Source organism: Schistocerca serialis, chromosome 7 (genome assembly GCF_023864345.2).
Source record: "Schistocerca serialis cubense isolate TAMUIC-IGC-003099 chromosome 7, iqSchSeri2.2, whole genome shotgun sequence".
Lineage (NCBI taxonomy): Eukaryota > Metazoa > Arthropoda > Insecta > Orthoptera > Acrididae > Schistocerca > Schistocerca serialis.
The window spans coordinates 82,352,516-82,424,604 of record NC_064644.1 but is presented as its reverse complement, the minus strand read 5'-3'; the positions used below and the strand labels follow the sequence as shown (position 1 = coordinate 82,424,604).

The following is a 72,089-nucleotide window of genomic DNA, read 5'->3' as shown; positions in this document are numbered from 1 at the left end:
TAAGCAACATCACTTATTAGTCTTACAGTTTTCTTTTGGGGCTTAAAAGACTACTTTGTAGAAGAGGTATTTCCCCAGAACACTGTACCATACTTCAGTAGACTATGCATGTATGCGTAATAAGCACATAACACTGTTTCAGTATTGCAGCAATCTTTAAGCAGTCTTAATATATAATAGTACAGATTAGATGGGTAGATGACAGGACTAATGAGGATGTACTGAATAGAATTGGGGAGAAGAGAAATTTGTGGCACAACTTGACTAAAAGAAGGGATCAATTGGTAGGACATGTTCTGAGGCATCAAGGGATCACCAATTTAGTACTTAGAGGGAAGTGTGGAGATTAAAAATCCTAGAGGAAGACCAAGAGATGAATACACTACACAGATTCAGAAAGATGTAGGTTGCAGTAGTTACTAAGAGATGAAGAAGCTTACTCAGGGTAGAGTAGCATGGAGAGCTGCATCCAACCTATCTCTGGACTGAAGATCAGAACAACATGATACAAGAAGTAAGCATTATCTCCACAAAGATATAAAAAATCTCAGTGTGGAACAGAAAATTGTACATTATTCAAGCATAAAATTATACAATAAACTTTCATTTCATGTTAAATCAGTCACCAGGGATTTGGCTAAATTAAAAAAAAACAGCTGACACTTTATCTTTTGAGTAGTTCTTTATATTCTTTACAGGAATTTTTTGACACTGTGTAACAATTAGTACAATGTGTTTAATTTTAAGCTTCCTATAAGAACTGACTATGTAACACTGGCATATCAACTGATGACAGAACGCTTTTTATATGTATTAAGGCCCGTCCACACTTTACGATCTGTCTGCGCAAATGTCTGCGCACATCACATCTGCGCAGACAGATCGTTGCGTGTGGACAGAAGATTTGCACCAACCTGAGGTGTGTGCAAACCTGGAAGTTAGAGTTGGAGGTTTGAGCGAAACCTCTCAAATCTGTGGGTTCAAACCACATCTGCGCAGACAAGTTGGAGCGTGTGGACAGGAGATCGCCGCAAATCTGGCGTGAAACAGCTGTTTGCTCAGTCTAGTGTTTGCGTGCACAGGGCATTAAATTGGCTGATACTCGTCAGTGTTCTCGAGAGTTTGTAAGTGAATTCATTGAAATATGTAGAAACCACCCATGTTTGTGGAAGATTAAAAGTAAAGAATATAGTGACTGAGACAAAAAGACTGCAGCATACAATGCTCTAATTGAGTTATCCAAAGTTCAGAAATCTAGATCTGGTGTAGGAGTAGATCAAGTATACCAGCCAACGTTATGGTATTTTGATCTGCTTGGCTTTCTTAGTGATCAAGAAACGCCAAGACCAAGCAGGAGTACAATTGAAGATGAAATTGGAGTGTCAATGTTACCGCCAGCCGTTCATGAGAAGGAATTGCCCTTCTTATACAAGTATTTTTTCTTATAATATGAAGGGTTACAAGCAAATAATTTCGCCAGTCGTTAGGTTCGTCCTGCAACTCTCTCAGCAAATTTACGTGAGAAAACTGCCTGCGCTTTAGCAGCCACTGTCTACACCATTTTGCCCGCTTTCTCTGTTTCCTGCGGTTGGTCTGAATGTTTTTTGGAACACAAGTTGCGAACACAGACCACAACAGAACTTCCTCCATTTCTATATTCAAAATAACTGAATTAAATGTTTGACGTTTACGGGGAGCGTAGTCGCTTGGCACTGATATTTCTTTTCTACACCGACAGATGGCGGGCGAGCAGTAGATTGGTGTTTGTGTCGTGTGAACACACCACATTTGCAGCGATCTTTTGCATGTACAGACATCTGCACCGATGTCTGCGCAGACAGATCGTTGCGTGTGGACCGGGCTTTAGAATGTAAGACTTATAATTTGTTTGTGTAATCATTATTACTACTGCAGTATGTGCTGTTGTTTAAACACTTTAACCTCATATATATGTTTATATATGATTCAGTTTGTAAGCCTCATGATCATTTAGATACAGTTATTACATTAATAATCTGACATGTTCTACATCCTAGCGATACACTCGCACTAAGGATCTATGGAACCCGAAATAAATAAAACATATCTCTCAACTAGCACACATTGGGGGAGCTTCTAAAGTACTGTTTGTACTGCATGCTGTGTCCTCCCCCAGAAGCTGAGTGGTCAGTGCAACAGAATGCCAATCCTAAGGGTCCGGATCCGATTCCTGGCTGGGTCGGAGATTTTCTCTGCTCAGGGGCTGGGTGTTGTCCTAATCATCATCATTACATCCCCATCGACGCGCAAGTCGCCGTAGTGGCACAAAATCGAAAGACTTGCACCCGGCCAACGGCCTACCCGACGGGAGGCCGTAGTAAAAAAGAAAAAAAATGTTTAAATGTGTGTGAAATCTTATGGGACTTAACTGCTAATGTCATCAGTCCCTGAGATTACACACTACTTAAGTTAAATTATCCTAAGGACAAACACACACACCCATGCTCGAGAGAGGACTCGAACCTCCGCCGGGACCAGCCACACAGCCCATGACTGCAGCGCCCTCGACTGCTCGGCTAATCCCGGCGCGGCAGGCCCTAGTCACTACATGCTGTGATATAAAGTAGTATGAAGTGCGAAGATTGTCAAATTGAAAGAAGAAATGACAGCAATAGTTCCCAAATTTGCAGTTCGTGGACCAGCTGAGAATTTAAAAAAGGTTCTCCCATAAAGACGCATTCACACTGGTCGTCCCGTCACATCACGTCATGGCACCATCAAGGTTTCTCTGGAGGAAAGTTTGGATGGCTGACGTCATCCATCCATTGCTGATAACGTGACCTACAAGCTCATTTCCTCACAATAGACGGCTACAGGCAGATCTCCATATTTCGTTCCAGTTTTTATGGTCGACGTCAGTTGTTTGTTATTTGCTATAAATTGTTTCGTTTCGTTATTTCTTTTGTTAAAATTTATAATAAATCACGACAGATTAATTGAAGCAGTGGGACAGCAGTGTGGATAGTACGACATGATCGTACTAAATTACTTGCCCTCTACTACATTTATAAAGTGGATTTTTATAAATACCGGTATAGTATTTACTATTTTACAATGAAATGGATTGCAACATAGCTACAAGTTGAAGTGAAAAGAAAGTACAAAGGGCGTTCAAAAAGTTTTACACAGTCGTCTCTAATTTCTTTATTTTTTGCAGGAGGAGAATCAAATTTTTTGTGAACATACCTCGAACATTTGGCTATACATTGAGCATACTCAATGTAGCCTCCATCAGCTGTGGCGCTTCTGGCCCAACGTTCTTTCCATGTAAATGCACTTTGGTAAAATTCTGGGGATTGACTTTTACACCATCGCTTGACACAGGAAATAAGGTCTTTCTCACTATCAAATGTTTTACCGCGCAGGTGGGCCTTCAGACGACCAAAGAGGTAAAAATCCGGCGGAGCCAAGTCCAGTCTGTAGGGAGGATGAGGAACAATTTTTCAACCCATTTTCCTAATTTTTTTTCCTGTGTCATAAGGGCACCAACGTGCACAGATTTTTCTGTGCCCTAATGACTGAACCAGTGATACCACACTACCCAATGACGAACGAGTCATTTCAGCAAGCTGTCGTGTCGTCACACATCTGTCATTTTGGATGATTTGACCAATGGTCTCCTTATTCGCATCACTCATTGCTGTCGAGGGTCTACAGCATTGTGGACTGTCCAGGAGAGAGAAACCACCTTCTTTAAACCTCTGCAACGACCGCTGGATACTGCTGCGATCCATTTGCGTCCTTACCATAAACAGGGAGCAACTTCCTGTGAATCGATGTCATCGCTGCTCTTGAAGAAGAAGTCCATCATCGACGGATGTCGCAACCTGACATCTACTACAGGGTCCATTATAGCTCACCTGCAAATAAAAGAAAATACTTTCACATTCTAACTTTTAGCTACATGTTCCAAATATGTTCACAAAAAATTTCATTCTCCTCCTGCAAAAAATAAAAAAATTAGAGACGACTGTAGAAAACTTTTTGAACGCCCTTTGTACTATAGGCAGAATCGGATTAATCAGTAGTTGGAACTTATTTGTATGTTGTCAGTCATTTTTAGTGTTACATAAAGAAATACACTGAAAACCTTCAGGTACTGCAAATTGTTTCTTTAAATATTTATTTGTGACAGGCTTATTTATTGTTAAGCAGCTCTCAGAATTGTATGTGAAACAGTTCTGCAAGCATCATTGGCCATTATTTATGTGGTTTCGCGGGCTAACCTCAGTACAAGTAAGGCACTTGAACTACTGAAAGCCAAATACAACATGTAAAGAAAACCCTACGTATTTCGACAGGAAAGGGATTGAAGGAGATAGGACTGATGCACAAAAATTTCCACTTGACCAGCAACTAAAGCTGACCTTAAATCAAATTCTCACGGAGTGTGATGGCAGCTCAGAAGGCTGTGTTACTTTTAGTAAGTCTGGGTGCAAATGAAAAAAAACTGATGCCTGCACTTTTCGAAATATGAAACACAGATTGCTCTTCCTCATGCTCCTTGTATAACGTGTGAAATTCCTCTTCTCTACCACGCAATGACATTTTTTTCGGACCCACGCACTTCCCTTATGTTGTTTCGCATTTCTGTCTCCCTTCTCCAATATACAAGCTATACCTGCAAGCTGCAAACCATTTGAGTAAAACACAGGTCAGCTGGCTGGAGTGGCTGACCTGTTCTAGGTGCTTCAGTCTGGAACCGCGCGACCGCTACGGTTGCAGGTTCGAATCCTGCCTCGGGCATGGATATGTGTGATGTCCTTAGGTTAGTTAGGTTTAAGTAGTTCTAAGTTCTAGGGGACTGATGAGCTCAGCTGTTAAGTCCCATAGTGCTCAGAGCCATTTGAAGCCAACACAGGTCGTTTTCGTATAAATGCAGACTCCAGCATCCCATGTATATAAGTTACCACGTTGTGTATGTGCACTTTGCACATAAAAACAGTTGAAAATCATGGTGCGAAGATCGTAATTCCTGCGAAAAGAACAGTCGAGGACAGCAAAGCCTGTTGATATCAAGTGACTTGAATTGACTTATGACATGACTGACAGTGTGACTACACCTTGACGTGGCGAGACGATGCCGTGACGTGACAGTGCCGTGACAGGTAGTGTGATTTGGCCTTGTAGCGACGTCGGGCGTCTGCCGAAACAGATGTCAGTTAATTTGCTGATTGGCCAGCGCATGTCAACAGGGTTCGAGCACTGACAGCCAGGAGCGCTGTGAGACGCTTTCTCCTTGCTGCAGCTCACGCTCCATGAACCTAGTAATTTGCTTTGAAATTCGGGCTCCATGAATTTAATTATTTGCTTTGACTTTTGGGTATTCTTGTTACTGTTACTGTTTACTGACTTAGTTACCAAAAACTGGTAATATTCGTGGCGCCAGAAATGTTTCGTAATGCTTTTCCTGTTGTTATATGAGCTAAAAATAACTTCTTGCCTAAATAAAGTGTTTGACAGAATTATACGTCGGGCATATCTTATTCTCGCTGCGAACAAGGACACGATAACGAGATCGCAAGTACAACACACCCAGCTTGCGACAGTGGTGACCCCGACGTGATCGCAGCTAGAGAGAGAGTAAATCAGCAGCACAAATGGCTAGTAGCGAACTTCAAGAATCGGAAATTGGTGCGGAGACGGACCCACCAACCATATCAAGACTGGTGGCGCGGCTACCGCCGTTTTGGCCCCACAACTCAGCGTCATGGTTTGCACAGGTGGAAGCGAGTTTCCTCTGCGCTGGAGTGACCGCCGACTCCACTAATTTTGCACTGGTTGTCAGTTAGCTCCACCACCGCTACGCAGTTGAGGTTCAAGATACTGTAGCATCACCTCCGAATACAGAAGCATACGCGAAATTAAAGACTGAATTAATTCGAAGAGTGTCCACTTTGCAGGAAGAATGAGAGCGGCAGGTTTTCACACAAGATGATGTCAGTGACAGAAAACCATCGCAGTACCTGTGTCATTTAAGAAGGAAGGTTAATATAGTCTGTCGGTAAACTGAAGAGCGAGCGCGCGAGTCCCCACTCTGCCTACCCCGCTACGTCACAGGCCGCTTCTACAGGCTGTTTCACAACGTAGTACAGTCCCTGCCGCGGCGCGCGCTTTAAATCTGTGGCGACGTCGTCTACAGATACGTCCCGGCTGCGTTTATTTTTAGACAAATGCGTTAAAAGTATAAGGAAAACAAAAGACGATAGCTTCTTCGAAACAAAACTTTTAAGGAGTAAATAATATTAACATAAGAACGGAAGTCAAGATTCCACTACAAACATAGAACCAAATGCCTATTCATATGAATGTATGTTCCTCTATTCGTAAGACGAACCGGATATAGTGCAATCAGTCTGTAGAATTTAAGGCTTTTTCTTACTTTGTGTTTCTACTAAAAGATAGAAGTTTTCTTTGAAGGGCTGCATTTAAACTTAACAATTCTTGCAACACGAAGAATGTTTAAAAAGTAACCAGAAATGTATAATTTCGTGTGTTGTATTAGCTCGATTTGCACTGCTTTTTTTGTCGCTGTTTTCGTAAACATGTCTGAAAAGTGTTTTCAGGTAAATCCCATTTCACGCAATGTCTTGTGTAAAACATCTTTCTGCAAGGAAACTGTATTTTTTGTTTCACGCCAGTAAGTAATTTCCGCAATGTGGGCACTATTTTTTGGTTTATGTAAAAGTCCTCCATCGTTTGTCAAATGACCAATTTTGTGCAACTGTCTATAACGATGGGTTTCCTCCCTAAATTATTAGTTTTCCTTTGCGACTATTCCAGTAAAGCATGAGACTTGTTTTCGCGTTCCTTCCTTATGCGTCCTACTGTGGCGAGGCTGACGTTTGCATAAACGATTGGAGACTGATAATATTAGCCAACAGTTTCTTTTGTGTAGCCTCCTTAACACACGCTGTAATAACGTTAGAGACGATTGAACGCTCGTTCTCTGCAAATATCTCCTCTTGTTCGTATTCTGCACATTTTCTTGTAATTCAGAGCGATTATACATCACTTCCGGATACTGAAGTATATCAGTGAGTACACAAAGTTAACTGACTGAGATTGGCAACTAAGATCCCACGAACAGAAACGACGTATATCACTGCACGCCGAACTACACCGCTGGACAGGTAATGGGCAACTGATTTTGGGTTGCCCTGTAGGCCAGTGGCAGGGTTCTTCCGGGAAAGGCCACTTCCCCCACCAAAAGCGCTGCTCGCTCTTGAGTTTACAGACAGACTATACGCGCATGGTACCTAATACATTACTACCCATGTTGTGGAGCAGCCGTCTGCCGGCACAGGTGAAGGCCGTTATAGCATCACAAACGGACATGTCGTTAGATGCCGTTGCTGACCTGGCGGATCGAATTCAACGACACCATTGTACCGACCTCCTGCCCTGAAATTACGACGGCGTGTAATAGCACCCCGGTGGTAACGCGGGCTGATTACGACAGTCTCGTAAGCAAGGTCGACACGCCGGGTAAGCAGATGGGCGATCTACTGTCCGACAGGTACACTAGAGGACGATTCCACAGAACATCTAGAAGTCGTTCCTCGGCGATCTCCGCCGCGGCCGAAGGTTTAACCCGGGCAGACATGTGTCGGTACCACAGGAAATTCGGAAATCAGGCGCACAAGTGTGCTTCAATGTGTACCTTTCTCAGTTATAAGCGACAGGCAGAAGTAATCGCTCTGAACAGTCGGCCGCCGTCCATGCGTCGCTTTATGACAGATCGCAAGACAGGGCGCAAGTTTTTGGTGGACACGGATTCCGACATATGTATTTTGCCACGGACCCAGTTACACAAGTATCAGCCAGCCACCTCGTTTTGCCCTTCCGCAGCTAATAATTCAACCATTGCAACGTATGGAATGCAGCACATCGAGTTGGACCTGGGACTACGTCGCGTCTCGAAGTGGAATTTCACCGTGGCGGACGTAACCGAGCCTATAATCGGAGCCGATTTCTTAGTACATTATCGACTGCTGCCGGACGTCGCCAGCGCCCGCCTAACAGACAACGTCACGGGACTATCTGCCGATGGATTCCGTCCGACCTAGCGCGGCGTATACGATGCCAAACTGATCCAGTCGAAGCGTGATGAGTATACCGCACTTCTAGAACAATTCCTGGCTATCACAAGGCCTCCTGGGGCTCCACAAAAGGTATGTCACAATACTGTACATTATACTAACACTACTGCAGGCCCTCCACTTTCGTGTAGACACAGGCGTCTTGCTCCTGGCCGATATGCGGTTGCCAATGTCGAATTTAATACAATGTTGAAGGAAGGCCTCATTCGCCTGTCTAGTGGTCCTCGGTCGTCATCCCTCCATTTAATGCCAAAGAAGAACGGTGCACGGCGTCCTTGTGGTGGTTACCAAGCCTCGAATGCTAGGACAATACCGCATCGGTACCCTGTTCCTGTCTTGAAAGATTATAATTGCGCACTATGTGGAGAAACGGTGTTTAGCATATTAGATTGCGTAAAGGCATATACACAGATTCCTGTTGCCGTAAGACACATTCCGGAAACGGCCATTGTAACGCCGTTTGGTCTGTTCGAAAGCCTGTTTATGACATTCGGATTGAAAAATTCTGCTCGGATATGGCAAAGATTTATAGTTTCCGTTTTGCAAGGCTTGCAGTGTTGTTTTGCATATCTTGATGATATACTCGTCTTTTCAGCGACCCCAGAAGAACACAAACAGGACCTGCTTGAGGTGTTTAAACGCCTTGACGAATATGGAGTAGTGTTGAACACCTCAAAGTGTGTTTCTGGCCAGACAGAGAGTATCTTTCTAGGCCACCAGATTTCATCAGAGGGGTCACTGCCATTACTAGAGAAAGTAGAGGCTGTATTGAATATTCCACTGCCAGAAACTGCTGAAGAACTGCGACGATTCTTGGGAGTCCTTAATTTCTACCGTCGTCACCTACCTTATGCAGCAGAACTCCAAGAGCCTCTTACTGCAGCTTTAGCTGGTCCTACGTTAAAGGCCAAACGCTGGTATTGTGGACAGAGTCGATGAAAAAAGTATAGCAGACCAGCCCTTCTTGGACATTTGGCTTTGGAAGCACCTCTCGCACAGGTGGCCAGGTGACAATCAGTGCTGCATTGCAATAACATATAGGTGAAGCCTGGCAACCTTTCGCATTCTTTTCACGAAAGTTATCTCTTGCGCAGCAACAATGGAGGGCATACGAGCGCAAATTGTTGGCGGTTTATGAGTCCATTAAATATTTCCTTACACAGGTGGAAGCTAGAGTTTTTGTCATTTTTACAGACCATAAACCCCTCACCTATGCCTTTCAACAAAATAATGACAAGTGTTCTCCGAAACAATGCGATGGACTGAAGTTCATCGCACAATTCACTACCGATGTACGGCATGTATCGTAAATCGACAATGTCGTTGCAGAATGTCTATCCCAAGTGAGCAGTATCACAAAGACTGTAGATTTCACACGCCTAGCCCAAGCATAGGAGTCTGACCTGGAACTTCGAGATTGTTGACAAGATGCAACGTCTGGCCTTGAACTTCAGCCAATCGACATTCCAGCTACAAACGCAAGGCTATATTATGACATTTCAACTGGGAAAACTCGTCCGTTCGTTCTTACGGCGTTACGCAAGCAAGCCTTCGAAAGTCTACATAATTTATGTCACCCCGGCGTGAAGGCAACAGTCAGACTAATAGCCAACCGTTTCCTGTTGCCAGGAATAAAAAAATACTGTCGCACACGGGCTCGCGCATGCGTACAGTGCCAGCACATAAGGGTTTCTCACCATGTCTCTGCGCTGGTGCGCAAATTTCCAGACACAATGGCACGTTTTGCCCGTATTCATATTGATGCAGTAGGTCCGCCGCCCCTTCAGAAGGAGAATTTTATCTACTGACAGTGAAATTGCTACGGCAAATAGACTTCAAAAAAATATGTAAAGCATTCCTCACCGCACATTTCTTATCTGTTGATTTCTTGCAGCGAGAAGACTTTACTAAACATGGTTTGCATTTGCATGCAAGTGGTAAGTCACTGCTTGGACATAAAATTGTACAATTTCTAGACAAAAAAAAAAAAAGAATGAAGAGACCATTGCTATAGTGGGCAATCCAACATCAGCAGCAGTACCTAGTCCAGTAACAGCACAAACAGCAGAAGCTCAACCAGCTTCATCTACAGCACCACCAACTGTGTCAGCAATGAGTAATCCATGAACCACAACGACAGTCTTAACATCAACAGCAGAATCAGTAACCACTTCATCAGAAACAACAATAGCAGCAGCAATACTTTCTGGGCTACCAGTTAGTCCAGTAACAGCAGATGCCCAACAAACAACACTATCAGCTTCATCTGTAGCATCAGGAATGAGTATTCCAGGAACTACTACAACAGTCTTAGCAACAACACCAGTAGCCTAACCAACACCACAACCAGCTTCGGTAACCACTTCATCAGAACCAACAGCAGCAATAATTTCTGGGCTACCAATTAGAAGAAGTGTGAGGCAGCCAAATCACCTCAAGGATTTTTTAGTGTCAAAGAGCCACAAGAAAGCAGTGTTAAGATAAGTAATAATTTATTTAACTATGTGTCTAATAATCAGTTTTCAGTCCTATATCAGAATGTACACGGTTTAAGTAATACGTTGGGTGAACTTGAAGTTTTGTTAAGTGACAGTTTTAGCCAAGTATCTGTTGTATGTGTCAGTGAACACTGGTTACAAAACTCTCAAATATGTGCAGCAGCCCTTCCCAAATCTAAAATTATAAGCAGTTTTTGCAGAAAAAATTACAGATGTGGAGGTGTTTGTATTTATGTTAGAGACAATCTTAATTCTAAAGAACTAAAGTTAAACAAAGTAAAGTGTATAGAAAAAGAATTTGAATACTGGGTCTGTGAACTGACTGACTGTGGTTTGGTAATTGTCTGTATATATATATAGGTCACCTTCTGGAAATATTCCTTTATTTTTTTAAAAAAAATTGAGGATCTAATGAATGAATTGAGAGTTAGGTCAAAATCAACAATTGTACTGGGTGATTTCAACGTCAATTTTAGAAGTAATAGTAATGCACACAAGGATCAATTGCTAAATCTCCTCATCTCATATAATTTAGAAGCTACAGTAACTGATATCACCATGTATGGAGATGGGTGTGAGACAACAATTGATCAGGTGTTTATTAACAAAGAGACCTGTAGTTATGAGGTTGAAGTAACAGATACTGGTTTCTCTGACCACATGGCAATCAAGCTCTTATTAAAAAAATATGGTTAGGAAAAAACATGGCAGTGAAAACTATATAGAAACCAGATATATTAATGAAAGTAGCCTTTGGAATTTCCATAGTATGTTGCATAGTGTTGAATGGGACAGAGACCCAAACAAAACTGTAGACTCTAAATATGAATCATTTTTCTCTGAATGTTATTACTGTCTTGATGTCGCTTTCCCCCTCAAAAAAGTAAAAATCTCTTTCATATCTAATTCATGGTTAACTGCAGGAATTATGAAATCTGCAGGTACTCTTAGAGATCTGGGTTGGCATTCAAAGCGTGATACAGCTTTAAAACTATATCTTAGATGCTACAGAAAAGTCTACAGAAAACATATTCATGCAGCAAAAAAAAAAAAAAAAAAAAAACTGAACAGTGATTTAATTATCAGAAAAGTCAGCAATAAAACCAAATCAGTTTAGAAGGTCATACACCATAACATTGGTAAATCCAAAGTGACAAACTATAATCTTGTTATAAAAAAGGGAGGAAAGGTTGTTGAAGACTCTCAATGTGCAGCCAATATGTTCAATGACTACTACATTAACAGTGCTCAAAATCCTATCAAGACCCTGGAGAACTCAAAAGGTAGTAAGTCAAAAGTTCCAGCAAATGTGAAGACAATGTTTTTGTGCCCAGTTACGCATTCAGAAGTAAGAAATGCAATTAATTAACTGAAAAATAAAATGTCCTGTGGATGTGATGGTATTCCTGATATGGTCATAAAATATAATGCAAACAAAATAATAATGTAACTAGTTGGTATTATTAATACATCATTAATACAAATTTATAGACCATTGTCACAACTTTTAGGTTTTGCTAAAGTAATTGAGAGGATTATGTATGAGAGACTGTTGAGTTTCCTAAACAAATGAAAAATTCTAACCAACACACAGAATGGATTCAGGAAAAGCAGGTCCACAGAAACAGCTGTATATTACTGCTTGGAACAGGCTTTAACTGCAATGGATAATGAGGACTTAAACTGTGGAATATTTTTAGATCTATCCAAGGCATTTGACCTCATCAACCATGATATTTTGCTATAGAAACTGTATTGCTATGGAGTATGTGGAAAATCATACAGCTGGTTTCAATCGTATCTGTGCAACAGATATCAAAGTGTTGACGTAATACATAATGGCAGAAAATATTACTCAACATATCTAAAAGTCAACAGTGGTGTACTCGAGGGTTCTGTTCTAGGCCCTTTGCTCTTCTTAGTTTTTATTTATCATTTTCCTAACCATCTAACAAGAACAGAATCAGTACTTTTTGCAGATGATATGAGCCTTTTTATTAGGGGAGTTAGTGAAACTGACCTACAGTAAAAAATAGCTTCAACAATGAATGAGGCAGCTGAATGGTTCAAGGACAATTACTTAATTATAAATGACAAAAAAACCACTTGAATGAACTTTAGGCACATAAGGAACAAAGTAAAAAATAACATAAGAGTAGAGATTGGGAAATGTCTGATAGAACAACCTTCTTTTACAAAATTTTTAGGTGTATGGCTGGACAATAACTTGAGATGGGAAAAACATGTTGAACTATTGAATGAAAAACTTAGTAAATACTGTTATATATTGAGAAAACTTAAAGAAAACTGCAATTTTGAAACAGTTCTATGTGCCTATTACTCTTACATTTGTAGTACTCTAAGATATGGTATTGTATTTTGGGGAATACAGGTTTTGCAAAAAGTTGCTTTAAGCTTCAAAAGAGAGCTATTCGTATTCTGAAGGGTGTTGCCTACAGAGATCCATGTAGAGGACTCTTTAAGGAGTTGAAAATTTTGACCCTCCCTAGCTTATTCATCTATGAATCAGTATGTTTCCTAAAGTCAAATCAAGAATTCTCTTCTCTAAACAGTGAAGTACACAACTATCAGACCAGAAACAGGCACGATTTTCATAGAAACATACATTCAAAATCCCTCTACCAAAATAGTGTGATATATCTACCCAAAATAATGTTCAATGCCTTACCAAAAGAAATAAAAAGCATACAAAACTTTCATATATTTAAAAAAGAACTAAAGAAGCTACTATTAGGTCAGAGTTTCTATAATGTTGATGAATTTCTTTGCTATCTAAACAGACAGTGCTTATCTTTTGATTTTTCTGCATAATCCTTCTTTTTTTTCAACTTGCATGTAAGTAAATAGAAGACAAAATATGTGAAGGTGAATTAAGAAAAATATTAAAGTGTAGTTAAGAAAATGTTATTCCCTTTAATGGATTTTTCTTTGTATAAACCTTGTAATTTTTTTCTCATATTTCATGTAAAAAGAAGACAAAATACCTGGAAATGGAAAAAAGAACACATTGACACTGGTGTGTCAGACCCACCATACTTGCTCCGGACACTGCGAGAGGGCTGTACAAGCAATGATCACACGCACGACACAGCGGACACACCAGGAACCACGGTGTTGGCCGTCGAATGGCGCTAGCTGTGCAGCATTTGTGCACCGCCGCCGTCAGTGTCAGCCAGTTTGCCGTGGCATACGGAGCTCCATCGCAGTCTTTAACACTGGTAGCATGCTGCGACAGCGTGGACGTGAACCGTATATGCGGTTGACGGAGTTTGAGCGAGAGCGTATAGTGGGCATGCGGGAGGCCGGGTGGACGTACCGCCGAATTGCTCAACACGTGGGGCGTGAGGTCTCCACAGTACATCGATGTTGTCGCCAGTGGTCGGCGGAAGGTGCACGTGCCCGTCGACCTGGGACCGGACCGCAGCGACGCACAGATGCACGCCAAGACCGTAGGATCCTACGCAGTGCTGTAGGGGACCGCACCGCCACTTCCCAGCAAATTAGGGACACTGTTGCTCCTGGGGTATCGGCGAGGACCATTCACAACCGTCTCCATGAAGCTGGGCTACAGTCCCGCACACCGTTAGGCCGTCTTCCGCTCACGCCCCAACATCGTGCAACCCGCCTCCAGTGGTGTCGCGACAGGCGTGAATGGAGGGACGAATGGAGACGTGTCGTCTTCAGCGATGAGAGTCGCTTCTGCCTTGGTGCCAATGATGGTCGTATGCGTGTTTGGCGCCGTGCAGGTGAGCGCCACAATCAGGACTGCATACGACCGAGGCACACAGGGCCAACACCCGGCATCATGGTGTGGGGAGCGATCTCCTACACTGGCCGTACACCACTGGTGATCGTCGAGGGGACACTGAATAGTGCACGGTACATCCAAACCGTCATCGAACCCATCGTTCTACCATTCCTAGACCGGCAAGGGAACTTGCTGTTCCAACAGGACAATGCACGTCCGCATGGATCCCGTGCCACCCAACGTGCTCTAGAAGGTGTAAGTCAACTACCCTGGCCAGCAAGATCTCCAGATCTGTCCCCCATTGAGCATGTTTGGGACTGGATGAAGCGTCGTCTCACGCGGTCTGCACGTCCAGCACGAACGCTGGTCCAACTGAGGCGCCAGGTGGAAATGGCATGGCAAACCGTTCCACAGGACTACATCCAGCATCTCTACAATCGTCTCCATGGGAGAATAGCAGCCTGCATTGCTGCGAAAGGTGGATATACACTGTACTAGTGCCGACATTGTGCATGCTCTGTTGCCTGTGTCTATGTGCCTGTGGTTCTGTCAGTGTGATCATGTGATGTATCTGACCCCAGGAATGTGTCAGTAAAGTTTCCCCTTCCTGGGACAATGAATTCACGGTGTTCTTATTTCAATTTCCAGGAGTGTATGTAAAGTGTAACTAACAAAATGTTATTTCCCTTAATTGTTAAAAATATAAATCATGCTCTCTCTCTCTCTCTCTGTCTCTCTCTCTCTCTCTCTCTTGCTTTCTATATGACAATTCCTATATCATGTATATTATAAAATGGATGATAATAAATTGAATTGAATTGAATTGACAGTAATAGACTGATTCACGCGCTAGCCAGAAGCCATTCTGGTGGATAACATTCCTACTGAGACGCTATCCAATGCATTTGTGTCACACTGGATCGCCCATTTTGGTTGTCCACTTCATATAACCACGGACAGAGGACGGCAATTCGAATCAGACCTATTTGCCCAACTAAGTAAATTTTGCGGCACATTGCATCACACGACGACAAGTTACCATCCTGTCGGTAGTGGCATGATTGAATGCTGGTACCGATCGCTTAAAGCAGCCTTAATGCACCATGGATCACAATGGACCTCTGTCTTACCATTGCTTTTGCTTGGCCTATGTAACATGTATAAATCGGATCTAGAAGCCTCACCAGCAGAACTGGTGTATGGAGAAGTCCTACGGCTTCCCGATGAGTTCATGGACCCGCTCCAGCGACGCCACTTCTGGCATCATCCAACGAGGGCACTCCTCTTTCCCAAAGAGGGCTGGTGTAGCGACGTAGGGCTTCTTCCGAGATGGCCGCTGAGTGAGATCACCAGTATTTTCTTCATCCGCTAAAACAACTTATTTAAGAGGAAATAGTGTTAAATTTCAATTTTCTTTGTTTCATATACTTGCTGTAGTGTTCGTACTTGTCACACAACTGCATATTAGCAAGAACGAGCTTGTTCTTGAAAAAACGTCGAGTTATCTGAAGTGTCGACAATCGAGACATAACCCGAAATTCTGCGTGACATAAGCACAAAAAAATATATTCAGGTTTTCTTGATAGAGAAAAATACATTTAAAAAAGACAGCTTCTAGTTTCATCAGTGACTAATCTCGCAATAAAAGTGTAATTATACGTTTGTAAATCGTATTAACTAACACATTTCGTATTGTTTACTAGTTAGATAGACACAATCTAGGCCTAAATTTTCCGAGTTATAGACGTTTAAAAACCTGACTAAACACGCTTGATAACGTAAATTCTCTAAAAACAAAGTGAGTGCTAATTCATTCTTCTGTCATTGTATATCTAAATCAGTACAAGAACAACAACAACCACACACAAGACTTTAGTGTCGTTTTTTGTTTACACACAGGCAGTCTCGGGTCCTCGACAAATTTAAAACGTTCTCTAAACTTAATTATTCTTTCGAAAATGACCGCGACTGAGAAATGTGGGAGCTGTTATAGGGTAGTGAGTAGAGGGATTTGTTGCCAATCTCTTAGGAAATATTTTCAGTGGGGGTGGGGGGGATGTAATGGTGTTTGGAGAACAGAAGAGGCTCTCTCCTGGAACTGCAGAGTATGCGACAGGAACATTTTGATTGGGAAACAGGAAAGGAAAATCTGTGCTCTTCAGACACAGTTGGAGGAAGCAAAGAAGGAACTCATAAGGATCAAGGGAGATAGGGAGGAGGAGGGTGGTTGGGTAGGAGAATGTTACTGAAAAGATGGGGTTGTCAGGTTCTGTAGATGCTGCTATGGAATATCTCAGACCAGACATTTCAAGTAACTTCCATAATATGAATTTGACCTTCACTACCCCAGCAGAAATAATGTCCATCATAAAATCTTTAAAATCAAAAACATGTAGTGGGTTGTTGTTGTTGTGGTCTTCAGTCCTGAGACGAAATATCAACAAAGTTAATTAAGAATGTGATTTTGAGCTAAGTAACACATTACGCTATCTTTGTAACCAGTCGTTTATCAGTGGAATATTTCCTGAATGGTTGAAATATGCTGAATATAAGCCACTGTTTAAGAAAGGAGATAAAGAAATAGCATTAAATTTCCGCCAATTTCAATGATGCCAGCATTCTCAAAAATTTTAGAAAAAGTAATGTACAATCGGCTTTATAACCATCTTATCTCAAATAACATACTGTCAAAGTCGCAGTTCGGATTTCTAAAGGGTTCTGATATTGAGAAGGCTACCTACACTTACAGTTAAAATGTGCTTAATTCATTAAACAAAAAATTACAGGCAAATGATATATTTTGTGATCTGTCAAAGGCATTTGACTGTGTAAATCAAAATATCCTTTTACCTAAATTAGAATATTATAGTGTAACAGGAAATGCTGCAAAATGGTTCAAATCTTGTATCTCTGACAGGGAACAAAGAGTATTATTAGGAAACAGACATGCATTAAGCTATCAGGCATCATCCAACTGGGAACTAATTACATGTGGGGTCTCACAAGGATCCATTTTAGGGCCCTTACTTTTTCTAGTGTATATCAATGACCTTTCATCAGTAACATTACCAGATGCCAAGTGCATTTTGTTTGCCGATGATACAAACATTGCAATAAAAATCCAATCAAGTGTAATCTTAGAAAGATCGACTAATAAAATATTTGAGGACAGTAATCACTGGTTCCTAGCCAATTCTTTGTCACTAAACTTTGAAAAAACACACTACATGCAGTTCAGAACTTGTAAGGGATATCCCATGAGTATATGCCTAACATATGATGACAAGCAGATAGAAGAAGAGGACAATGTTAAATTCTTGGGATTACAGCTTGATAATTAATTCAACTGGGAGGAGCACACCACAGAACTGCTGAAGCATCTTAACAAATCTCTATTTGCAATGCGAATTGTGTCAGACATAGGGCATATAAAAATGAAAAAGCTGGCATACTATGCTTACTTTCATTCCATAATGTAATATGGGATTATTTTTTGGAATAATTCATCAAGCCAAGGTAAAGTTTTCTGGTCACAAAAACGTGCAGTAAGAGTTATATATGGTGTGAACTCAAGAACATCCTGCAGATGCCTGTTTATGGAGCTAGGGATACTAACTGCTTCTTCCCAATATGTTTATTCCTTAACGAAATTTGTCATTAAAAATAGATCACTTTTTGAAACCAACTGTTCAATTCATGGAATCAATACTAGAAATAAGAACAATCTTCACAAGGATTTAAAGTCACTTACTCTTGTACAAAAAGGTGTTTATTATTCAGGAACACACATTTTCAATAACTTGCCAGCAGCCATAAAAAGCTTAACAACCAATGACATTCAGTTAAAGAGAAGCTTAAAGGATTTATTGGTGGCCAACTCCTACTCCACTGATGAGTTTCTCAGTACAGCCAACTGATTTGTGTATAAGTACGATATAACTTCTGCATAATTTCAGTGCAGTAATGTGTTCATTGTAAATAAGTGTGTGTGTGTGTAAGTACAATCTAACTTCTGCACTGTTTGAGTGCAGTAATGTGTTCATTGTAAATAAGTATTATGGTAGTTCTATTACATGTTTATTACCTTTTAAATAAAAAAAACTTTTTTTTATTTTAAATCCAGTGCATTAATGTTTGTAAAATGATTCTTTCATATAGTGCTCATTTCAAAAAATGGCGATCATTCCACTTGGGACCTGTGGAAGGTACATTAGCCTAATATAAGCTAATCTAGGAAGAAAGAGAACGCGATCTGACAGTTTTATCATCAACACCAAAAGCAGGTATCTACCATTGCCAGAGTTAAGTGGAGAAATCCTCACGTAGAATGAGGGGCAGGAAATGTGCAGCACACTTCAACCAAGGCCAAGAAGCCTAGGAATGTACAAAGAGTTAGGAAGAACAAAGTGCTGCTTCTAGGTAGTAACCATAGGCGAGGTGTAGGCCCTCAGTTACAGGAAAGTTTAAGGACAGCATAGCAGAACACCAGTATCTTCCAGTCAAATGCAGGACTAAGTCATGTGATACAGGACTTAGGGTCTTTATTTAAGGAATTTACAAAAGAGGACCATGTAGTGATAGTGGGTGGGGTGGGAAACAGTTTGGACAGGGATGGGGCATATGTCATAGGTGGTGTCCTGGACAAGATAGCTTCCTGACTCATGGCACCAATGTACACTTTGTTGAGCTGTTTCGGCGTCATCATCGACCACACCTTGATGGAGCTGTGAGGCGAATCAATATGGGTCTAGGAATGGCTCTGAGGACAGCCAACTTTGCTCGTGTTTCTCTGTTGGCTGTCAGGACTATCAACAGATGGGGTTTCACTAGGCGTGGCCTACACTTAAACAGGACTGGGAAGGGAAGATTGGTACAGCTGATTCATGAAAGTATAGGGGGTGGATCTCAGGCCACGCATGTTCTAATACATCTTATCATAGGTAGAAAAAGTAGGTATTTTTAGGATAAATCCAGACATCAGGTATTCCTGCCTAAAGAGTATCTCCAGCAGTTTAAAAAATACTGAAACAATCACTCACAAGACAGATTTTAACACTTCTGATATCACATATACCAGGTGTCACAAAGACAAACCTTTGGAAAGAGTAACATGGGGTATTTCACAGACTTAACAGTCCTCCATCAAAACATGCAATCAATAAAAAATAAAATGCAACTATTAGAGGGTGGGCTCCAGTCTTTAAACTGCACGGTAGTCTGTGTGACTGAGCGCTTGTGTGGAGACGCAGAAACCCAGCATGTAGTATTGTCACTGTATGAAAGGGCAAACTCTTACTGCATGGGAGGAGGATCACGCATTTATATCAGAAAAGGAACTCAGGTGAAATCAAGACATGACCTCACTTTGAAATATCAGCTATTGAATTAACAGGGCTTGATATCAGCAAGAAATTAAACATTTTGTGTGTGTATAGATCTCCCAATGGTGGTGTGGCCACTTTTTTCAGAAATTTACAGAAGTTCTAGATAAAGTCTCAAGTAAAAAGGTCAACATAATTCTGTGTGTGGACATTAACATCAACATTAATATCATAAACGAATCTTGCAGCACCCTCATAAATATCCATCAGAGTTTTGGCATATCCCTATTGGTCAATAGGGCAAAAATGGTTACTACAATGACTGCATCAGTAATTGTACATGTGGGCACAAATATGGACAGGGAAAAATGTGATGGTGCTATAAAAGATCTTGGACTATCAGACCATCTCTGTCAAATAACAATGGTAAAATCAGGCATTGAATCATTCCCTAAATTACAAGCCTACAAACGAAATCTATCAGAAATCAAAATAAAAGTTTTTTCAAAAGAACTAGCAAAACAAAGCTGGGATGAAGTGTGTAAGAAAATTAATGTGATTACAGTATTCTCCACATTATTTAATTTGAAAAGGCATTTCCAAAAGTATGCATGTCTGTATAAACATCTCACAAAAACATTTGGATAACAGCAAGTATTAAGAAGTCCTTCCAAACACTTAAATAGCTCAGTTCGATGAAAAAGAGTTGCAATGATCCAGAATTCTTAAATTTCTATCATAGAAACAAAAAGATCCACAAGAAGATGCTGATTGCTGCAAAAAAGTCATTTAATGACAAAATAATATATAATGCAGAGAATAAAACCAAAGCAGTCTGGGATGTTATAAAAAGGAAACAGGGAGAGGCAAACAAATGCAGAATAACCTGCTAAGGGAGTGGGATAAGGTAATAAATGATCCATAACACGTAGCAAACTATGAAAACGAGCATATGTCAAGTATTGCAGAGAAGTTAAAGTGAAAATTCTCAAAAACAAGTATAACACCTGCAAATAATGAAGTCAACAAAATTGTTCAAAAACTAAAAAATAAAAAGTCAGTAGGCTTACATGAAGCACCAATGTGTGTACTGAAACAATGCATAGAGATATACAAGGCCCCTAACAAATATAGTAAATCAGTCCTTCACATCAGGGACATTTCCAGAGCAGTTAAAACCAGCTATAGTTGTACCTTTGCTTTAAAACCAGCTAGAGTTACACCTTTGCTTAAGAAAGGTAATGCAGAAGACATAGAAAATTATTGGCCCATTTCCGTGCTGTCACCATTCTCAAAAACAATAGAAGCAATTATGAAAGGCAGATTAATGAATTACATGAATAAATACAATCTATTAAGTGAATCACAGTTTGGTTTCTAAAGTGGTAAAAATACGGAATCAGCCGTAATAGAATTCACAAACGTTGTACTTGATGCTCTTGATAACGATGAGTGTGTCACAGGCATATTTTTGGATCTTTCTAATGCCTTTGAAACAGTCGACCACAAGATTCTATTAAATAAATTAAAAGCTTTAGGAATTAGAGGGTTACCTAATGATTAGTTTCGATCATACCTAGCAGATAGGGTACAAAGAGTAGGGAACACAGACTTCAAGTAGATCATTTAGTAAAACACTTATCAGAAACAAAATACATTAATGTAGGGGTTCCACAACGTAGCGAATTAGGACCAATACTATTCCCAATATGCATCAATGACTTTTCCAGTAGTGTTACTCATGGTGAAAAGATTCTCTTTGCTGATGACAGCAATATCATAGTCACTGAGAAAACAAGAGAACTCCTTGCAGAGAAAGCAAACGAAGCTCTCAAGGAACTTTACAACTGGCCAGTAAGCAATAAAGTGACACTGAACATAAAGAAAACTAATACCATGAATTTCAGTTCAAAGAGGAAAAATGACAATGTTAACTCAAATGTAGATGGCACCTCTATAGGCTGTGTAACAAATGCAAAATTTCTCGGAATGAATACTAATTCTCAGTTGAAGTGGTGTGAACACACAAATGTACTGGCAAACAGAATGTCATCAGCTTGTTATGCCTTAGAATCCTATCATCAGCATGTAACATGCAGTGTCTTTTAGTTACATACTGTTCATATGTACACTCAGTTCTTAGCTATTGCATTCTTTTCTGGGGAACAAATGCACAAAATATGAACACAATTTTCAAACTCCAGAAAAGAGCCATAAAAATAATAACCAAAAATTTTAGTTGAGGATATTGTAAAAATCTGTTCAGAACAATTGGGATTTTAACTGCTCCATCTGAATAACTTTATCAGTCAGCTATACGCATCAAAAATAACATTGGTAGTTGCTGCACAAACAGCTCTGTCCCTGACCATGGAACAGGTGCTAAACTCAACTTACATTTACCAAGAAAAAATAAACATGAAACTCCAAACAGCATTTTCTACCAAGGAATAAATCTGTACAATAAATTACCAAAAGTAATTAAAGAAATAGCAAAAATACACTTATTTAATAAGGCAGCTAAAAAGTACCTGTTAGGCAATACATTTTATACATTGAAGGATTACTTAGATAAAACAGAGTAGTGGTTTGCTAAACAAAAATGTTATACAAATAAATAATAATAATGATGATTACAAAACAGCCAACATTCCACATAACACCTCCACACTATGCTTTTTCCTTTTCTATAAATACTTAGTCCCAAGCTATGCATGGCACGATATTAACACCTCTTCCTCTTTCTGAGCTCAACATCTCAGTCATTATAGAAGAATGCTGAGTCAGTTGTTCAGGATAGCAAGTGGGATGTTGCAGCACAGAAAATGGGCTAGAGATCACCAGTGCGTTGTTTGTGTCTGCAGTATTATGAAACAATGTGTGTTAGGGTGGACTGATAGTGAGATATGAGTAAACAGTGTGGCATTACATTATTTAATAAGGTATTGGTAAAAGAAGTATTATATATATCTGGAGTAAATCTATTAAATGTCCCTAACTATAAGTCTGTAACTGTGTGTGTATACGAATTAACTTATTTTAAATTGATCTCAACTTGTAAATATTTTGACATGTCCGATATCTGTGTAAAAAAAGATCTATGGATGCATAAAGCTGCTACTGTTGCTACTACCACCACTACTAGATGTCAGTTAATCAACTGCTCGGCCAGCGCATCTCAACAGGGTTCGAGCACTGACCACTAGGAGTGCTGAGAGACGCTTTCTCCTTGCTGCAGCGCGCTCCATGAACTTAACACCCATGTAATTTGCTTTGATAACAGAGACTTGGACGCCTTCGAGAAAGCCAAAGCATATCTTCGAAAGGTGTGTGGCACTGATCTCTATACCACAGTCCTACATAACAGTCGCGACACTCACTGTAGTAAAAGTTATTACCGTTTGACATATGTAGCGACACTAGCGCTCCAAGCGGCGAGTAAGGTGAACGTCAGACGCGTCGTAATAATTACGTTTGTTTTGCATCCATATCCTACGTAATTTACTAAATATTTGACTTATTTTCTTGCCTCTGGGGGTTTGTGTAGTATCAGAAGGCATATATGTTTCAAAAAAATGATTCTAAAATAAACGCAAGTATGGACAAAAACCGTGAATCGAGTGGCAAGTAACACTTGTGACGTTGGATAATACTGCAGCTAACCACGTTGATGTCAAAAGTATATAAACACACAGATTCACACGTAATGAACACAGATATGTATCTCTACATGCAAAAGCGATCGACAGCTCATTTATCGTTCTGTAGGCCTACTGTGTTTTTCATTGTCGTCGCCACAAGTACGATCTTCATGTTTATATTATTCTAAGCGGGACAAGTAACTGCCAAATAGTGGGAGAAATATGTTGTAAACATTATAATGAGCTGATTACATTACATTTCACGCAGAACCAACTATTTGAATAATTTTCAAACAATCTGTCAGGAAACAAAGTGGTAACAAAGTAATTGTCATCACACGAAAGAAACAAGGAAAATTAAGTGACTAACAACAGAAGTGAATGAAATACATACCAAACATTACGCTTTTGTAAGATACGAATAACTGCATTTAACCTAACCTCTTCATCGTCAAAGCAGGTGTGTTGACGATTCACATGAATCTGGCACTGATACATGGAGAGTTGAACTGGCTGCTTCTGTCATAGGACTGTTTTACAGCTTTAGAAAGATTGTCGAATATTTGTGGCAGTTTCCTCTTCATCGTCAGATGAGGTGGCTTATTTGCGATGTCAAACAGTGTGGGTACGGGTCTAGTGCAGCAGGGGATACAACCCGTCGGCTTTGGACAATGACGTCACAAGTCGCCAGATAGCAGTTTACCATTTTCACTTTTGCTGTTATGGTTCAGTTTCGTTTTTTTACTGATTGCTTAATAAAGTGGATCTGTTTATTCTATCTCGTGAGATTTTTTAAAAAAAGCCAAAAAACACTTATCAGCCACTGAAGGGAGCTACAACACTAAGAAGAATCGCTTCTCGATTGGCCTCTTGCGACGTCAATCTCCAAAGCCGACGGGTTGTATCCCCTGCTACACTAGTCCCGTGGGTACTGCATTCCACACGAGTTTATTGTTGTCTGCGTTCATGACCTTTTTTTGTACGAAATGTAGGGAACAGAATCTAGTATTATTATACAGGTAAACTGGAGCTTTTTTCATAAGGTGTTCCAGTCTGCTATTAACTAGCTATTTTCCGCTCCTAGAACGAAACATTAATACACAAGTGGTTTGCAAGTGAATCCTGACGATACAGTTTAGTAACATGATGGTATATATCTCTCATGATCCATAGAAAACCTAAAAAAGACAGCTGTAGTGTATTCTTCCTTTTGTTGCTGCAATTTATTGCACTACAATCGCTACCACTTGTAAAAACCTTTGTAGAAATAAAAATAAACAACCACTATTCGCTTTTTTACGATCGCGCCGAACTCACAGTTTAAGTTACTGGCCGCTTGGGGCGCTGCTGGCGCAGTAGGCAACAAAAAAAATCGAGGCTAAGTGTCGCGACTGTTACGTTAAGCCCGGTCCACACGCAACGATCTGTCTGCGCAGACATCGGCGCAGATGTCTGTACATGCAAAAGATCGCTGCAAATGTGGTGTGTTCACACGACACAAACCCCAATCTACTATTCGCCCGCCATCTGTCGGTGTAGAAAAGAAATATCAGTGGCAAGCGACTACGCTCCCCGAAAACGTCAAAATTTAATTCAGTTATTTTGAAAAATAGAAATGGAGGAAGTTCTGTTGTGGTCTGTGTTCACAACTTGTGTTGCAAAAAACATTTAGACCAACCGCAGGAAACAGAGAAAGCGGTCAAAATCGTGCAGACAGTGGCTGCTAAAGCGAAAGCAGTTTAGTCACGTAAATTTACTGCGAGAGTTGCAGGGCGAACTTGTTTTGTTTTACATAACCTCGTGTCCCATTTCCTCGCACATTGGCACTCCAATTTCATCTTCAATTGTACTCCTGCTTGGTCTTGGCGTTTCTTGATCACTAAGAAAGCCAAGTAGATCAAAATACCGTAACGTTGGCTGGTATACTTGATCTACTCCTACACCAGATCTTCTAGATTTCTGAACTTTGGATAACTCTTTTCGGTAAACAGTTCGCTGACAGACTAATTTACTTGACTTGCCTTCATGAACTCATCTTTCAGGAAAGCGTAAATAGCTTCACATGTGTTGGGTATTATTTCACTCAATGCTTGTTTCGATATTGCAGATGAAAATTCCAAATCATTGTAGCTCCTTCCTGTTGCTAGGAATCTTAATGTTACTGCCAGGCGTTCATGAGTAGAAATTTCCCTTCTCATACAAGTATTTTTCTCATAATATGAGGGGTTACATGCTTTAAGAGATAATTATAAGTTTCGACATCCATCCGCAAATAATTTCGCCAGTTCGCAACGAAATTATTTTTTTATTACCGTTTCTCTGTTTGCCGAGGCACCAACTGCCCGCAATTTTTCAATTAGAGCATTGTATACTGCTGTCTTTTTGTCTCGGTCACTATATTCTTTACTTTTAATCTTCCACAAACATGGGTGGTTTCTGTATATTTCAATGAATTCACTTACAAACTCTCGAGAACACTGACGAGTATCAGCCATTTTAATGCCCTGTGCACACAAATACAAACACTAGACTGAGCAAACAGCTGTTTCGCGCCAGATTTGCGACGATCTCCTGTCCACACGCCCCAACTTGTCTGCGCAGATGTGGTTTGAACCGACAGATTTGAGAGGTTTCGCTCAAACCTCCAACTCCAACTTCCAGGTTTGCACACACCTCAGGTTGGTGCAAATCTTCTGTTCACACGCAACGATCTGTCTGCGCAGATGTGATGTGCGCAGACATTTGCGCAGACAGATCGTTGCGTGTGGACGGGCCTTTAGACTTACTTACTGGACGTACATCTTCTGTCTTTGACCATAGCGTTTATCCGTGTCGTCTCAGGACTGTTTACGTTGTCCGCCATCTTTTAGTTAGGTAGAAAGTTTCTCTTGCTGTTAACGAAGTGTGTGTTGTGAGTGTAAAATTGTTATTTTTTGTTCCACATATAACTGTACGAACTTGTGGAGCAAAGAAAGTGATTTAACTTTCCACAGGTAATAATTTAATGTCAATAAATGACAACAATCTCGTAAATATCTTGGTCGTTGCCTTGCATGTGTCTTCTGTTTTGGACAGGTTTCCTCTACAAAAAGGCGATTTGCTGAAACAGTAGGTAATTGCCACTAAACGCAAAGGTTTCACTCCTACAAGGGCTAGTTTCTTGTGTGGAGATAACTTTTTGGAAGAAGATTATTTAGTAAGGCCTGGTACTTCGAATGGCAACTCAAACCTGATGCAGTGCCACTTCGAATGCCCAAGGAAAAGCAACCAAGGCGACAGATTAGAATAACAACTGAAGTCTACTATACAAACTCACGATTATATTAAACAGGTTAGTCACTTCACACAAACATTGTTTTTGTTTTGAAACAAACATGTTTTTTCGTAAGTACTTGCCAAACATTGTTTCATGCCTGTACTACTTGTATTCTACTCCTGTTTCAGCTTTCTCTGAGTTGCAAACATCTAAGGAATGTGGATCTCAAACACAAATAGAAATGATTGACAAGGCCACTGCCATATGGAATTTTTTATCAGATGTGGACGCACTGAGAAGAAAAATCAAGAGCCTGGAGGAAATAATTAGGAGAAGAGAGAAGAAAAACTGTTCAATGAAAGACATCATAAGTGCTCTGAAAGAGAAGGTTCATCTAACAGTGAAGCTGCATGAATTCCTGAATCAACGAACAGGGACTCAGGGGGAATTAGTGTGCAATTTATTGAATAATTCAGTGTCATCCAAGGGAAACAGGTACAAAACAGACATTAAAATGTTTGCAATGATGGTGTATTTTCTCTCTCCTAATGTGTATGAATGTTTAGACATTAATGCCTCTGCCTCACAAATCTGATTCCTTGTTGGGTAGGGACCGTGAATTGTGATCCTGGCCTTTTAAGTGATGTGTTCGGGTACTTTGAGTTTAACCATCAAGTGAGAACTGAATTTAAAGGTTTTAGCCTCATAATAGACAGTGTGGCAATTAGAAAACAGGTAGTATTGGACCAGGAAACTAAGAGGTATACAGGTTTTGCAGATTTTGGAGGAGAAGTTGAAAAATCAAAAGAAGTGAAAGAAACTTCAGAGGCATTAATTTTTATGCTTGTGTCCATAAAAGGTAAATTAAAGTGTCCCATATTTTTAGTGAATGGATTTGATATTAGTGTGCAGGCAAAGGTAATTAACTCTGTTCTGGAGAGGCTATGCAGTTCAGGCATCAGGATTTGGGCAGTCACTTGTGATGGCACAAGGAGAAATATAAGTACTGTTAATTTATTGGAATGCAGTATTTATTTTCATCAAAATTTTTTTCTTCTAAGTTCCTTTACCCAGTTTCAAACCACAATGTTCACTGCATTTTGGATATGTGTCTTAAGTGGCAGTACTTAAAGGAACTAAATGAGTTGCAAATTGAGGAAGGCATGACATTTCCTAACAAGTTACCAGGACAACATATTAATTACATTAATGAAAACATGAATGTCTGGTTAGCAGTTAAAACACTTTCAGTTCTAGTGTTGCAGATGCTATAGATATTTTGAGAAGAGCTGGCAATCCCAGATTCCATTGTAGTGTGGCAACAGTAGAGTTTTTGAGACTAATAGACAGAATTTGTGACGTCTTTAACTCCAGAAATCCTCTAGCTTCAGGATATAAAGCCAGTCTGAAACTTGGTAATCAGACATATTGGCTTGATATTTTTCATCAGACAGAATCTTGTATGAGAATTTTAAAAGTAAATGGTGTTACTCTTCTGCAGCATCAAAGAAATACTTTTGCCTTTGGCATAATTTTGAACATGCATTCGATTAAAGCCATTGCACTGGAAATAACTACAGGGAAAAATTCTCCCCTGCAATATTTGTTGACACAAGTTTTCCCAAGATCATATTGAACTCTTCTTCTCATGTGTGAGGATCCAGAGGGGGTTGGATGAATAACCCAAATTCATATCAGTTGAAGTGTGCTATGCATAAGTTGCTTTTAGGCAGTAATGTTAGCACTGTTGGGGGAAACTGTACAAATTTTAACATGTGTTTAATGGTACCTGTGGGACTGTGTGATTTCTGATCACAAAAGCGTCCTCTTATAGATGATGATGATTCTTTTATGTTTGTAGATGAAGTAGAAAAATGGTGCTCATCTATTGAAGGGGGTACTCTGTTTTCTACATACAAGTAGAACATTTTGTACTACACTGCAGGATATGTTGCCCTCACAATTTCAAAACAAGTTACATGTAAGAAGTGCCTCTACATTCTTAGGCCACCTGTCGTTTGTAATGCTGTAATGTAAGCACTTCTCAGTACTGCAGAAAAGAGCTCATTCACGAAATTTGTAAGCCAAGGTAAGCTTATTGAAACAAGTAGTGCTTGTATACTCTGTGGTGGAGCGCTCAGAAAAATTGTTTCAAATGTTTGTTGTCAATGGTGACATGAGGCAAAAGCACTTAATTACTAAGATTGTCATGTGTGTCCTTAAGATTTATGAACTATTCATTCCCTCAACTTGACCATGACTTCCATAATGGATGCGGAGTTGAAGATTTGCATGAGACACGGCTTGCGCGTAAGATAGCATCTAGGTACATTTACGAGTGGCTGAAAGCAAATGGGAAAAGGTTTTCAGCTGAGAAGATAGGTCACAATACATCTAGTGTAAGACAAAAACTCAGCAAGATTATTTTATTCAGTAATGTTTAATGTTGTGCCTGTAACATTGCAGTAGTGGTTAAAAATGTATGGAAATGAAAAAACTAAATTTCATATTTTGTGTTTCAGTGTGTTTTTGTGTTCTTGTTTCAATATACTTGCTCATGCTTAATGTTTACAGTATTAATCATTTTACAAACGATAAAAAAGTACATAGACATATGAAAGTGTTAATTGAGACATTACAATCAGGGTAGCTTTTAACTAATCATGCTATCTTTGTACCAACTGCTATTTTTGTTTCGAATGGCTGGTGTCACACCTGTTTGTATTATTTTGTATAAAAGTCACGTTTTTATTACCTCTGTGATTCATTCAAATGTTTTTCCACCTCCCTAAAAGCTCTTAGGCTTGTGATTTTTCTTTAATTGCTTTGACTGTGAAGTAAGATTCTGACAGTGATTTAAGTTGAACACTGCCAGACTGATACAAACATCTTGATATTTCGAAATAAATCTGGAAACTGAATCAACACTGTTTTTACTTCTTATTAACACCTAATTTCCTTTTGTTGTGATGTAAATTTCTTCAGAACATTAGATATGGGAAAAAATTTTATGTTTTTTAAGACCAAAGTTACCCAAAATGACAGTAATTTTGTACCAGTAGTAAAATTGAAATTTTACTCCAAGAGAGCGTCTCTAGTACATATTTCCTAATTGCCAAGACCAGCTTAGCAGCACGTTTTAAATTTTAGTATCTGTTGTAAGGTACATTGTGCAGTGCTTTCAAAAAGACGGAAAAAAATGGTGCAAAGTTAACCCAAATTGACTGAACTGTTTGTATATATATATGTAAGTTCTCAGTTAAATATGCACTTTAAACCAACTGATTTCATCGCAAATTCCATCTTGGTACATGTGAATTAGTTCAGTAAACGAAGAGAACAATTTTCGTGTCAGTCTCACGCGTAATTTTGGTTGTTTCATATGGTGCCTGACAATAATTAGCATATTGTTGAGGATATCCAGAATTCACGTTTAAATAAACCCCATTACGTTTTTTTCCAACGCCGAAGACGATGTCGCCAGTGGTAAGTGCATTACATATGTGTGAAAAACTGTTCCTTACGCCTCGGAAAAATATTTCTTCGCTTTTAGGTACTCTATATTTACGATATTACAGTAGACTTAAGTGTTCATGAGCGTAAAACGAAATTGGTAGTTCGTTGCTTTAAAAAAAAATAAAGTTGTTATATTAACTTAAGTATGTTGTTAAATTAACCTAATTATGTCATGTATTGGAAAATTCGACTCGTTCCACATCATTACGAAATATCGTATTCATGATCCATGGAACTAGTATTAATCTAATCTAATCTAATCTGTTAACACAGTGGCTTTATTATCGTCAAGAGTGTGGATACTGTCGAACGAAAACAAGTGCCCACTTTGTAACTGAAATATCACGTCCAGTTTCTTGACTAACAGCAGACAACGGCACGCTGTGACAGCCGTAGTTCGCCATCCAGTTAGTATTGAGGTCACTGGTGTGCAGCCACAATACCTGTAGTGACGTATATACAAATAAAGGCACTTGCGTTTTTAAGGCTAGACGAGGATACAAAACACAAAAAATATTTCCGTTGGTAAAAAATAAGATTAATCAGTGTAGGTATTTCCTGAGTTTATGTCACATACATGGCAATTTTTCATATGCTAAACCGCTGAATAGCTGTGTAATCATGTGATTGGCTGCTACAGCCTACAGCATAATATAATCTCTGCACCGGGGAAAAACTGGAAGTTTGCGCAGTGGAGTTAAGGACTGATTTTGAAGTCAAGACAAGACTAGCGCGATATCGTAGAGTACTGCCATTGTTGCCTTAATTTTTTTTAAAAAATATTTACGAGGTAGGCTGATGTATATTCTGTTTAAAAAAAAATGATGCGCAGTAAATTTTGTGAGAGTTGCAATGAATTTCTTTAACGGAATATTAATTCTTGTTCATAGTCTGCCATATTTAAGAAAATGCCACTCAGTACTCGAGAAATAATGGATGCCCTTGCCATTGTGGCAGAACACGAAAACGTGAAAGTTGCAGTCAGAAAATCGGTTACGGGAGGTGTTATTGCTTGTTTAACAACTATTTGTGGAGGCCTCCTGGGTGGACGTTTCGGCATGGCGATTGGTGAGTGGTGGACATACTTATTTTTGGCGCATTATTTTTTTTTATTTGTTTGCCCATATAAATCTTTTTCAGTACATATATTGTACACAGGATATTGGACAGAAAACCTTTGTAGCTATTGGTTTTTCAAATGTTAAACATACATTTTATAAATTTCTACGACAAATTGGATCTATACAGTTAATAAATACAAATTTTTGAAAAATATATTTATTATTTCTACAATTTAAGATACAAATTACATTTTGTCTTGCATAAGATACTGTGAGATTGAATAGTAGCAGTTTTTCAGAAGGTAGGATGTCACAGACTTTTTTAAGCTTTGTAGTTCAGGAAGAGATTTTATATGTCTTGGTAATCTGCTGTAAGGTTTTCTTCCTGCATAATATACACCTTTTTGGCATAATGTGGTATTACAATGATTAACATGTATGGCACTGTCTGACTGGGTACTGTAATCATGGACACTTTTGTTTTCAGAAAAAGGTTTTCTTTTCTCAGTATGCTTTTTTTGACGTGCATGACTACTTCCAGTATACTAATTCAGGGAAGAGGTAGGATCTTTAGATCTTTAAAGAAACGTTTGCATGATTTTCTGCTGCTCACTTATTTCATTATTCTTATAATTGCCATTTGCTTCCTGGAAACTGTTATGGTCTGATGTACATTTCCCCAGAAAATGATACCGTACTTCAGTATTGAATGTACATGAGCAAAGTATACAGCCCTAACTGTTACTGCACTAGTACTGTTGCAGAGAATTCTTATCGCATAGCTCACTTTTGCTAGTTTTGAATTTAGGGCTGTGATATGAGTGCTCCATGTAAGATTTTCCTGGATATGGATCCCAAGAAATTTAGTTTCATTGACAGCACTAATGTTTGGTTATCTATACATATCACAGGTTGTGCCGGATTTTTATTTTGATCAGTGTGGAAATTAATGAATACCATTTTTTGGGGATTAATTATTAGCCTGTTTCTGGTAAACCATTCAGATACTCCTTTTGTAATATCTTTTGCAGATGCAGTAAAATTTTCTTCTTTATTCCCTTCCATCAATAGACTAGTGTCATCTGCAAACAGTACAGATTCAGAATCCCTAACGTGTGATGGGAAATCATTAACGTAGACCAAGAAGAAAAGAAAAAAAAAAAAAGAAAGGTACCTAAAATGGAGCCCTGTGGAACACCATGACTTAGTACACATGGGTCTGAAAGGTGTACCTGGAGTTCATTTCCTTCCATGTACTTAATTTCAGTTACCTGAGAGCGATATTCCAAATATGATTTAATCCAATGATTTGGCACACCTCTTACACCATACCATTGAAGTTTCCTCAGGAGTATAAAATGATCAATCACATCAAAAGCTTTTGTTAGGTCCAAGAATAAACCTGAGATATTTCTGTGGTTGTCCACTGCATTTAAGATTTTGTTCTGTTTGAGTTATTGATCCATTTTCATCTACAGCTGCACAATGTGCTAGAGATATTTGGATTTTTTTTGTTAATATTAACAGTTTTACATGTAATATACCTTTGTATGTAATAACACACATTAATATATCAATTAATGATGAATACTTAAATAAATGTTGTTACACTATGTACAGAGAGATAAAATACAAATTTTCTTCTGAATGAGACTACATCGGGTAAACACACAAAAATTTAGTTTTGTAGGTATTCATTTATTGTGTAAAAGCAGCAATCAACCAAGTACAACTTTAGTTTAGATTTGAAGTGACCAATGTTTTGTATGTGTTTAGTGGTATCTGGTAAGGCATTGTATAGCTTGATACTAGGATGGATAAGGCTGTTTTGAAATAACTTTGTGTTGGAACTTTGAACATGTACATCCAGTTTTTGTCTTGTATCATAGCTGTGCATTGTGTGATTTTGAGTGATGAGTGGTCTTTTTGTATGTAAGTTTTGCTTTAAATACATTATATTTTCAAGTATATATATATGCAAGGAAGTGGCAGGATCATCCTTTTTTGAAACAATGGTCTACATGATTTGTGATTATCTACCCCTTCCATTATTCTTATAATTATTTTTTTAATTTTGAATGTTTTGATGGCATCTCCAGAATTTTCCCAGAACATAATCCCATACCGGAGGTGAGAGTTTACAACTGCATAATATATACACTGAAGGGTTTGTAGCTGGTACAGTTTTTTAATGTACACAGCACAAACAAGAAGTACTTAATTTTTTGTTCATTTGTTCAATATGTGCTTTCCATTTCAAGTTGTCTTGTAGATGAAGTCCAAGAAATTTGGTACAGGCTGTTTTGGCAATTGTCTGCCCATATAGGTCTAGATTGGGTGATATCAGATTTTTGTTTGTGCTGTGTGTATATCCATAGCTACAGTTTTTTCAGTGTTTATTATTAAGTCATTGTCATCAAAGTAACATTTTAGCCTGTCAGTGGCTTCTTTTATGTTTTTTACAAGAGTTTCTTCTGAGTTTCCTGTAATTAGAACACTCGTATCATCAGCAAATTGAAATATTTTACTGTTGTCATTGCTTATGTTTAGGTCATTTACATAGAGTAAGAACAGAACAGGACCCATTACGGATCCTTGTGGCACTCCATATTTAACAGTCAATAGCTTGGAATTATATTTCCTAATGACATTGTCCCTTTCTTGATCTATTTCCACATATTGTTCCCTGTTCTTAAGATAAGAGCTGAGCCAGCTGTTAGCTGTTCCCGTAATGCCAAGATTGTCTAGCTTGTATAGCAATTTGTCATGATTTATGGTGCCAAATGCCTTTGACAAATCTAAAAATATGCCCATGGTAAGTTTTTTGCTGTCTAATGCTAACAGTGCCTCTAATAGAAAGGAGTGAACTGCAGATTCGGTTGAGCAGTTTGCTCTAAATCCGTGTTGAGATTCTGACCGAATGCCATTTACCTCTTATTGAAAAACCTTTCTAATATTTTTGAGAAAGCAGACAGGAGTGCCAGTGGTCTGTAGTTGGAAATATCATCTTTGTTTCCTTTCTTGTATAATGGCTTTAGTTTTGCTGTTTTCAATCATGAAGGAAAAGTTCCTGTAGCAAAAGATAGGTCACATAGGTGGGTTAAGGGCTTAGTAATCAAGTCTCCACACTTCTTTATAATGAAATCAGGTATATCATGTACGCCTGCAGAGTGTTTCATTTTGAGACTTTTTATTGTAACCTGTACTTCTTATACATTTGTTGGGTACAGAAACATTGATCTGCTTGAGACTTTTTTCCCTGTTTCTGTATGCTGTTTTCTATTAGAAGTCTGTTGTAGTAGTTTCTCTGTTACTTTATAAAATAGTTATTAAACATATTAGCTACTTCCTGTGGGTTTCAGATTGAAAGTGGCAGTTTCAATTGATCTCTGTGTTCTGAAGCCATGTTGACATCCAGAAATAATATTATTCTTGTCAAAGAATGTAATTAGTTTTGAAAGGAACACTTTTTCAATAATTTTCAAACCCTGACAATAGAAACACTGGCCTGTAGTTACCCATACAGTGATGATCACCTTTTTTATATAGGGGTATTACTTTTGCCATTTTCAGCTGCTGAGGGAAGACACCACACGATAAGGATGAATTGCATATGTCGAATAAAGGTGAAAGTATTTGTCTTGCTGTTATTTTTATAATATAATCTGGACTATCATCAATACCAGTTGAATACTTACTCTTCAGTGAATTAATGGTATTTAGGAGCTCTGTTGGGCTTACTGGACTGAGGAACATGGATATATTATTTATTTCACTTGATGAAAGTTCTTTCCATTATTTCACAAGGGTGTGCATATAAAACCAAATAGAAAACTGTCACTTAAGTTATGGCCAAAACTATTCATATTTATCTGACATGTTCCACACCCATGAGAATCAATACATTTTTTGGTCTATGGCACAAAACTGAATGTAAATAAGGTTAATATTACGGTAACCTTATTTAAATTTAGTTTTGTGACATAGACCAAAAAATGTATTGATTCTCATGGGTGTGGAACATGTCAGATAAATATGAAAATTTTCATATTCTTTACTTGCAGCACACATGAAGCTTCCAAATTTATTCTGAGTTATGTTTCAGTACACATTTGATTAGTACATCAGATGGAAGAACAAGTCGAATTTAAGCTTAGGAGCATTTTATGCAAATTGTGTGTTTAGTGGTTCAATAATTATTTCACTGAATACAAGCAATGGTCCATCATAAGTGACATACAGGTAAGGTGGTGATGTTATTTTTATATGCCTCATAGCATACTGAAAAAAATTAACCGTTTGTCATTTTTTTGTCCTGCATCTACATCTACACTCTGCAAACCACTGTGAGGTGCACAACAGAGAGTACATCCCAATGTACCAGTTATTAGGCTCTCTTCCCATTCCATTCATGTATGGAGTGCAGGGAGAATGATTGTTTGAGTGCCTCTGTGCATGCAGTAATTAATCTAATCTTAGCCTCATAATCCACATGTGAGTGATCAGTCGAGGGCCAGTTCCTGAAACTTTGTTAATAGACTTTTTCTGTATAGTTTATGTATATCTTCAAGAGTCTACTATTTTAGTTCCTTTAGTATATCTGTGACTCTCCTACATATTAATCAAACATGTGACCATTCATGCTGCCCTACTCTGTACGTGTTCAATATCCCCTGTTAGTCCTATCTCGTACGCGTCCCTCACGCTTGAGCAATATTCTAGAACCAGTTACACAAGTGATTTGTAAAGAATCTCCTTTGTAGACCAGTATTTTAACGATAAACCAGAGCCTGCCACCTGCTTTACCCACAGCTGAACCTGTGTGATCAATCCATTTTATATCCATACAAAGTATTTCACCCAGGTATTTGTATGAGGTGGCTGATTCCAACAATGACTCATTGACATTTTAGTCATAGGATGCAATGGTTTTTTGTTTTGTTTTGTGAAGAGCAAAATTTTAAATTTCTGAATGTTTAGAGCAAGTTAACAATCTCTGCCCACATTTAAATCTTATCAAGATCTGACTGAATATTTGTGCAGGTTCTTTCATATAGTGCTTCATTATAGAGAACTGCATCATCTGCAAAAAGCCTGACTTTACTATTAATATTGTGTTCTAGGTCAGTAACATACAACATTAACAGCAAGGGTCCCAACAGTTAATATACAACATGAACAACATTGGTCCCAATACACTTCCCTTGGGCACAACCTCTATATCTGATGATGACTCTCCATCCAAGAAAACATTCTCTGTCCTTCCTACTAAAAAGTGCTCAGTCCAGTCACAAATTTCACTTGGTACCCAATATGATCATATGTTTGACAATAAGCATAAATGTGGTACTGAGTCAATCACTTTTCAGAAGTCGAGGAATATTGCATCTACCTGATTGCCTTGATCCAAAGCCTTCAGTATGTCATGTGAGAAAAATGAGAGTTGGGTTGCTCAAGACTGATGTTTTGAAATCGATGCTGGCTGACATTCTGTTCGAGATACCTGATTATGTTTGAGCTCAGAATATGCTCTAAGATTCTACAACAAATGGTGTCAGAGGATACTAGATGGTAGTTTTGTGGATCACTCTACCACCCTCCTTGTAGATGGGTGTGGCCTGTACTTTTTTTCCCAAGAACTGGTCATGGTTTTTGTTTGAGGGATCCAAGATAGATTATAGTTAGAAGAGGGGCTGTTTTAATAGTCTGTATACAATCTGACAGGGATTCCATCGGGGCCTGGAACTGTGTTCAGTTGTAATGATTTCAGCTGTTTCTCAACACCACTGCCACTAATACTTATTTCATTCGTGTTTTCAGTAGTAGAAAGATTAAATTGGGGCAATTTTACTGGGTGTTTCTTTGTAAAGGAACATTTGAACACAAGAGTTAAGCATTTCAGCTTTAGCTTTGCTAGCCACTATTTCACTTTATGTCTCATTTGCTAGGGACTGGACACCAACTTTGGTGCCTCAATCAGCTTTTACGTACGACCAAAATTTCTTTGGGCTCTGTAAAAGGTCGCTAGATGATATTCTGCTACAGTAATCATTGAGGGCATCATGCATTGCTCTCTTGGCAGCCAAATGCATTTCATTCAGCATCTCTATTTATAGCTATAGCCCTGCACATGTTATGCAGAGTTTCAGTGCTGCTTCTCCCCCCCCCCCCCCTCCCCCGCCCCCTCCCATGTCAAAGTATATATATGTGATTACATAACAATCATATATACATAGACTGCAAAAAATAAATAAAATTAGGAAAACCAAGGAATTGACAGTCTACATTTAGGTAGCATTTCTCCAGATTTATTTTATATTATTTAGTTTTTATTGTGTGGCATGTATTAAGAGTTTAGAATCCCAAGATGAGCTACATGTATACAAAGATTATGAAACTACTATTTATCAGCATTTCAACACTGCTCTCCAGAATAATAAAACATAAATGACAACAGCTGATCATGAATATCAACGTCATTTATGTAGTTTATCACACCACACGTTACTGTTGGACTGATGGACCCTTGTGGGCATTCGTAGGGCATTGGAGCAAGGTTATTTGTGGTTGCGTTCAAACTTGCTGTCCTTGATACGAATGCCCATGACGTGATGACTTACCCGTGTCAGCAACATTTCTTATCTGTTAAGGGACCTCCACACACACCATTCCTAGTTGTAACTAACCAGAAAATTTTCATATAACTCCAGTTTTGATGCTTAGATAACCGCTATGGAAGTCATGCCTTATCTGAAGGTACTTCCAAAGGGAAAGAAAGAAAAAGGCTGCTCATTCTAACTGATATCAACGCAAAATGCCCCCTGTGGAACTCAGATAGAACTGACGACAAAGGGCAACTAGTACTTGACGTGGTAAATGAATGCAACCTGTTCGTACTGAATAGGGAGGGTCAGCCACCTACCTACCTCGGAGACGCTGGTGGTGTAAGTAACATACACCTTTCTCTAGGGAATGCAAAATCTCTTCCACTAGTCAATACATGGAGGGTCAAAGAATGGAAAATCCAGGATGGAATGTAACAATACAAGAGAAAGAAAGTTGCTACTCACCATATAGCGGAGATGCTGAGCCATGATAGGCACAATAAAAAAATTCACACCATCATAGCTTTCGGCCATTAAGGCCTTTGTCCGAGGATGTCGAGTGAATTTTAGTCTTGATGGTGGCACAGGGAATACTGGAAGTGGTTGGTTCACTCTAGCCATCGTCCGATGTGAGAATGCCTCTCTACCTGGATTGGAATCATTCGCCAACCGAGATGTCATCGCTTACAAGACCTGGCATTGTGGAATAGATGCTAAGTCTCAATCTAGACCTAGTTATGTGTATAGCAATATGCCTTTTACATTGTATACCCGCTCATGTCGTAAAGTTAGTAATGATGAAAAAATACATGTATGGATGAAAGGACTTTGTGTACTTGCTGAAAATGTAACTCATAACTGGTGATGTAACCCTGTACTATAATTATTAATAAAGTGATCTGTAGCGTCAGCCATTAAGAGCGTGTGCATGTGTGTATATGTGTGTACTGCTGACAAAGGCCTTAATGGCCGGAAGCTATGATGGTGTGAATCTTTTTATTGTGCCTATCGCGGCTCAGCATCTCCGCTATACGGTGAGTAGCAACTTTCTTTGTCTTGTATTGTTACAATACATGGAGGGGTATTAGATAGAGCCACACACAGAGACCACAACGCAGTGGTCGTAACCACATACAGATATATCAATGCACATAACATGGACCACGAACAGCTGCACTTACTCATAGGAAGAGCCAACTGGCAGAGAGTTCGAGATATTGTTGAGGCACCATCATTACACACCGTTCAGGGCAGTATAGATTACAAAACACATGTACTGACAGATTTCCTACAAAGAGCACAGGAAGCAGCTATACCACTAGCAAAAACTGGTTGGGGACAGAAACAACCGTGGTCAACAGAACTGGCAAGACTAAGGAAGGATTCATGGGACAAAAGAAAGTACTACCGACAAGCAAAGACAGCTCCTGAAAGACAGCTAAGACTTGATCTGTATCGCGACACTAAACGGAAATACCAAAAACAACTAAAGACAACAAGGCAAGTCTGCTGGACCAACTTTGTAAAAACCCAGCTACAGAACAACATCTGGGGAAAACCATTCAAGATAGAAACGGAACGAATTAAGACACTGACAGTTCTTTCAACACTAAAATAAGCTGACGGCGCAATGACCAGAGGATGGAGAAGCACAGCAGAATATCTTCTGAACAGGCTCCTCCCAGACGACGACCCCACACAAGATGAGCGAGACCATGCTGACCTAGGAGAGAGCATGAGGCAACCATGCATCAGTGACAGTGTAACCATGCCATTCTTACAAGAAGAAGTCGCAACAGCAATCAGCAGGCTTAAAAACTGAAAAGCACCTGACCCAGACAAAATACTTTCAGAAACATCAAAACAAACAGTAACACAAATAATACCTTTTCTTACCAACATGTTCTACAAGGCACTACTAACAGGCAGAATTCCAAACCTCTGGAAAACTGATAATGTAGTAATAATCAGGAAATCACAAGACAAAGAGCCAACAGATCCCAGAATGTATCGACCAATCTGTCTCTTAAACACTCTCGGCAAGGTACAGGAAAGGCTCTTGTGTGACCGTTTACAACCACACAGGCGCCTCCTCAGCCTAACGCCCCATCAGTTTGACGTCAGGGAAGGTAGATCAATAGAAAATGCTGTCAACCAAGTGCTGACAGTAACAAATAGCATTAGCAACAAATACGTGGTCACGATACTAATTGACATAGCAGGGCTTTTGACAACTTGTGGTGGCACTCCCTCTTCGCCAGGTTAAGAGAAATGAGGCTATCAGCTTCCCTCTACAATAGCCTCCTCAACTACAGCAGAGGCAGAGTGGTGGAGTGGAGGGCTGATACACAGAAGGTTGTCAAGAGAATAACAAAGGGATGTCCAATATTCTGGGATATCGCAATCGAGCCCTTGCTGAACACCTTGGACAGTGACGACAGGGTAAGAGGTGTGGTGGCTTACGCACATGACCTGCTCGTAGTGGTGTCAGCCAACTCCAGAGCAGCACTAAAGACAAAAGGTACGCGCACCTGCTTCAGAAAATTAACAGTTGATCCAAAGAAAATTAATTAAAAATAGCTCCCAACAAAACTGCATATTTACTGCTCAGAGGGACACTACAGATGAATCCAATTCTAAAATTAGACAAAACAAGTATACAGAGGAGGCAAGCCACATGTTACCTCAGACTGCATCTTTGACAAAAAACAGACTTTAAACCATCATATAAAATTGACGATTGACAAAGCCTCCAAAATTATGCTCAAACTAACAAAACTAAACACAACTCAGTACAAATTACCTATTAAGGCGATAAGGGCCTACCACATTCTGATATTTGAATCCATTGCATGCTTCGCCACAAGTGAATGGGCTCACAGACTGAATATACAGATTAACAAGACAGTTGCAAGACAAGGTAAATGTAGTGTTCTCCTGAGGATGATTGGAGCGTTCAACACCAGGTCACTAGAGGCACTGCGTTGTGATGGGGACCTGCCCTATAGACATAACTTTACTGGCTTAAGAGAGACAGGCTCAATAAAGTCACCAAAATTATGGAAACCGACATCATGAAGAAAACGCAAATGAAACAATGACGGATTCAAACATGGCAGAGAGAGTGGGATGCATCTGGCAAGGGTCACTGAGTGCACTCTTTCTTTCTTGATGCACATGAAAGACTACAACTGAAACATGTCGACCCAAGTCAGGGGATGGTCCTTTTCCTGACAGGCCACAGGCCATATCCGGTACATTTAAACTGTATAGGGCTGACTAAGGATGAAGAATGCATATGCGGAGAAACTGGGACACCAGAACATGTCACATTGCTATGCAACATGCTAGCACAAGTGAGACCTATACAGAAAGACAATGGTATCAGCAGAATAATATGTAATCCTGATGACTGGAACACAATAAATAGTGTAGCCGATATTGTATCGAACACACTGCATGAAGAATACAAGTGCCAGAATCCATATGGAAGGAGGTGTAGACAAGCACAAACAACACAACAAACTACATGGGAGGGGACAAGCAAGTACACAGATTCCGAAACCGATGAAGGAACACAGTGAACATGACTCAGAAGGGATCACCATGTAAGGGACCAAAACCACCAATGCATGACACTGCATGCCACAACACAGTCACGAACAGCACAACAATCGTAAAACAAATAAACACTGGCACCACATACTAAGACTGTAGTAATAAGGTAATGTCATTTGGGAGGAGAAGGCTCGAAGAACTTGTATTCCGAGTCTCCTCCTCCTCCTCCTCCACAATGACATAGTGTATTGTGTTTAAAGTATACTGCAGGCAAGCAGTAATGTATTGCTCATCTTACTGTGTGCAGACAAAAGTATATTCTCTTCTCTGTTCAAAGCTACAATCAATGAATTTTATACATCAGTAATGTATTAAGTTATTTAAAGAATAATGCAGTCAAGTAGCAATATATTCTGTTTCTACTAACAAATTGCAAACATAAGTGTATTTCTCATGTAAAGCTAAAATTCATGTATGAAGTGCTCAATCAGTATTTAATCTGTATAATCTGTGTACACACATATTAGCACAAACCATTTCAGATGAGAATAGCACAAGGTTGTACCAAGACCTTCTCATCAGAAATATGGTAGGTAGAAATAGTCCATTATCAAACAACATGCTACTTAGACTATATTACATATCCAGATACAGCATATCACTTCCCTCTACATACTGCAAATTATTTTCACCACACTCATTGTATTACATTTCTTTTTTATTTTTATTTTACATTTGCATTATATAAATTATATTCTGATCAACTAGGTACTAACAAATTATATGGAATCATTGTAACAGTTGTTGTTAAGCATTCAATTTGCTGTAACCTCAGAGAAATCTTTATATATTATGTTCTTTATGTTATTTTTTTTAAACATTAACAACTGCATACCAATAAGATTGTTACAATGAGAAGTCTTTGCTGTTAGATTCAGATGCATCTGACCCACCTTACATTACAAGGTGGTGGGTTACTCAGTACTGTTAATGAAATAAATAAAAAGTAAATGGTACTTCCAAAGGCTTTGATGTCTGGAAGAAACTTGTTTTCAATTTCAGCCTAAGCTGTAACTGATGGCCAAATAGGGGGTGATTCAGTGTTTTCAACCTTCAGTTGTTGTTGATGAGCAGTGTCTTCCCAGAGAATTCTTGGAGGTGTGATGCTGACAAGACTGTAAATCTTCTTGACAGGCGTTATCGTTCTGTAGCTATGGACATTCATTGTGTTGGGAGTTCCACAATAATGGGTTCTCTTCAAACTGATTGTCACTGAACTTAGATAAAACACAATTCATGTACTCCACAAGACCTGACCACATCGTTAACAATAATGTGTGAAGGTAAATCAACAAATGAAATAAGATACTCCAAAATCTTGTATGTTTATATTTATAATAAATGTGCATTGTGATGACTCAGCAATTTGTATTATCTTAAACTAGATGTCGCATGGTACAGATCATCTTAAACGTCTGAGCATTGCAGTGTATACATTACAGATATTATCAGATTTTTTAGATGAAAATGTAAAAAAACTGACGCACTTTTCCTATTTGCATTCATTAATTTTTTGTCACTCATTTGTATAGAAGAAAGGGTCTGCTGCATAGAAATTAGTAATAAGGATACTATGTTTTGCCCAGTCTAGAAACTTCTGTAGACAGCTGTTTAAACGCTTGAGCATTCTGACAAGAGTCGGTCAGTGTATTTACTTCATCGTGAAACTTGTCTTCAACATCAGTCTCATTTCAGAAACAACTGTAAATTCATAAATGCAGTTCTAGAAGGAGAAATGACAAACTTTCACTAAGCCTTAATGTAGTGAAGGGGGTGAGAGAGAGAAAGAAATTTAACTAAACTGCTGTTTAGAAGATCATAATTTGAAACTGGGATAGCATCATAAATATACTGACACATTAAGTGAATGACGTATGATCTAGACTTCTTATAACCATAAAAATGTTACTCATTTCAGTCATTGATGGTTCTTTCTTTTTGGTGAGCCTCACAGACCGTGTTAATTGAAATAACTCTAACATTATTTTCCCTGTGTCCCAATGACTATTTTTACAGGTAACTGACTTTCATCACAAGAGCAATCCATTACTAATTAATTAGTGAAGGAATGGAAGTAAATGTAGAATAAGCTTGAAACACTCTTGACATTCTAGTACTCAGTCTTAGTATATTTAGAAATTGGCAAGTTCTGAAAACTGGATTCACAAGCTTGCACATGAGTTTATTTTTAATTTGCTTTGTAGCCACATCCGAAGACTTTATAGTCTCATCAACTAACAATATCAATATGTTGTCAAGAGTTGAAACAGTAGAGGCTGCTTGACAGCTCTGCAGTACAGCAAATGTAGTCAGTGTTTTTTTTATGATTGGTGCCCTTTTAGGCTAGTTCAAGAATGCAAATACCATGGTATACCATGGTATGTCACATGGTATTGGCAGATCTAGGATAGAGTTATATCTTGGTTTGAAACATCACTCTGCTTGATGTACATTTATGTTGAGGTAGACTAGAATTTGCTGTAGGTTCACTTTTTTAAAAGAAACACAGCACTTAAAGCTTAACTCTTTAAACTACTTTAGAAAAAACACTTGGTTGTATAGTGGGTGATAGTGGTTTACAGTATCAATATTTACCTTTTTTTGGTCAGAGGACTTCCTTGAGGCCTAGCTGTTTTTTTTAAAGGTACTTGAGAAAGTTGCAATTGATGAGCTGTCACTATTGTTCTGTGGTAGTTCCATGACATACAACCAGTTCTTACTAATATTTGTTTTTGCTTTGTTGCTGAAATACTTGTTAAATTTCAGTATGTGCAAAATATTTTTTGATAATGATTACAGGCAAAAGAGCTTTCATCGTACTTTTTGAGTTTGAAATATAGTGTGGAATGTGCTGAAAGTGATGATTTTTAAGACTTCTGCGTCCGAGCAATAAGTAGACTCGGTTGTGACCAGTCAAAATTTAACGTAGGGAGAGCACAAATGAAAGGCTTCAGAAAAATGTGTTGCAATACTTTTCCTCCATATCAGGGGATCGGAAAAAAAGAAAACATAACTGATCACTTGCATCTCAAAACAAGTATGAGGCTGATTCAGCTATTTTTTGTCATGTAATCTATAAGGTAGCGACCAGAAATGCTTCCTCAACTTATCATGAATTTTGATTCAGCCATTTTTGAGATGATTAGTGAAACATTGAGGCATGATTAATTGGAACAATAAATCACTCTAGATTTTTTAATTTCAATTATATTGAAGAAACAGCATCAAAATTAAGAATGAGAAAAACTGAAATGTGTACAGCTGCAAATGTTAAGTTCCTTAACATCGGTTATCTTGCAAATGTATACTAATCATGTCCTTTAATAGAAGGTATTGTTAGAATATATAAAATGTTATTCATTGGCTTTATTGAGATGCCAGTTTCTTCTACTCCAGTTTCTTCCTTTCAGTGTAGACCTTGGTTGAACCTGGTTAATGATTTTGGTCCTGATTTCCTCTTTCACTCCTGGTGCTATCTTCACCTTCCATTAATGATTATATGGTCCCCATTATTGGGTTTCACCTACCATCTTTTCCAAATTTTACAGAAGTGTGTATCATGCTGGAAAGGTTGCCCACTGCAGTGTATGCTCCACCTCTATGCCCTTCTACCCTCTCACTCTTCCTCCCTGTTGTCATAGTATACCCAAAACTCAGTACGGTAGCCATCATGTAGCGGAGGGGGGGGTCATGAAATACCTGCACGATGATAACCCCGTGACCATGCACAGAGCACACTGTTGATGCCTGTGCTGCACTCCACATGTATGCCATGGGGTATGTGCCCATCGTGACTGGATCACAGGGACTCCCAGCAATGGATTACTGGCCAGGGAGCCATTGCTGTGGCTGGATGGCACCCATGAGGGGAGCCCCCATGCAGAATGGGTGACACCATGGTTGATAGTTCGCACATGAAAAGTCTCTTTTGTTGAACACATTGAAGGGGGGAGTAGCAGCCATGTCTGAGGTGAAGACCAGTTCCCTACTGATTAAAACATCATCTCTTGCAAAGACACAGGCACTGCTCTCCTGTGAAAAGTTGGATGACATTCCCGTGACTGTCACTCCCCACGAGAGTCTCAATGTGGTCCAGGGCATCATCTTTCCCTGCAATCTGACGATGAGCTGCAGACCAGCTTAGACTGATGGGGTGTACTCTTCATCTGTCATGTCCATAGGTGACCAACAGAAAACAGGGCTTTCGATATCGATATGGTGCCTGAGAAGGTCAAGGTGATAGTCTATTGGTGTGTGTTCCTCCTCCAATGAGATGCTTCAGGTGTGTGAAGTTTGGACATTTGTCTTCTCGTTGCACTGCTACCCCTGTCTTCAGGGATTGTGGATGTCTGTTGCATGCAGACATGCCTTGTGCCCCTCCCCCAATCTGTGTAAACTGTGGTGAGCTCCACCTTTCCTGCTCCATTTTTAAGTGTGAGAAGAGAATTTAAGAGTATAAGGCCCTGGACAAGCTCAAATATCAAGAGGTGAGAAAAAGTATGAGCCTCTTAATCCCTTACAAATGACACAATCTTACACTACAGCTGCAATGTCATCGCCTTCTGTGTTGATGGTGCTTTCCTCTGTTGTGCCTCTTACAGGGTGTCCTCAGAGCTGCCCACTAATACCTGCCCCCCCCCCCCCCCCCCCCCTCCCCAAGGTGTTCGTGGACCCTTCTGATGCTTCCACTGCACCCATTTCAGGAGAATTGGCTTCTCATCTGCCAGGGACACCGATCCCCATACCCCAGTTAGAGGTGCTTCATCCTTCTCTGGCTTCTCTAGCTTGGAAGAGGGCCCTAGGGACTCTCACTTCCATGGTTCCTACTTGTCCACAGCCAGACACCAGCGAGTGGCTGAAGGAACTACAGGGTGCAGGCCATCTGACTTGTCGTTCTTCCTCTGTCCATGAAACCAGTTCAGGGAAACCTTCCCAGTCCTCTTCTTCTAAGGAGAAGAAGGACAAGGAGGACAAAAGGAAGTCCTCTAAGACGAAGGAAAGTCCAGTGGCACCCACACCACCAGACTCTGCATATACTCCTTCTGTGCCCAAGATGGAGATCCTGATGGCCCTGAGCGATCACTTTGTACCCCCACAGTATTCAGACAGTCTGATCCTACAGTGGAACTGTAACAGATTTTTCCACCACCTGACTGAACTGTGGCAGCTTTTAAGCACTTACTTTGCATTCTGTATTGCCATCCAGGAAATGATGTTTCAAGGAACTCAGACCCCTACCCTTTGTGGCTACTGAAGTTATTTTAAGAATCATACTGACTATGAGAGGGCGATCAGATGGAATTTGCACTTATGTGTTGGAATCATACATACCTTGTGCCTCTTGATACACCTTAGGAGGCTGTGACTGTTCGGTTAAGGGCACATCAGGGATTTACCACCAGTAATGTTTATTGTTCTCCCAATAATGTAATGTCCCAGGATGTACTTTCTGTGTTAATCCTTCAGCTCCCCAAACCTTTCCTAGTCTTGGGCAACTTCAATACCTATAACCCTTTGTAGGGTGGAACAGTGATCACTGGTTGTGGTAAAGAAATCAAAACTTCACTGACACAGCTCGATCTTTCCCTCTTGAACTCTAGTGCCTCCATACACTTCCTTGTGGCACACACAATGTATTCAGTCACTGATATTTCCATTTGCATTTCTGGTCATCTGATCTGTCCACCGGAGAATCCATGATGACCGGTGTGGTACTGACCACTTCCCGATCTTTCTGTTGCTCCGTCAGGGGTGCTCCCCTGGATGCCCACTCAGATTGGTTCTCCGTAATGTTGAGTAGGATGGGTTCACCTCTACTGTTGTCCTTAGCTCCTTATTGCATGGCAGTAGCGATGCAGCTGTTCAGCATACAATAGCAGTCAACCAAGCCGTCCCCTCTTCCCCGGGATCCTTCTGTTGGAAGACAGTATCCTGAGGACCGCAGAGGTCGCTGTGGCCATAGTAGCAGCCTTTCCAACACCATAAGCAGGATCCTTTGCTGTAGCACCTCATTGCCTTTAAATGGCTCCATGCCTGCACCAGCTACCTAGTAAAATGACAAAAGCAAAAATCCTGGGAGCAGTAAGTTTCCACCACACAAGTATGAGCAAAGGTCAGACTACTCTATGGCTTCCAGTCCCCTGCAGGTGAACCAAGTATTTCCGAGGATGGTGCTGTTTATACTGATCCAGATGCTGTCGCCGAACGTTTTACTGAATATTATGCTTGCTTGTCTGTGTCTGAGAACTACCACCCTGCCTTCTGGCTCATAAAACAGCAGGTGGAGTGAATGCACTTAACTTCTGCTACCTGCCACCTGTAGCCATGTAATGCTCTGAAATGGGAACTCCATTGCCCTGATACGGCCCCAGGACCACACTGTGTCCACAACCAGATGCTGAATCATCTCTCAGTGGACTGTTAGTGTTATATTCTTTAATCAGATCTGAAATGAGAGTGAGTTCCCATCTCAACAGCGAGAAAACACAATAGTTCCAGTACTGAAACCGGGTAAGAACCCCCTAGAGATGGACAGTTGTCACCCATTTAACCTTACTGATGTTCTCTGTAAGTTGATTGACTGCATGGTGAGCAAGTGTCTGGATTGGATCCTTGAATCTCAGGGTCTTTTAGCTACGTCTCAGGGCAGTTTTCTCAAGGGCTTATCCACTGTTTATAATTTGGTTCACCTCCAGTCCACCATCCAGACAGCCTTTGCACATCATCAGCACCTCATTGCTGTCTTTTTTGACCTATAGAAGGCTTATGACACGACATGGTGTCACCCCCCCCCCCCCCCCTCCCCCGACACCCTCCATATCCCTCCTTATATGCTGACAAATTTTACTTTTATTATTGCCCCTCTAGTGTAGGTAGTATAGGTGTTGCTGAGCATCGCCTAGAGGGCACCATCTGAAAGGCACCGTCATGGGCTCTCACCCATAGCTTTCGGTTTTCAGCCACCAAGACTCATGTTATGCACTTCTGTTGCCATCATACTGCCCACCTGCTCCCAACTTGTGACAGCAGCCTTCCACACTAGCCACCAAGACTCATGTTATGCACTTCTGTTGCCATCATACTGCCCACCCGCTCCCAACTTGTGACAGCAGCCTTCCACACTAGCCATGTGAACAGCATACAAGTCAAGATTGAAGTCCCTCCATTACCTATCATGTGCTAACAATAGCTGCCGAATCACACTAGACATGTTCGTAGCTTCTCAGCACATCCCAGCTATTGTATCCTTTTCCCTTGAAGGGAATTCCCTCTCCCACAACAGCAATCCAGAACTGGGTTTACAATTGCTGCACACCTCCAGTGTCTCTGTTCAGAACTGCAACTTCCTCTACTGGTCAGGGAGACATTGTATCAGCCTGCATGGCTTGTACCCTGACCTCAGATTTGTCGCCAAGTCTCCTTTGGTCCAAAAGATTCCACTGACGCCCCTCAATTTTTCACCGTCAGCTCTTGGCTCTCCTTGGGATGCATTCGTGTTTGGAAGTGGTATCACCGTTGGCTCGACAATTGATGGACAAACGGCCTTTGCATACGCACATGCATGGTGCAGCAAACTCCACTTCCTGTCAAATGGCTGCAGTGCCTTCCCTACTGAATTGATGGCCATTAAACCATCTCTTAGCCATGTTCATTCTTGCATTTGCAGGTGTATCCCAGAATTGATCGCCATTAAATCATCCCTTAGCCATGTTCGTTCTTGCACTGGCAAGTGTATCCTAATCTGTAGTAGCTTTCCAGGCTATAGACCAGTGCTACTCTCCTCACCCACTGTTTATGGCTATCCAAGATCTTGTCTCTGGCCTCCTGGATGACCAGTTGTTTTCATTTGGATCCCTGGTCAAGTTGGGATTGCAGGAAATGAATGAGCTGACCAATTGGCCAAGCTGGCCACCAGGATGCTGATTCTGGAAATGGGGGCCCCAGAAGCAGGCCTGTGGTCATTTATATGCCTTAGATTGCTGGAAGCCTAGAACTGAGCATAGTTTGCTATGATCTCCCCAAACAAACTGAGGACAATTAAGGAGACCAGTACTATGTGGCAGTCTTCCCTGCATGCTTCTCACTAGGGAATCCATCATCCTCTGTCACCTCTGCACTGGCCACACTTGGCTGACCCATGGCCACATTATCTGACATAAGGATCCCTCTCATTACTGATGCAGAGCCCAGCTGATGGTGGCCCACATACTCATAGATTGCCCTAATCTAGTTGTTTTGAGGTAGCATCTTAATCTTCCTGACACACTATCTCTGTGCTAGCAGACGATGCCAAGCAGCTGACTTGATGTTATGTTTTGCCAGTGAAGATGGTTTCTATTCATCAATGTAAGGTAAGTTTTTGACCTCATTTCCCAGCTGAGAGATTGGTGGAGCACAACTCTCCTGCCCCCCCAACCCCCCACCCTCTCCCCAGTTCTTTGCAGCCCTCACTTGGTGTCCCAGCCTGGCATCTACCCTTTCCTCCTTTTTATCCTCTTTATTCTTTTCAATTTTTGATTTTAATGCCTTATCTTGGATGATTTTTTAAAGACTTGTCTGAGCAATATTTTTCTGGGCTTTTATCTCTGTCTTTTTTTTTTTTTTTTTTTTTTTTTCTTTAAGATACTCATGCTTTCCAGGATTTGTTTTTCGCCTCCTTCCTTTAACAACCACTCCTGTTTTTCCATTTAACGGAAGGGACTGATGACCTTGCAGTTTAGTCCTTTTCACTCCAAATCATCCAACCAACTAAGGATAACACCTCCTCTCCCTCAATCTCTTCACTGTAAACATCTCTCATAGGTCTCAAGAAAATGCCAGTTTTTTGTATAAAACCTCAGCAACACAACATGATTTTTTGCAGCAAGGATGGCCTTTGTAGCCATTTACTTCCCAAAGCTTTTGAAAGTGCTCACCTCTGCATATCTTTTGAGGGTAATTTGTACCACATTGGTCACAACTGATTTTCCAAGATCATCACTGACATTGGTAATGTCATAATTGAACACATTACATGAAGGGACATTAGCAAGATTATCTTTCAGATTTATTCCTATGTATCATGCCTTGCAGTATTTGTATTGTGCTATATTGTAGTCAGACACACCCCATTAAATACTTGAGTTTATACCTAAAAAATTATCACATTGTGGATAATGATATGGACTACGGAGATAACCAAAAAGAAGTGTAAAACACTAAGTTCAAAGAACAATAGATATAAACAGTTTTTGTTATGTTATCACACCACATGGAATGGTGATAGATTTGTTCAGTGACATGAGTTCCACTTTAAGTACATTCAAGTTAGTGCCAACATGAAGAAATCAAACACCCATCTTCATAATAGATGGAAATTACCCAACAGAGAGCCATGTAGTGATAAATCTCACTCCATAGTATCAATCTCATCCCATCCCATGGTATACATCAATATTCTACAAGGATATGGAATGTTTGGTCAGTTCTTGGCTTCAGGAGGTAAAATGCCAGGTACTAGTAACAGACACATATTTAAAAGTTGGGGAAAAACTGTTTTGGAACTAATTAGTGTCTTCCATAGAGACAAAAGTGGGGTTGTTTGGGGAAGGTTGGATAGGAGAAGCATGCCATTTAGGCTTGAGGGTGAAGGGGAATCCTCTTGTAAGGATGATGGGAGATTTTTGTCTCCCCGTATTCTCACAAGAAGTGGGTCTAGGTAACTGTTAGGTCGAAGTGACAAGTCCCCCTCCTTTATAACATTTCCCTACTCCATAAGGAAGGAGCTAACAATTCTGAATGCTTACATAAACCCAATTTTTTAAGAGGTGTCTTTTGTAAATAGTTGGAATTTCGCCTCCTGCAGGTAAGCACTGGCTCACCATTCTGTCTTCTTGTAAGTGTTAGCTTAAATAAATGCTCATTTGATACAATTATATTTTCTTACCTAGTTCATAAGTTCTGGTATGTTTTAATTGTATTTAATGAAGGAGTGCAAACTTGTTTCTTGCCGTGCCACTGTATTGTAAAATGCCATGTGTCACATATGTTTTTAACAATCTTAATCCTGTCCTTTTACTTTGGGAATGGAATATCAAAATAAAATAATGAAAAGTCCAGGCTGGAATACCAACAATATTATGAAAAGCATAATTACCACTGAACATAAAGAGGACATGTGTTGCAGACAGGCACAACGAAATGATTGTTAGGAAATGCACATACATTCCAAAAAGCAAGCTCACTTACATACACACACACACACACACACACACACACACACACACACACACACACACACACAAAAAACCGCTATCTCAGTTGTTCCTGCCAGAATGCAACTGTGTCATACATAAGCAGCAATCCGGATTGGAGCAGGGGATGGGAAGGGGTAGGGGAGTATGAGTGTGTGTGTGTGTGGGGAGGGGGGGGGGGGGGACGAGTGAGTGCTGCCTCGCAGTATGTGAAGGGACTGATGACTGATAGTGGCAGGACATGGCTGCCAGGCATGGTGTTGAGTGACTGGAGTAGAGAGGTAGGGCAAATGGGAAATGGGAAAGGAAAGGAGCAGAGAAAGGGAAAATACCACCCCCACCCTTCCCACAGTCTCCCGATGCTTTGCCTGGTAGCTTTTCCATGCCACCGTCAGACCCTGCACGCTCCACCAGCAAATGATCACTTCTCTCCCATCACCTGTATCCTGATATCTCTCCTCCTTTTCCACCCCACTCTGTATTGCTGCTTCTGTTACATGCAGTTGCATTCTGGCCAGAATTACAAGACATTTTCATAATATTGTGAATATCAATATAACATAGATAAACATGCCATCGAATATGATATTTATTGCAGTTTCACTGAAGACTGTTTTCCATGTTTCCCATGATAGCATAAAATATGAGGTCCATTCAAAAAATCCCAGAACTTTGTCCACAAAATTTTGCTATGCATACCTCTCACTTATTGTGTGTGGTCTCCTTTGAAATACTCTCATCCACAATTGACACACTGCTCCCAATGCCATTTCCACTTCCAGAAGCAGTCTTGGTACGCCTCTTTCTGGATCACGCAAAGCACCATCTGCAAATTTTCTTTTATCTCATCTGTCATTGTAATATTTCATCCTTTCAACATTGGAAATTAAAAAAAGTCCGCAGGGCCCAAGTTTGGAGAGTACGGGGTTTGTGGGAGCACAGTTATTTCTTTTTTTGTGCAGTAGTCAATCACCAATGGGGATGAATGTGCAGGTGTGTTATCATGGTGAAAGAGCTGTGAATTGTCTCACCACATTTCACAATGTTTCATTCTCACATTTTCTCGCAAGCATTGCAACATGTCCCAATAGTACCATAGATTAATAGTTTGTCAGTTTGGCACGAATTTATGTAAACTAATCCTTCATAGTCAAAGGAAACTATCAGCATAACTTTGATCTTTTACCTGACCTGATGAGCTTTTTTTGGTGTTGGAGACCCTTTCCCAACCCAGTGTGAAGTTTGAACTTTGGTTTCAACATCATAACTATAGACATTCATCTCGTCACCAGTTATGATTCTCTAAAGGAACAACTCATTCTTGCAGTCCAAAAGCAAAGCTCTTCACAGATTATGAGGCAAAGGTCTTTCTGGTCTTAACTTACGAGCTGTGCGTCAAACTTGGTGGCAACATCATTTCATGACATGATCCAACTAAACACGGAAGCACTGAGCAATAACTAACATACATTCAACAATGAAACTTACAGGAGTTGCACATTAAACACAGGCATGTGGAGAGTTGCCAACCACATTTCACTCCAACATGCCATTGGTGTGAAATTACGAATGTTCCGAGAGTTTTTGAACATAACTTGTAGCCTCATTTCATCACTGCAATCTATCTGTTCATTAGTTTTCAAACAATGGAAAATCCAGGATGGAATGTAACATGTTCATTAGTTTTACACTATGGTCTCAATTTCTTTCATTCTTGAGCTTTGTTGACAGTGTCTGACCATTTTTGTCACTGTAGCCAATGTTTATCTTACAGCTAAGGTCACATGCTCTTACAAAGACGTTGTTAGCTGCTCGTTTTGCTTTCAGCAGACATACCAGCTGAAGAGCTGACTGTTGGTATAAATCCAAATGTATTGACTCTATTCAACAAATCTGTTTTATAGTTTGTCTCTCATAAGAAGTTAACATTTAAATTCCAGAGTTACCTTCTATCATTTTTCAGTCACATATAATATTATTATATGTCTTTTCCCTGTCTTATCTGTTTTTAAAATTTGTTAAGCAAGCATGTAAGAATACTTTTTGAACAACTGATAAAAGGTAAATGCCCCATCTGTCATATCACTATAATCTTTTTGTCTAGTGAGCAAACCAAAGGAATTTTCCAGTCTGCGGTTACAACTATGGTCAGTCATGAGCATCTCAGTTGGTACACTACTCTTCAACACATTTAACAACAATGTACCAGTAAATATAAATATTTAAAATAACATAAAAGTTTATGTTCTCAGGTTAGGTAGTTACTCTTACAGGAAAGTAACAGAAGTCTTACAGAGTTCGTAATAGAATATTTACAGTTTTAATTTCTATCATGTTCACTGGTTGCTGTTAACATAAAACAAAGGTGGTCCAAAAGTTACCTTTGAACTTCAACACAGGGTTGTGTGTGCATTTCAATAAAAAAATTTTCTGATCTCAATATGTCCCTGCTTTCCTTAATGTTGGTTTTATTTGTTTTCAGAAATAAATTGTTTCATGTTGGAATACTTTTTCATTCGTTATTCCCATAGAGAATTTTCATTTGGCTATGCATTTAAATCCATTTGTGTAACCAATAAACAAGTTTGAATGAGATGAAGAGAATCTTCAGAATAAAATGGGTACAATAAAAATGATGTTATTGTTGTGGTCTCCAGTCCAGAGACTGGTTTCATGCAGGTCTCCATGCTACTCTATCCTGTGCAAGCTTCTTCATCTACCAGTACCTACTGCAACCTACATCCTTCTGAATCTGCTTAGTGTATTCATGTCATGGTCTACCTCTACGTTTTTTACCTTCCAAGCTGCCCTCCAATACTAAAATGGTGATCCCTTGATGCCTCAGAACACGTCCTACCAGCCGATCTCTTCTTCTAGTCAGGATGTACCACAAACTCCTCTTCCACCAATTCTATTCAAAACCTCCTCATTAGTTATGTGATCTACCCATCTAATCTTCAGCATTCTTCTGTAGCACCACATTTCAAAAGCTTCTATTCTCTTCTTGTCCAAACTATTTATCATCCATGTTTCACTTCCATACATGGCTACACTCCATACAAATACTTTCAGAAACGACTTCCTGACACTTAAATCTATATTCGATGTTAACAGATTTCTCTTCTTCAGAAACTCTTTCCTTGCCATTGCCAGTCTACATTTTATATCCTCTCTACTTCGACCATCATCAGTTATTTTGCTCCCCAAATAGCAAAACTCCTTTACTACTTTAAGTGTCTCATTTCCTAATCTGATTCCCTCAGCAACACCCGACCTAATTCGACTATATTCCATTATCCTCATTTTGCTTTTATTGATGTTCATCTTATATCCTCCTTTCAAGACACTGTCCATTCCGTTCAACTGCTCTTCCAAGTCCTTTGCTGTCTCTGACAGAATTACAATGTCATCGGCGAACCTCAAAGTTTTTATTTCTTCTCCATGGATTTTAATACCTACTGCTAATTTTTCCTTTGTTTCCTTTATACTTGTTCAATATACAGATTGAACAACATCAAGGAGAGGCTACAACCTGTATCACTCCCTTCCCAACCACTGCTTCCCTTTCATGTCTCTCGACTCTTATAACTGCCATCTTGTTTGCCTTTCCTTAATCTATCTTCTAAGATAAGTCGTAGGGTCACGATTGCCTCACATGTTCCAACATTTCTACGGAATCCAAACTGATCTTCTCCGAGGTCAACTTCTACCAGTTTTTCCATTCGTCTGTAAAGAATTTGTGTTAGTATTTTGCAGCTGTGACTTATTAAACTGATAGTTCAGTAATTTTCATATCTGTCGACACCTGCTTTCTTTGGGATTGGAATTATTATATTCTTCTTGAAGTCTGAGGGTATTTCACCTGTCTCATACGTCTTGCTCACCAGATGGTAGAGTTTTGTCAGGACTGGCTCTCCCAAGGCTGTCAGTAGTTCTAACTCCCGGGGCCTTGTTTTGACTCAGGTCTTTCAGTGCTCTGTCAAACTCTTCATGCAGTATTGTATCTCCCATTTCATCTTCATCTACGTCCTCTTCCATTTCCGTAATATTGTCCTCAAGTACATCGCTCTTTGTATAGACCCTCTGTATACTCCTTCCACCTTTCTGCTTTCCCTTCTTTGCTTATAACTGGGTTTCCATCTGAGCTCTCGATATTCATACAAGTGGTTCTCTTTTCTCCAAACGTCTCTTTAATTTTCCTGTAGGCAGTATCTATCTTACCCCTAGTGAGATAAGCCTCTACATCCTTACATTTGCCCTCTAGCCATCCCTGCTTAGCCATTTTGCACTTCCTGTCAATCTCATTTTTAAGACGTTTGTATTCCTTTGTGCCTGATTCATTTACTGCATTTCTATATTTTCTCCTTTCATCAATTAAATTCAATATTTCTTGTGTTACCCAAGGATTTCTACTAGCCCTCGTCTTTTTACCTACTCAATCCTCTGCTGCCTTCACTACTTCCTCCCTCAAACCTTGTCCTTCTCCTGTATTTCTTTCCCCCATTCCTGTCAATTGTTCCCTTATGCTCTCCCTGAATCTCTGTAGAACCTCTGGTTCTTTCAGTTTATCCAGGTCCCATCTCCTTAAATTCCCACCTTTTTGCAGTTTCTTCAGGCTTAATCTACAGTTCATAACCAATAGATTCTGGCCACAGTCCTCATCTGCCCCTGGAAATGTCTTACAGTTTAAAATCTGGCTCCTAAATCTCTGTCTTACCATTATATAATGTTTGATACCTTCTAGTATCTCCAGGCTTCTTCCATGTATACAACCTTCTTTCATGATTCTTGAACCAAGTATTACCTATGATTAAGTTATGCTCTGTGAAAAATTCTACCAGGCGGCTTCCTCTTTCATTTCTTCCCCCCAGTCCATATTCGCCTACTATGTTTCCTTCTCTCCCTTTTCCTATTATCGAATTGCTGTCCCCCATGACTATTAAATTTTTGTCTCCCTTCACTATCTGAATAATTCCTTTTATCTCATCTTATATTTCTTCAATCTCTGTAGCATCTGTGTAGCTAGTTGGCATATAAACTTGTACTGCTGTGGTAGGAGTGGCCTTGTGTCTATCTTGGCTACAATAACGCATTCACTATGCTGTTCGAAGTAAATTACCCGCACTCCTATTTTTTTTATTCATTACTAAACCTACTCCTGCATTACCCCTATTTGATTTTGTATTTATAATACTGTATTCACCTGACCAAAAGTCTTGTTCCTCCTGCCACCGAACTTCACTAATTCCTACTATATCTAACTTCAACCTATCCATTTCCCTTTTTAAATTTTCTAACCTACCTGCCCGATTAAGGGATCTGACATTCCACACTCCGATCCGTAGAACGCCAGTTTTCTTTCTCCTGATAATGACGTCCTCCTGAGTAGTCCCCGCCCGGAGATCCAGATGGGGGACTATTTTACCTCCGGAATATTTTACCCTAGAGGACACCATCATCATTTAATCATACAGTAAAGCTGCACGCCCTCGGGAAAAATTACGGCTGTAGTTTCCCCTTGTTTCAGCTGTTCGCAGTACCAGAACAGCAAGGCCGTTTTGGTTAGTGTTACAAGGCCAGATCTGTCAATCATCCAGACTGTTGCCCCTGCAACTACTGAAAAGGCTGCTGCCCCTCTTCATGAACCACTTGTTTGTCTGGCCTCTTAGCAGATACCCCTCCGTTGTGGTTGCACCTACGGTACGGCTATCTGTATTGCTGAGGCACGCAAGCCTCCCCACCAACGGCAAGGTCCATGGTTCATGGGGGGGATAAAACTGTTAACTGCAACTAATGGCTAACAGCCCACACTTGGCAGCATAGGTGAATCACTAAAAATATTGTGAAGAAAGCACCAAAAAACACAGCATACCCCCACCTCCCCAAAAAAAAGCCTCCAAACTGTATGAAGTAAGAATTTTTGTTTAAACAAGTAATAAATTATAGCAAGTTAGGTAAGATATACTTTTTGTTTTCTAGGGATATTGCGATGATATCCTCAGGGATATGATCGTGGCATAATGGACAATAGTACGCAATCCAGACTGTGATGAACAAAAACATTTATAATTAACTGGTTTATAGCGTGTTGGTTCATCTTTTGAAAGCAGTATAGCAGCAATTATATGTGGCATGGATTTGACAGCTCCTCATCGGATTTCTGGAGGCATATAGTACCAGGTATCTATGCGTAGATTATGCAATTTCCATAAATTATGGGTTGGTAATTAGTGAGTACAAACTGGCATGCACCGGCATCCCATGTTCACATCAGGCAAGTGATCAAGACATCAATGTGAGCTCGCTATCATAGTCCTCAAAACACTGTAGCAAGGTTCTGTCCTTTTGACATACACAGTGATCTTTCTGGACGATGCCATTGAAGATGAGGAAGATATCAAACATGAGCTTCACAATAATGATCATGTAGTTCACAACTGCCTTGGTGCCTTCTAGTACTATTGCAGGTTTCATGGAAGCCTAGGTGAATGTCTCCCATAACAGAATTCTGCTCTCACTGGTCTGTGCCTGTGGCATGGTCCTGTATCAACCAGCTGTCCAACTGAATGATGATGTACCTGGACTGATTTAACAACAAGTGGCATTCATCTGACATTTGTCCATTGATCCACATGGACTCTGATCCCACACCCACTGTAATTGTAACTGATGTTTTTACACATAGGTTGTGTGCTGTGGAGCCCCATGTTCAACAGTGTATGCTCAACTGTGTGCTATTAAATGTATGTGCCTCACATGAGAACATATGTTATGTGATCTGTCACAGATATTTGTCTACCCTGCTTTACAGAGTCGGAAAGCATTCTACCTTTGCGTACTATGCTGTGATGTGAACCTTGTTGCCTACTGGTACCTTCCAGGGTTCTCATGGTAGTGGCAAGCAACCAACCAACCAGCTTCACTGTTTCCAAGATGCTCCTTCGCAGGCTACAGCCATAACAATCTGCCTATTTTTTTTTAAGTGAGTTATGTCAATGGATTTTCCCCATTTTCATTCTGTATGATGGCTAGAAAGATTACAAATTAGTTTCTGTCCCGCTTATCTACTACTCTCACCGTGGCACTTGCCCGCACCACTACCAGGTGGCATTCAACCTCACAGTGGGCAGTGGTCGTAGTGTTTAGGTTCGTAGATAGAGTAGGATGTGCTTAGTGGGGGAACTGGGCAAAAATTGCATGTGAGTCTTCCTCAGTAACGTGAACCCCTAGCCTAGTCCTTTCACATCCTTATCCCATCACTATCACACACATGCAGCTTTACTAAATGGTTAAATGATGATGGCATCTTCTTGGGTAAAATATTCCGGAGGTAAAATAATCCCCCATTTGGATCTCTGGGTGGGGACTACTCAGGAGGACATTGTTATCAGGAGAAAGAAAATTGGCGTACTACGGATCGGAGCGTGGAATGTCAGATACCATAATGGGGTAGGTAGGTTAGAAAATTTGAAAGGGGAAATGGATAGGTTAAAGTTAGATATAGTGGGAATTAGTGAAGTTCAGTGGCAAGAGGAACAAGACTTTTGGTCAGGTGAATACAGCATTATAAATACAAAATCAAATAGGGGTAATGCAGGAGTAGGTTTAGTAATGAATAAAAAAAATAGGAGTGCGGGTAATTTACTTCGAACAGCATAGTGAATGCATAGTGTAGCATAGTGTAGCCAAGATAGACACAAGGCCACTCCTACCACAGTAGTACAAGTTTATATGCCAACTAGCTACACAGATGCTACAGAGATTGAAGAAATGAAAGAAGGTTGTATACATGGAAGAAGCCTGGAGATACTAGAAGGTATCAAACATTATATAATGATAAGACAGAGATTTAGGAGCCAGATTTTAAATTGTAAGACATTTTCAGGGGCAGATGTGGACTGTGACCAGAATCTATTGGTTATGAACTGTAGATTAAACCTGAAAAAACTGCAAAAAGGTGGGAATTTAAGGAGATGGGACCTGGATAAACTGAAAGAACCAGAGGTTGTAGAGAGTTTTAGAGAGAGCTTTAGGGAATGATTGACAAGAACAGGGGAACGAAATACAATAGAAGAAGAAAGGGTAGCTTTGAGAAATGAAATAGTGAAGGCAGCAGAAGATCAATTCGGTAAAAAGATGAGTGCTGGTAGAAGTCCTTGGGTAACAGAAAAGATATTGAATTTAATTGATGAAAGGAGAAAATATAAAAATGCAGTAAATGAATCAGGCAAAAAGGAATACAAAGTCTCAAAAATGAGATCGACGGGAAGTGCAAAATGGCTAAGCAGGACAAATGTAAGGATGTAGAAGCATGTCTCACTAGAGGTAAGACAAATACTGCCTACAAGAAAATTTGAGAGACCTTTGGAGAAACAAGAACCACTTGTATGAATATAAAGAGCTCAGTTATAAAACCAGTTCTAAGCAAAGAAGGAAAAGTAGAAAGGTGGAAGGAGTATATAGAGGTTCTATGTAAGGGCGATGTACTTGAGGGCAATATTATGGAAATTGAAGAGGACATAGACGAAGATGAAATGGGAGATATGATATGACAGAGCACTGAAAGACCTAAGTTGAAACAATGCCCCGGGAGTAGACAATATTCCATTAGAACTAGTGGTAGCTTTGAGAGAGCCAGCCACGCCAAAACTCTAGCATCTGGTGAGCAAGATGTATGAGGTAGGTGAAATACCCTCAGACTTCAAGAAGAATATAATAATTCCAAGCCCAAAAAAGGCAGGCATTGACAGGTATGAAAGTTACTGAACTATCAGTTTAATAAGTCATGGCTGCAAAATACTAACATGAATTGTTTACAGGAAATCTGGTAGAAGCCAACCGTGGGGAACATCAGTTTGGATTCTGTAGAAATGTTGGAACACATGAGGCAATACTTGATCCTATGACATATCTTTGAAGGTAGATTAAAGATAGGCAAACCTATGTTTCTAGCATTTGTAGACTTGGAGAAAGCTTTTGACAATGTTGACTGGAATACTCTCTTTCAAATTCTGAAGGTGGCAGGGGTCAGATACAGGGAGCAAAAGGCTATTTACAATCTTTACAGAAACCAGATGGCAGTTATAAAGAGTCGAGGGGCGTGAAAGGGAAGCAGTGGTGGGGAGTGAGACATGGTTGTAACCTATCCCTGATGTTATTCAATCTGTATTTTGAGCAAGAAGTAAATTAAATAAAAGAAAAATTTGGAGTAGGAATTAAAATCCACTGAGAAGAAATAAAAAGTTTGTGGTTTGCCGACAACATTGCAATTCTGTCAGAGACAGCAAAGGACCTGGAAGAGCAGTTGAATGGAATGGGCAGTGTCTTGAAAGGAGGATATAAGATAAACATAAAAAAAGCAAAATGAGGATAATGGAATGTAATAGAATTAAATTAGGTGATACTGAGGGAATTAGATTAGGAAATGACACACTTAAAGTAGTCGATGAGTTTTGCTATTTGTGGAGCAAAATAACTGATGACAGTTGATGTTGAGAGGATCTTAAATGTAGATTGGCAATGGCAAGGATAGCATTTCTGAAGAAGAGAAATTCGTTAACATTTGAGTATAGATTTCAGGGTCAGGAAGTCCCTAATGAAAGTATTTGTATGGAGTGTAGCCCTGTATGGAAGTGAAACATGGATGATAAGTAGTTTAGACAAGAAGAGAATAGAAGCATTTGAAATGTGGTGCTACAGAAGAATGCTGAAGATTGGATGGGTAAATCATGTAACTAATGAAGAGGTACTGAATAGAATTGGGGAGAAGAGGAATTTGTGGCACAACTTGACCAGAAGAAGGGATCAGTTGGTAGAGCATGTTCTGAGGCATTAAGCATCACCAATTTAGTATTTTAGGGCAGTGTGGAGGATAAAAATCGTAGAGGGGACCAAGAGATGAATACAGTAAGCAGATTCAGAAGGATGTAGATTGCAGTAGTTACTAGGAGATGAAGAAGCTTGCCCAGGATAGAGTAGCATTGGGAGCTGCATCAAACTAATCTCTGGACTGAAGACCACCAAAACAATGTCAGAGGCAGGTCTACCTCCATTGTCAAAACACACTGCTGAGCACTACATGTTAGCGTTCAGTGCCTGCTTAACAACACATGCCATCTGGATCCATCCCAGCACCATCTTTTCTGAACCAGGCAGATGGGTTTTAGCCTTGAAATACTCTTATTCTGTAATTCTCCCAGTGACAATTTTCTTACAACCCACTGCACCAACACCCTCTAGCCAACAATCTCTCTTCTGTCCTGTCATCCCCTCTCAGTCCACACCTCATGTCATTGTGCACTGTATGAACTCACCAGCTTCCAGCTCTCTTGTGTTGCTAATTTGTCCCATGCACCTGCTGCCTCTCCCACCTATCCCACGCTCTTGCTGACACCCTCTGAGCCAGTGGCTTCCCCTCCCCAACTCTTCCTCACACTTTGCACAAAGTTTACATACTCTAGCTTGTTGAAGAATTCATTTGATAGCTAACAAATTATGTGTTCATTTTTGTGTTTCAACAGCTCGACATTTCTTCTACCTATACTCCTTGTGTGATTTAACGTTATGGTGAACTAACAAACATACATCTGATAAATGAATTATATGAGTAACATTCAACATTATGTGAGAATACACCTTCCCGGAGTTATAGAAATGACTGATCAAGAATGTCACAAAATCTGTTTCAGTAATTTCAACAGAGGTGTAACTTACGGGATGTATCAAGAGTATGGCGTGCTATGGTGTGTTAAAATGTAGTTGTGATCAGTTTCTATTTTGTTTAGTCAATGGAATGCTAATTCTGAGGTCTGACTTCAGTAATCAAAACCTCAGGCTGGGCACAAGGTTATCAGAGCTGTGGCATGCCAAATGGATTACTAAATTTTAACATCCATGGTTGCAGTTGAAAGACTTCAGGTGTATTGTGGATAGCATTTCTCTTAGCCACACAAACTCCACATGTCACATGTGTAATAGATACTTGTTTGAAGGAGCCCATGAAGGATATCGATAATTTGCATTGCTACGGTGTATACATTGTTTGCTGATTCCTCAGTTGCATTTTATATAAAAAACTTTCAAATAGTGTTCTACTACTGCTTGTTGGCTGTTACTTTGTCAGCAAAACTTCAAAAACTTTAAAATACAGTTTTGAACAACCTGCTTGTATTGCACAATAAGTTGAGAGACAAGCCAGACCTGTATCACTCCTCTTGCCAAATTAAAGGCTGTTGTACTGGTACACTAGCCAGTCTCTGTCTGGCTTCTAGCAGTTCTACACACTTGCCTAGGCAAACAGTGAGCTGATTCTCCATCACCATTTCAGAAACACAATACGTAAAAACTAAAACACAAAAGCACATTTAACTGTCTTTACATATTCACAGACAGTGGCGTATACAACTCTTGTCTCTTGCAGTAACTGAAGCTCATAGTGACAAGAGTGGCATCCAGTTCCAGAATTTAAAAAAGAAAAAAAAAAGATCCATGATAGTGCATGGGTAGTTTCCCACCATTGGTGAAGCATGCACCTCTATGGTTAGCCAGCTGGGATGATATAACCTTACAGATAAGTGTGTGTGTGCTATACCTCTGTTAGGTACAATGACTCAGTGCCTCTACTAAACTGAGACAGTCATAGGTCATGAGAGTGTCCTGGTCTGCTGTACCTGAGGCCAAGATTGGCCTTAGGTACAGCCCGTCAGTCTATCATATATCAACAGCAACAACCAAATAAATTGTTGCATGTATCTGCCATATTGTCCCCAGTCTGCCTTCAAATGTCATGGTGTGTAAAAAACAAAATCTTGGTTGCATTATATTCGGTTATGGACATTCTCTAGATGAGTACCATAACCTTTCAATAAATAGGTTTATTCTATTAAGTTAGTTTGTTTTATTATACAACAGAAACACACAGGATAGCACAAAAATGTAGCTGCTGGCTAACGACGGGCTTAGATTGCAACATCACTATAGGTAAATAAGTTGTACATTTGGTGAAATTATGGCTCATTCCAGTATTTTTCTCATTGTTACAACCAAAAGGCATGCTTTGTTATGCAATAGTAATGTGCACTTTGGAATTTTTCTGTAATGTCAGAAGATATTTATATAGTTACTGTTCTCCTTTTAGTTGTCGATGAACTGATTTGAAAAATTAGAAGTTCAGTTTTCTAGCTCCTCTGTGACTAAAAATTTGTTACATTTTGAACATGATTTATGTGCTATGCTGTGTGAATACTTGAAAGGACAGTCTGTTGATTTCAGGTTGCTGTAACAGATTCAGTCATCTTGATAGCACAGTGTTATTTAAACTGTTTTCTTGATAAAAACACGTGCTGCAGTTTTTAAACATTGCTTTATGTTGTGGAAGGATGTAATTAAACTTTATATTTTTATTTCCAGGTAGCACATTAGGTGGAATCGCAGCCTATATTATGAGTGACAACTTCAAGCCTCTCCCACAAATATTAAAGGAAGACCTTAGTGTTCAACAGAAGGAAGAATTGGTTAGATCTGTTCGGGCTGTTATTAATGACATTAGAGTAGAAGATGCAGTTATGCTTGCGACATTGATTGTCGGTAACAGAACTCTATCAAAAACTGTTCTACAGTTGGTAGTAAATTTTCTGAGAACTCAGATGTAGAAGTAACTGGTCCAAGCTATGTTCAGTAGTATCATTTTTCTGTTTAAAATCAAACAATATTATTGTCATACAATGTAGGCTCTCACAGCCAGTGTTGTCTTCAATTAAAACTTCTGGGCTGAGAGGCCGTGGTCATTGTATAAAATTTCCACCGAATGTTACGTCTCCATATGCGGGAGACATCTTCTGAGGTCGTCTGGCTACTGCCACTGAGGCTCCAGGTACTCTCACATTTATAGAGCGCATAGAGGGCACCACCATTTGACACGTCGGCATCATAATGGAGATGAAAATTAGGTGGAAATTTTATACATCGACCATGGCCTCCCAGTCTGGACGTTTTAACTGAAGAATGTTATTGTCATTTTTGTGTGTAAATAATTTATATTTTTTATTTAAAACAGTCACTAAATGATGTTTTTATCTAGCCATATCACCCATGGGAATTTACATTTTGAGAATACAGTGATTGTCTACTTTACTTCAATAAAATAGTGGTGTCAGCATTTTTACAAAAGGCACAACCCAGTAATATGATCGTGTTCATGTATCTTTTAGGAATTATTCTGTGTTGCATAGCTTTACCATATATAGAAATGTATTACTTTCACAGAATTTAATTTTTGTGTGATCAGTGTTACACATATCAGAATGTGATATGGACTGTAATAAGTATGACAAATGAGGTTGCTATAAAATTTATTTTCAGCATTAGCTAGGAAAATGAGCTAGTGTGTGATAGTTTGTCTTTATATTTGATATAATATGTCATCTAGTGCTGCAATATAAGATTAATATTGCCAGTACCATGGAAATAAATTAATGAAATTCAGAAATTAATTTGTCAGTCTCTAAAAACTCTGCTGCACACTAACTTTAGAGGATTTTATTCTGTGAACCCTCTTCATTAATTTGTATTGAAAGTTTCTTATCCAAATGGTAAGCAAAACATTATTTTGCTATTTACAGTAAGTGTTGAACGTGATCTTTCATTACATTGTTGTTAATTATTCCACATCGACAACAGAAGGGACTTATCAAAATATTCAAAAAGCCCAGTCCAAACAGCGAAAGACAGAGACCTGAAATCCACAGAGGGTGTTGATTGTAAGTTGTAGGCATCATTTAAGAAGCAATTTTTCAAAAGTCCACCCCTAAGGGGGTGAAATAAGAGGTTCAAATGTTTTTTGAAAATATGTTGCTATTGATGCAATTTCGAAGCCAGGCCTATGAAAATTGGTATTTGGTTTCTCAGTCAAAAATAAAGAAATAATCATTTAAGCATTTTTGAAAATTTAGCCCTTTGGGTGTGAAATAGAGGGTGAAACTGTTTTTTTTAAACTACTGAAGTATTTGTAAAGTTACGTCTATGAGAACTGGCATTTGTCTTCTCAGTTACAAATAGAAAAACATGTATTTCAGAGTTTTTGGAAATTTAGCTGTATAAGGGAGTGAAATGGGATGAAAAGTTTTGTGAAATTATTTCATTATGAAAACATTGTTTCTAAAGGTGACTATGTTGCTTCTTGCAGTTTGAATAAGTTGAGAGACTTTCTCCATATAGCATCAGGGAAATGCAGTAGATTCATATTTTCCAAAACTTTAAAATATGAGATTCATGACAATAAAAAATTTCCATATTTTTTATTAAATTTGATGCTACTCTCTCTGTGTTCCTTTTACTCTTTAAAATTTGTATGAAATTCTGTTTGATTGCTAACAAAGAATCAAATCTGGAAGACTATCTAGCTTGGCACAGTTTCTTCCGAGCTATCAAAACATATCTGTCAGTTGCAACAGTTTCATTTATTTGTCGCCATCAAACTGCAGAAGCGCTAAAGAAAATATAAATGCATTGTATCTTCTCATAAAATTGGAACCATTCAGTGTCAAATTTAAATTATGTATTGAACACTGTATAAACTCAGCATTTGGGAACCATTCAGTGATTCTTGATTGAATACCTGAGTGTTTGCTACTCGTAGTCACACCACCATCATATCCTTGACAAGTGCAGCTATCTGGTTGTAAGTTCACCTTATCTAAATCAGTTATTTCTATTTAAGACATCACAGAATTCTGGAAACAATTCTTTTATTTCAAATATATATATATATATATATATATATATATATATATATATATATATATATATATATATATATATATATATATGGTTATAATAGAGGGAAACATTCCACGTAGGAAATATATATCTAAAAACAAAGATGATGTGACTTACCAAATGAAAGTGCTGGCAGGTCGACAGACACACAAACAAACACAAACATACACACAAAATTCAAGCTTTCGCAACAAACTGTTGCCTCATCAGGAAAGAGGGAAGGAGAGGGAAAGACGAAAGGATGTGGGTTTTAAGGGAGAGGGTAAGGAGTCATTCCAATCCCGGGAGCGGAAAGACTTACCTTAGGGGGAAAAAAGGACGGGTATACACTCGCACACACACACATATCCATCCACACATATACAGACACAAGCAGTCTGCTTGTGTCTGTATATGTGTGGATGGATATGTGTGTGTGTGCGAGTGTATACCCGTCCTTTTTTCCCCCTAAGGTAAGTCTTTCCGCTCCCGGGATTGGAATGACTCCTTACCCTCTCCCTTAAAACCCACATCCTTTCGTCTTTCCCTCTCCTTCCCTCTTTCCTGATGAGGCAACAGTTTGTTGCGAAAGCTTGAATTTTGTGTGTATGTTTGTGTTTGTTTGTGTGTCTGTCGACCTGCCAGCACTTTCATTTGGTAAGTCACATCATCTTTGTTTTTAGATATATATATATATATATATATATATATATATATATATATATATATATATATATATATATATATATATATATATATATATAAAAATAGAGGGAAACATTCCACGTGGGAAAAATATATCTAAAAACAAAGATGATGAGACTTACCAAACAAAAGCGCTGGCAGGTCGATAGACACACAAACAAACACAAGGGACGGGTGTGCGCTCGCACACGCACACATGTCCATCCGCACATGCACGGCGACAGGCGGGCATTTGTAAAGGAAAATGTCTGCTTGTTGCTGTGTATGTGCGGATGGATATGTGTGTGTGTACCAGTGTATACCTATCCTTTTTTCCCCCTAAGGTAAGTCTTTTCGCTCCCGGGATTGGAATGACTCCTTACCCTCTCCCTTAAAACCCACTTCCTTTCATCTTTCCCTTTCCTTCCCTCTTTCCTGATGAGGCAACAGTTTGTTGCGAAAGCTTGAATTTTGTGTGTATGTTTGTGTTCGTTTGTGTGTCTGTCGACCTGCCAGCACTTTCATTTGGTATGGAAATTGAAATAAGAACACCGTGAATTCATTGTCCCAGGAAGGGGAAACTTTATTGACACATTCCTGGGGTCAGATACATCACATGATCACACTGACAGAACCAAAGGCACATAGACACAGGCAACAGAGCATGCACAATGTCGGCACTAGTACAATGTATATCCACCTTTCGCAGCAATGCAGGCTGCTATTCTCCCATGGAGACGATCGTAGAGATGCTGGATGTAGTCCTGTGGAACGGCTTGCCATGCCATTTCCACCTGGCGCCTCAGTTGGACCAGCGTTCGTGCTGGACGTGCAGACCGCGTGAGACGACGCTTCATCCAGTCCCAAACATGCTCAATGGGGGACAGATCCGGAGATCTTGCTGGCCAGGGTAGTTGACTTACACCTTCTACAGCACGTTGGGTGGCACGGGATACATGCGGACGTGCATTGTCCTGTTGGAACAGCAAGTTCCCTTGCCGGTCTAGGAATGGTAGAATGATGGGTTCGATGATGGTTTGGATGTACCGTGCACTATTCAGTGTCCCCTCGACGATCACCAGTGGTGTACGGCCAGTGTAGGAGATCGCTCCCCACACCATGATGCCGGGTGTTGGCCCTGTGTGCCTCTGTCGTATGCAGTCCTGATTGTGGCGCTCACCTGCACGGCGCCAAACACGCATACGACCATCATTGGCACCAAGGCAGAAGCGACTCTCATCGCTGAAGACGACACGTCTCCATTCGTCCCTCCATTCACGCCTGTCGCGACACCACTGGAGGCGGGCTGCACGATGTTGGGGCGTGAGCGGACGACGGCCTAACGGTGTGCGGGACCGTAGCCCAGCTTCATGGAGACGGTTGCGAATGGTCCTCGCCGATACCCCAGGAGCAACAGTGTCCCTAATTTGCTGGGAAGTGGCGGTGCGGTCCCCTACGGCACTGCGTAGGATCCTACGGTCTTGGCGTGCATCCGTGCGTCGCTGCGGTCCGGTCCCAGGTCGACGGGCACGTGCACCTTCCGCCGACCACTGGCAACAACATCAATGTACTGTGGAGACCTCACGCCCCACGTGTTGAGCAATTTGGCGGTACGTCCACCCGGCCTCCCGCATGCCCACTATACGCCCTCGCTCAAAGTCCGTCAACTGCACATACGGTTCACGTCCACACTGTCACGGCATACTACCAGTGTTAAAGACTGCGATGGAGCTCCGTATGCCACGGCAAACTGGCTGACACTGACGGCGGCGGTGCACAAATGCTGCGCAGCTAGCGCCATTCGACGGCCAACACCGCGGTTGCCGGTGTGTCCGCTGTGCCATGCGTGTGATCATTGCTTGTACAGCCCTCTCGCAGTGTCCGGAGCAAGTATGGTGGGTCTGACACACCGGTGTCAATGTGTTCTTTTTTCCATTTCCAGGAGTGTATGTGTGTGTGTGTGTGTGTGTGTGTGTGTCTATATATATATATATATATATATATATATATATATATATATATATATATATATATATATATATATATATATATATATATATATATATATATATTTCCCTCTATTATAGACGCTGTAGGGAAGGGACTGTTTGATGTGGAATGGGTGGCAGCTGTCATAATGGAAGTACTGATGCTTGTTGGTGGGTTTGATGTGGACGGACGTGTGAAGCTGGCCATTGGACAGATGGAGGTCAATGTCAAGGAAAGTGGCATGGGATTTGGAGTAGCACCAGGTGAATCTGATGGAACCAAAGGAGTTGAGGTTGGAGAGGAAATTCTGGAGTTCTTCTTCACTGTGAGTCCAGATCATGAAGATGTCATCAATAAATCTGTACTAAACTTTGGGTTGGCAGGCCTGGGTAACCAAGAAGGCTTCCTCTAAGCGACCCATGAATAGGTTGGCGTATGAGGGGGCCATCCTGGTACCCATGGCTGTTCCCTCCATCTGTCCAATGGCCAGCTTCACACGTCCGTTCACATCAAACCCAGCAACAAGCAACAGTACCTCCATTATGACAGCTGCCACCCATTCCACATCAAACGGTCTCTTCCCTACAGCCTAGGTCTTCGTGGCAAACGAATCTGCTCCAGTCCAGAATCCCTGAACCATTACACCAACAACCTGACAACAGCTTTCGCATCCCACAACTACCCTCCTGACCTGGTACAGAAGCAAATAACCAGAGCCACTTCCTCATCCCCTCAAACCCAGAACCTCCCACAGAAGAATCACAAAAGTGCCCCACTTGTGACGGATACTTTCCGAGACTGGATCAGACTCTGAATGTGGCTCTCCAGCAGGGATACAACTTCCTCAAATCCTGCCCTGAAATGAGATCCATCCTTCATGAAATCCTCCCCACTCCACCAAGAGTGTCTTTCCGCCATCCACCTAACCTTTGTAAACTCTTAGTTCATCCCTGTGAAATCCCCAAACCATCTTCCCTACCCTCTGGCTCCTACCCTTGTAACCGCCCCCAGTGTAAAACCTGTCCCATGCACCCTCCCACCACCACCTACTCCAGTCCTGTAACCCAGAAGGTGTACACAATCAAAGGCAGAGCCACGTGTGAAAGCACCCACGTGATTTACCAACTGACCTGCCTACACTGTGACGCATTCTATGTGGGAATGACCAGCAACAAACTGTCCATTCGCATGAATGGACACAGGCAGACAGTGTTTGTTGGTAATGAGGATCACCCTGTGGCTAAACATGCCTTGGTGCATGGCCAGCACATCTTGGCACAGTGTTACATCATCCGGGTTATCTGGATACTTCCCACTAACACCAACCTATCCGAACTCCAGAGAGGGGAAGTTGCTCTTCAATATATCCTCTCTTCCCGTTATCCACCAGGCCTCAATCTCCGCTAATTTCAAGTTGCCGCCACTCATACCTCACCTGTCATTCAACAACATCTTTGCCGCTGCGCTTCCGCCTCGACTGACATCTCTGCCCAAACTCTTTGCCTTTGAATATGTCTGCTTGTGTCTGTATATGTGTGGATGGATATGTGTGTGTGTGCGAGTGTATACCTGTCCTTTTTTCCCCCTAAGGTAAGTCTTTCCGCTCCCGGGATTGGGACTCCTTACCCTCTCCCTTAAAACCCACATCCTTTCGTCTTTCCCTCTCCTTCCCTCTTTCCTGATGAAGCAACCGTTGGTTGTGAAAGCTAGAATTTTGTGTGTATGTTTGTGTTTGTTTGTGTGTCTATCGACATGCCAGCGCTTTCGTTTGGTAAGTCACATCATCTTTGTTTTTAGATATATTTTTCCCACGTGGAATGTTTCCCTCTCTCTCTCTCTCTATATATATAAAAACAAAGATGAGGTGACTTACAGAACGAAAGCGCTGGCAGGTCGATAGACACACAAACAAACATTCCCACGTGGAATGTTTCCTTGTATTATATATATATATATATATATATATATATATATATATATATATATATATATATATATATATATATATATATATATATATATATATAAGATTTTCATATGATTTTGTATATGATTCATTTAGAAAATAATAATATAAGTTGGTGATGATTCTTCCTTTGTCAAGAAAGCTTGTAAACTCTTTTGTTTTGTAACAAAAATGGCGCCACTGAACGGTAGTGAAAAAGATCGTCTCCCAGTTTCGTTATTATATGACCGTTCCGTATGCAACATACACTCGAGAAAGGTAGCAAGAGGCATTCTGTGCATGGAATGTACGTGTTGGTACTACGATAAGTGCGTCAAAATTAATCTGAAATTTATAAACGATGGAGACCAGTGGCTATGCCGTACATGTGTCAAAACATTTAGCAGAAAACAATTTTAAAGTCCTCACAACCCTTCAAGAAAAGGAAATTACCGCATTAAAAGAAGAACTAGCTGCAATACACTCTGGACACAAGGATCTCTTGAACAAACTCAAAATACTGAAGGACAAACTGTCTGCCGAGTACATAACAGTGAGCAATCTCGAGGTTCTGTTGGCGTCCCAGGAAGGGAAAAACAATGCTTTAGGGGAAGAACTGCCTGCAGCATGCTCGGAACAAGAAGAAATAAAGAAGAAAATGGCTACAGTGGATAGTGATCAACAAAATACTCATGTATTGTGTTTGTGTGACTTGTGTGCTGGGAATACCGGAAATAACAAGCTTGTTAGACCTACTGGAAATAAGGAATGTGATTTTAGTGCTACAATCAATCGCTCCAGTAATGATGTAGGCCTATGTAGCAACAGCAGCTCAAAAGGTAAAGAGCAACCTGGTCTGATACCAGGTAAGACAATCATACGTCAGAAAATGACGCAAACACAACTTTCAAACCCATGTTTACCCTCCAGTGATCCCCAAAACAAAGTCAAAATGGTTACGAAATTCCATGGAAAACAAAAAACTAGTGAAAAAAAGTTTAAGGCAATCATCTTGGGCGACAGCCAAGCCCGCAATATATCGAAATTTCGAAATGAAGG

General features: G+C 40.0%; 1 protein-coding gene and 1 long non-coding RNA gene across 2 annotated transcripts; both read left to right on the top strand.

The window, feature by feature from the left end:
- Window positions 1-26,221: 26,221 nt before the first annotated feature.
- LOC126412255 (uncharacterized) lies at window positions 26,222-29,511 on the top strand. The gene is made up of 3 exons (XR_007575263.1): window positions 26,222-26,363; window positions 26,446-26,701; window positions 26,815-29,511. It is a non-coding gene; the product is annotated as an uncharacterized LOC126412255 (long non-coding RNA).
- A 1,294-nt stretch (window positions 29,512-30,805) lies between these two features.
- On the top strand, window positions 30,806-65,144 carry LOC126412240 (protein C19orf12 homolog). The gene is made up of 3 exons (XM_050081732.1): window positions 30,806-30,932; window positions 31,033-31,210; window positions 64,067-65,144. Exons 2-3 carry the CDS (start codon window positions 31,051-31,053, stop codon window positions 64,306-64,308), a joined length of 402 nt encoding a protein of 133 aa, XP_049937689.1. The 5' UTR covers window positions 30,806-30,932; window positions 31,033-31,050; the 3' UTR covers window positions 64,309-65,144.
- The last annotated feature ends 6,945 nt before the right edge of the window (window positions 65,145-72,089 follow it).

Bases quoted from the DNA above. Each gene is read 5' to 3' on its own strand.
- LOC126412240 (XM_050081732.1), top strand. From the start codon at position 31,051: ATGCCACTCAGTACTCGAGAAATAATGGATGCCCTTGCCATTGTGGCA. The intron at 31,211-64,066 runs GTGAGTGGTGGA...TTTTATTTCCAG, and splicing joins ACGTTTCGGCATGGCGATTG to GTAGCACATTAGGTGGAATC.